Genomic DNA, 72,089 nt, shown 5'->3' on the forward strand with positions numbered 1-72,089 from the left:
AAGTAGACGCGCTCACAAGCGAGACAGGGTCGTTTTTATCACCGGCCTCAAAGAACTTTGATCAACTCTTACGCGTGGATAGAGAGTCACTGGCAGCTGCGCAAAAGAATGATGAGAGCTTAGCTAAATTACGTGACACAGCTAAAGAAGGCATTGCTAGGTGCAACGTAACGATACATGAGAGAGGAGGATTGTTGTATCGGCATTACAGAGATCGAAAGGGTAGGATTTTAGATCAGTTAGTCATACCTACTAAGTATAGGGAGGACCTTTTGAGTCTTTGTCATGGAAATGGGTGGTCCAGCCACCTAGGCATAAACAAATCAAAGGAAAGATTGCTTATGGAATACTACTGGCCTGGCTGTTTCAAAGATGTAGAAAACTTTGTAAGATCATGCGACGCGTGCCAGCGTTCTGGTAAACCAGGAGAGACATGGAAAGCTCCACTGAAGGTAGTGCCCTTGATAACAGAGCCTTTCAGACTACTTGTAATAGACACGGTAGGGCCTCTTCCAAAAACAAAATGAGGCTACAGGTACTTCTTTACCATGCTGTGTCCGGCTACCAAGTTTCCAGAAGCAATCCCTTTGAAAGAGCTCAGCTCCACCGAAGTAGTAGACGCGCTTTTGACAGTGTTTGCACGAGTTGGGTTTCCAGCCGAAATTCAGGCAGATCAAGGGTCAGTATTCACGAGCGCACTGACTTCCACATTCTTGCAAAAGTGCGGGGTAAAGTTAATACACAGTTCTGTATATCACCCTCAGTCAAACAGTGTAGAGAGGTGGCATTCGGTGCTTAAGCGAGTTTTGCGTGCGCTCTGTTACGAGCACAAGGAGGACTGGGAGAACAGTATGCCGGCAACTTTGTTTGCTTTGCGAACGGTTCCACATGAAGCGACAGGGTTCTCACCAGCAGAACTAGTGTATGGGAGGACACTCCGGTCTCCACTGAAAATGTTAAGAGAGATGTGGGAGGAAAGAGGGGAGAGTCCAACAGTGGTTGAATACGTGCTAAATTTACTGGAACGGCTAAGCGCAACCCGAGAACTAGTCGGAAAGAACATGGCAATAGCTCAAAAGAACGCCAAAGTCTATTACGACAAGGATGCGAGGCTTCGTACGTTTAAAGTCGACTTAACGATGAAAGCGTAAAAGTGTAGGTTTGGTTGTTCACAGGTTACTTATCTGGGCCATGTTGTCGGTCAGGACATGAGACGGCCGGCTGAGCTGAAAATAGCTACGATTGGAGAACTTTCTCAGCCACGCACGAAAACGGACCTTCGTTCATTTTTGGGACTTGTGGGGTACCATCAACGGTAGATTCCGAATTACTCGCAATTGGCAAGTCCATTCACAGACGTCCTCCGAAAGGGAGCACCGAGTAGCGTACACTGGGATAAGGACAAAGAGAACACTTTCCAAAGTTTGAAAACGCTATTGGTTTCTCGCCGTGTGTATCGCGCGCTAGACTACACAAAGGAATTCATAGTTCAATGCGACGCAAGCGACAGAGGTATGGGCGTGGTACTTAGTCAGGTCGGCGACGATAACGAGGAGCATCCTATCCTCTACGCCAGCCGTAAACTAAATGTAAAAGAGGAAGCCTACAGCGCTTCAGAGAAGGAATGCGCTTGTTTGGTTTGGGCCGCCCAGAAGTTGTCGTGTTACTTGTACGGAGCGAAGTTCATCTTCGAGACCGACCACTGTCCTCTGACGTGGCTCAATCAAATGTCACACAAAAACGGCCGCTTGCTCCGATGGAGCCTCACTCTCCAAGAGTACAACTTCTCCGTTAGATATAAGAAGGGAAAGTTGCATAGCAATGCGGATGGTTTGAGCAGGCTAATTTGAGTTCTGCGTTTGAGGGTCCCGCCTAAATTTTAGGGTTACTAGTGTTAACTTTATTGAGCGAAGACGATACCCTCTCATTTAGCAGAATTTCTTCCATGATTGCTGAATGCGTCAGCAGGAATTTGCTTCAGAAATTGGCATAGCGAAATGCAGCATTTTTTTTGTTTCTGCACTTGTGTTGTTTTTTTTTTGAAGCCTAGCGAGTCTAAGGTGAGAGCCAATGCACGTCATCTCGGCGCAGAGCCGTGTTGTGGGGTTCGTTTTTCAGTTGCTTGTCCTTGTTGGATGTTTTGGGGCGGTGACATCAATGCACAAGTGGTCGCTGCGAGCCAAGACATCAATCCCGCCCCCCTGACCAGCAGTCGTTCTCTTCCTGCCTAGCGGTTGTCAGCGCTAGACAGTCGAGATTTTTCGGGCCATGGAGGCGCTGTTAAGAATGGCGAGCTACAAGGCAAAATTGCCACCCGATTACGACAAGGGGGGCAAGACGCGCATTCCGCGCCCTCTCCGTCACTGCAGCTAGGAGGCGTTCGAAGAAGCGGCCTTTGTGCTGGAAACCGCCTCCTTCCTCCAGCCCCATGGACATTGTGACGGGACGAGTTCGGTGTGTGAACAATGGTTTCGGAGTTCCCAACGTGGACCTGATATGACGCGCATGAACAACCTGCCGTGGGGAAGCCGTATTTTGGTGCTTCTCATGCTCGTCCAGGCGCAAGACAACGAGCTACTCACGATGGGCGCCGATACTTCCCGGAACGGCACCCCTCCAACGCCGGCGTCGGACATCAGAACGCGGTTGCCTTTGTGTACGTAAACTGATCTGTGGAGCAGCGGCGAGTTGGTGATGAGTAAACGAACAGTCGCCGCCTCGTATGGCCGGCGGACCGAGTGTATAAAAACTGTTGTGCGAATGCTGGGGACACTTCTCTTGAGCAGTCATGTTAGACTGAGTCACTTCTCTCATGCAGTCCTGTTGGACTAATACTCTTTTTCTCAAGCAGTCATGTTAGACTGATTTAGTTTCTGTAAATAAACCCTTTTCCTCGTTCTCGATGAGAAACAGTTCTTCACTTCATCAACGATCTCAGCGTAAATAAGTTGGACGACGGCATGGGCCAGCTACCTTCGAATTCATGCCGTACTCCAATCTTGGCAAAGGACCACGGACGATGGGATTGAGCCCCCAATCCTGACAACGGGCCCACACCACGCCCTTCGACGTGTGACTGACGTTACCCACGTGATTGTGCCCGCCAATCCCGCTACATGTTCCCTTCCGTTGTCCTGCGACGTCGTCCTTATTTCGAAACTCAAGCATTACCACCCTTCCTCTGTTGTGGGTCCTTATAGTGGGGCTGGGTTGGCGCTTCTGCCGCCGGGCGTCATCCTACGCGCGACTCGAAGACGATGATGTCGATAACTGAGCGTTAAATTTGTGCGTTTTTAGTGAGTAACACAACCGATGGCATGTGCTATTAAAAGCAAGGATGAGGGTGAGTAGTGGCAGAACGTACAATGTAGAATGTACATTATGAGCAGAATGTACAATGTATGTTGTTAAATTGAACCAGTGAGGCTATTGGGCATAGAAGTAGACAGCCCTGGACGTGCAAGCCTGTATGAAAAGCAGCAAGCAAGCACACAGAAAATCCACACACCGAAATAAGACGCCGCATATAAATGGGTTGTTCAATAAAGACAGGCTAGTGCTCTGAAATATTAACTTCTTAATATTATAATCAGCATGTTTACTGCTGGCTATATGCTCCGCGTTAAATGAAATGCTCACGTCCCACCATTTCTACCAAGCCAAGATAACAGGAGTGAAGCCATCTTTGGCACCTACTTAAACATCGCCTGCAATGTGTGAACTACCCCTGGTTCCATGTCTTGTTCCATGTCAAAGCACTATCCCCCCCCCCTTTTTTCTACCGTTCTTCAAAGCATTGCAACAATACCCTTACCCGTTTTATAGTCCAGATCTGGCACACTTGCGTTTTTTTATGTACCTCACGGTAAAAAGGGACACGGCTCTGACATAGAAAAAACATTGGTTAAAACGTTGGAGGCGATTTCGAAGCCAGTGTCAAAAGATGGCTTCACACATGCTTGGTAGAAACGGCGGTTACGTGTGCATTTAGCTCTCTGGGGAACATACAGAAATGAACAAAAGTGCCGATGAATAATTTTTAGAAATTAAGATTTCAGAGCACCAGTTTCAATCTTTATTGCACCACCATCGTATATGAGGTACGGAATCCCCGAACATGTTTTTTTCTCTATGATTTTCCATAGACATTAAACCCATTATTTCTGCGACATTCGTCAAACGCGGTCTGCGAGCGTTCAACACGTGCACGCGCTGGTACCTTGAAAATGGGCGCTATGTTCAGCAACGCTTCTTGCTGGGAGAGTTGGTATGTACGTGGCTCGTTAATGAACAGAAAACCAGCGAAAAGGACGCGTTTTTAGTGCAGCACTCGTACTGCCCACTTCAGCCCTTGTGTACGCGTCTCTATCGATAGTTTCTTGTTATTTACAAGAACACTATGTGAAGAGTTCAACCGCGTTCACTCAACACTCTTGACCGAATTTCCTGCCAGCGCTAATCGCAACGAGACAAATTATTATTATTTATAGAAGTTGCAAGAATATTGTGGAGAGCACTCTTGTTAGCGTTCTCGGGTGATCGTACGCCCATTAAAGCAATTGGATATGAAAAATTAAAAACATCACCGCCCAAGCACTACGTACAGATGGTTAACCAGCGAAGCTGAAACGTGCGGCCCCGTTGTTTATCACAGGGTAAATTCCTACGCTTCATTAAACGATGGCTTGGGAAGCTGCCGGATCCTCGGTACGCAGTTGCTACTTGCGCTTGGCTGCACGAGCCTGTTCTTGTGCACGAGCTGTAGCATCGGCCCTGCATATGCGGACGAGCTCGGTCCCGATTCTGTTCGCGGCGTTGCTACTCGAAAGCTATCTGCTCCTCAATAGATGACGCGTGGCCTACCCATTTCGGAGCCGGAGAGAAACTGCTGCGCGAGCACTCGGCTGCAACGGAGAGCAACGACGTCACTACTGGAGTGGCTAATCCAACACTTATAGATAGCGCAAAGACTTTTCACTCCGATCCATGACGTCATGCTACCTGGCCCGACTGCTATAGAATCTAATGGGGTTGCTCATGAGTAGCCAACTGTGATTTTGACGTCACTGTTTTCATAACGCCAGCCTTGTCAATTGAAATTTCGGACCAGGTAGCGCGACGTCATGAATCGGAGTAAACAGGCCTTGTGCTATCAAGGTGGTGTTGGCTAATCGCGTGCGTCTCTTTCTCCCTCTCTTTTTTTTTTCGTGCGTGCGCACGGGGTTGCGCCGGAGTACATTTCGCCTTACAGGCGAGTGACAGACGGACGCACAGACGAATCCGCTAGCTATATACAGCTTCGCTGTAACAAAAATGTGCAGCAAGGCAGTGTAGAGGTAGCTTAGACACAGAAATGCTTGCCCCGTGCTACACTGCATGGGGCAAGGGGGTACGAAGACAAAGGAACAGATTATGAAAGCTCAACAGCCCATAGAGATGGTTTGTGCGAGGAGAAGTTGGCTAATTTCCCAGGAAATAACTTCTTTGGGCTGTATGCTTTCATAATTTGTTCTCTTCCCTCATCTATTGGAAGTGTATACTCACGAAGCAACGGGCTGGAGGTAACTGTGGCTCCTCTCACGAAGCAGTCATACTCGTCTCCAACGATGCCTTCCGAAGTGTCATCGAGTTCTACATTAATAGCCTTCTTGGGCAGTCTCTGCGTGCGGTAAAGAAATACGTAGAAAAGACCACTAGATAAGAAAGCCTGTCAGGGCGTACGCATAGACACTTTGCAACTAACGGTTGTGTGTTAACCACCCGGAATGCAATGAAATGAACACCAACTAAAGCAAAGAAACCCCCGTAAACTTTTATTTTTCGGAACAGCGTTTACCGGCGTCGCTTCCGAAGAATTCGGATGTACGCGTAGTGTCGCGGCTCTAGGTGGCGTTTGGGTCAGGAATCCACAAAGCCCATCGACGAATATATCCGGTTGTAGGAATGAAAGACAAAGGGTTTATTTACATTATTTACACTGGCTCCAGATACCGAAGCCCACTCCACGTAGAAGCATATTAAACGGCCGAGTTCGCATCAGGACACATCAGTTTGTCATTTTCAGATAGAGGGTCTTGACCCGTCAACGGTCGGCGACAAAGCTGCGCTGACTTCTGGATAGGCGGCTGATGAATGGGCTGGTTTGCCTCTAGTGAACGTCTAAGAAATGCTCTTCGCCGTATTGAGACGTAACAGTCTGCACCGCCGCCAAGAGATTCGGCCTGACGGTGACCAGCTGTCAGGGGCCGTATTCTGTAGCGGTTCCTTTGGGAACCGGTTCTTTTTGGCTGTTGCCATTGGTCGGCGCTTCGATGTCGTCATCCCTGGTGGGCGGGACGACAAATTTTGATGACGTCACGCAGGTTGCCAATCATATGGAAAGGAACCGGTTCCCTGCTAGGAGCGGAACCGCGGAGAAGTGGTTCGTTTGAGTCGCGCGCGGGGGCGAGCATGATGTCGAGGGTTGCTAGGGCAACCGCGGCTGCCGGCTAATCTCGCGCCAGCTGACGAGCCGGCACCTAGACGAGACGAGACAGAGACGGCAATGGCGGCTCCCTTGGTTGTGCTGCTGGCGAGTGCCGAAAGACAACGACGCGACGAGAGGCAACGACGCGACGCGTTCGGCATGGCCGAAGAAGAGTTCCGAAGGCATTTTAGTCTCTCCAAAGACATAGTGCGACGTCTTTGCGATGAGCTGGAAGGACATCTCGGACCTCAAAGATTGCGTGGTGTCGACACTACGATGAAAGTGCTGTGCGCGCTGCGGTTTTTTGCCACCGGGAGCTTTCAACAGTGCGTCGGGAATGAAGAAGCGATTGCACTGTCGTAGCCTTCGGTCAGCCGGATCATTACAGCCGTCGCCAAGGCCATTACGGTTGTGGGCAAGGAAAAAGGATGGGTTAGATTCCCATCCACGGCGCAACAGAAAGCCGCCGTCAAGGAAGGCTTTCTTAGCCGTGGAAAAATTCCAGGAGTTCTAGGATGTGTGGACGGGAGTCTGATAGCCATCGTTCGCCCTAAGAAGCTCGGCCCCGGCGAAACGGAATCGTACTGGAGCCGTGAAGGGTATTACACCCTCAACTGCATGATCGTGAGTATTGTTCATTGACAAATATTTTCGATATGTGTTTGCGCGAGTGCACGTTGTAAAAAACTTCGTTTCGTTATTTTTCATCAATTGCCGGTAATACTTGCGTTCCTATTAGAGAAAGTAGCGTTTGTGTTGTATGTGTAATGACGACTTTTATCTTTGCATAGAACACGGCCGCACTTTTTCAGTGCTCTCCAATCACAGTTGAATAGCCTTTTCGATGCTACAATGTAAACACATTACGCGCGACTTAAACCGGAATAGACGCCGTAGCAGTGAAGGGAGTCTTCGTCTGCGAGCGATCCTAACAGAAGACGAGCCTTTGTGATTCTTATTCGACGTAAAACTAAAGCATTGTGGCCAACAGACTGTAAACGCGAAAAGGAGCATCCCATCAATGAAAATGGTGTGAGGGAGAATGAGAATGTGTGGACACCCATTTGCTCTAGCTGTCAATACGGCACATGCTGTTTCCGCGTTCTTTCGCTTGTAATAGGCACTTTGTCTGAAAAAAAAACACAGGTGGCACTCTTTAGCAGAATCTTGTACAATATGGACGGAAGAAACCAAAGGAATTATTTTGCCCATTGTGTTGTTACCGTATGCCATACATGAGCATGTGAACACATGCCAACATTGAATTTGTAGGTTAAGATGACATTGTTATCATGCTGATCATTAGTTCAACTGCCTACTGCGTATGTTGATATCTCCTTTTCTGTAATTGTGTTCACTGACTGAACAGTAACTGATTGGCAAGTAGTGTTGTAAGCAAAAGGTTGTGCCAGATATTTGTTGCAGTGGCACTGACACCTTCTCTTTGCTTTCCCTTATGAGGTGTGCGACGCGCAGCTGAATATCCGGGAAATTGACCCACGGTTTCCGGGATCGTGCCACGATTCTTCCCTCTGGAGGCATTCTGCATTTCACCGCCGCCTCACTCGTGGCCTGTTACTTCATGGAGAAGTCTTGCTTGGTAAGTGCACCTAAAGTAGCAGTGCTTCTTCCACATGTAAAACATACACAGTCAAATAGTTTTGCATCCTAGCAAGCTTTAAGAAAGCGTGATTTGCTAGAAATGTGTTGTGAATGCAGCAGTACCTAATGAACCTGCAGCGACTATCGAGAGAAACAAGTCTCTCTTAAAAGGCAGATATTTATACCAGCATGTATACAACAGCTGACATGTTATGCTGTTTATTTATTAATTTCAATACACTGAATGCCATGTGGAGCGCTACAGGCAGGCGTGGAATTCTACAGAACACGTTGAAATGGCAGTTTTCAAGTATAGTGGAAAAGGGTTGGTGACAATGGACTGGGGGACCTGGTCCCTGTCCTTGGAACAAAGGAATAAGCGTGTGCGTGAAACTTTCGGCATAGACGTTAGTGATCGGTGTAGTATATATTGTAGAATGGTGCAAGTTGCGCTATTTTGCTTTGTGTCGCAATGTGTGCGATTTTTTTTGTTACAGCGACATGTGGTGCTGGAGCGATTAGAAAGGATCAAACGGGTAGCTCGATTTTGGGTACCTTCATGAGAAGAGGTACGAAAGGTAGAGCAAGGATCCCAGATACTGGCAGCATATTCGAGAGTAGACCTTAGAAGTGTTTTATAAAATAACACTTCTGAAGAGAGAAGAGCTAATAAGTTTTAGTGGAAGATGTACATTTAGGGAGGGGCAAATGGGATGAATGGAGCAGAAAACCACGAGTATGAAATAAATATTACATGTCCAACTTAACCTGAGAACGAGATTTGCAGCCAAGACAGCAGGTGAAATTGGGCTTTCTTTAAAATGAGTTGAACTTTCTTTACAACTTTCCGGGAAGGTCAATGTTTGATAGATATTGCAACAATAAATCCAAGACCCGCTCCTGTTGTAAAAGGGCCCTGGCGTAGACTGTGTTCTTGCATTGTGCCTTAATGTATCCATTTCGTTCACTGACATGCAACACTTTACAGGGGACTCTGGGTACCCGCTAGAGCCATGGATCATTACTCCTGTGCCTGGTCACCCAAATCGCCTCACGGCAGAGGGGCGCTATAATGAGGCACACGCATCAATGCGAAATGCCGTTGAGCGGTGCATAGGAGTCGTCAAGAGCCGCTTCCGATGCCTGCAGAGGTATCGGGTGCTCCACTACTAGCCTCGGAAAGCAGCCACTATTGTTGCAGCTTGTGCAACGCTGCATAACCTCTGCCTTGCAGCAGGCGTGCCTCTGCCAGATGACCCAGATGACGACGGTGCACATGACGACAGCGCACAGGGACCAGCCCAGGCACAAGTGCCGCTTCAAGTACAGGTGCCGCCGCAGGCGCACCCTGTACAGCCTTCTCGAGCTTTGTTTCAAAGAGGCCGTGCGGTGCGCGAATCCATAGTTGGTGTGTTTCGGCTGCCCAGAAATTTGCGCATTGCCTACCTGCAAAGTGTGCGCCGGCGCATTCGCTGGCAAATGAGGCGGAGACATGTGCTGGTGTAACATGTTTTATTTTTCTTTTCATGAAGTAAATAGGCCGTGCACTTCAACATAACACATTGCGTGTGCTCACATGTGGCTAATCGTAGTATGCTGCATACTGCAGTAGTGAAAAGCACATGATTTGTCTATGTTGAGCATGACAGATACACATGCAGTGACAAATAACCATGAGCCATTATGTTACTCCTTTGCTTTGTTCACTGTGCTTTTGAATATTGTCTCGCCAGGGAATTTTCTTTAAATAAAGGTTATTTCCAAGGTGAATGGCAACCAATCTTGCATTGTTGAATATTGCTTTGCGATGCCTATTTTACTGTGCAGTATGCATTGTTCCAAAGCTGAAGGTGTCTGTTCATGTGTGACACACAAGCACAGCACAAGTTACACAGCAACTGAAATGTCGTTCAGAGCAATCTGTATAGCACATATTGAAACGTATAGCAACAAGCGAGACATGCCAAGCACTTTTTGGAGCAGGATTTCTTTAAATAGCAGACACTCATGCTTCCTACTGCTTTGTTTAAACTCAAGAGTTGCTTCAACATTGCATTTCTTGCACGCATGATTTCACATAATGCTCGTAATTGCTGCTTAACAAGGTGCAACTACGCTATAACACAATATAAACAAAATCATGACAATGAAGCATTTCTTTATTTTATTCATTGGGTACCTGCTTCGCCATTCAGGCATTACAACAGGGAGGGTACAACTCATACAAATGGACACTCAAAATTACATTCATAAAGCATGGAAGAAATCATCATTTGAACAAATACAGACAGTGTCAGGTGGTAGAGTATTTCAATCCCTTATAGTACGAACATAGAAAGAGTAGCGGAAAGCGTCGCTTTTAACCCTCTATTGCATGGCGTCCCATATTTGGCACATACCAGTTACCATTCGTTTTTGCGTGTGCGAGATTCCCAGTTGAGAATGTGATACCATCCGAGTAAATCTCATAGTTATGTGAACATATTATGGGCAAATGCTGCCATCTCTTGAGCGATACGCAAAACAGAGGTGAAGTAGATTTTGGGATGCGACGTGAAACTCTGAGGGGGCAAACACGAGCAATTGTTTTTTTTTTCTCTGAAAATTTCGACCGCAGAAACATAGAAAAATTATTTTGTCATATTTTTTGGTCTCGTCAATTCAAGGCAGTTACTAGTTTTCTCAATTTTGCCTGCAACTACAGCAGAGAAACCGAAATCGGTGTGTGCCATAATTGGCACAGTATGAACTTGAAATACAAAATATGGTAACGTGCTGCCATCTGTTCAATAGCCCGAAGTTGCAGGTCACTCTATCACAAGATGGAATTTTGACGATCGGTACAGTAAGGGCGAATTGTCTACCAAACAGCCGCCTGAAAAGCGAAAAGGAACTGAAATGTAAAGGTCGTGGTGCTTCAGAGGCACTCACAAGCGCGATAGATGACGTGGAGTTATCGTGTGTGCATTGATGCGATAACCGCGCCGTGACATTTCTGTCGAGCTTTGTTGGGAGAGATCCAGTCCAAAAGACTAAGCGCTGGTTTACCTCCGCCAAGGTGTTTCGCGAGATTGATTGCCCCAGCGTAGTAAAGGTCCATAACAGGCACATGGGTGGTGTTGACCTGCTGCACTCACTGTTTGGACTTTACTGCATACATATCAGAGGTCGAAGAAATGGCACTTTCGAATTTTTACGCCTATGCTAGACTTATCGGTAGTAACAGCATGGGTATTGTACAGGAGGGTGCAGGAGCAGCTTAGGAGGAGACAAGTACTACCGCTGGCTCATTTAAAAGCAGAAATTGCAGAATGCCTTACCTCGCATAACAAGTGCCTACCCAACTAACGACCAGGAAGGACTTCTAGTCAGCACATCGAATTCCAGGTTCAAGTAAAAAAAGCACAGGGACCAGCGGCCGCAATGCCACCCAAAGACGACCGATCTGACCAAGTCGGCCACTGGCCAGAATTTGACGAGAAGAAACAAAGATGTAAGCGGCCACCTTGCACAAAGAAGTCATTGGTAAGATAGAGGAAGTGCAACATTCATCTGTGCCTGAACGCAGCAAACAACTGTTTCATTTCATTCCCCACATCGCACTAAACAGACCACCGTCCGTGAAGCTTTGTTTTCCACCCATGGCAGCAAGAGCGCTCAGCCATCTTCATGGTGTGCCATATTTGGCACAAAGCTTTATCTTTATTATTACAGTCGTGTTTGTTCATTCAATCAATAATGAAAGCTGAAAAAATGACTTTTCATAATTCATGCAATAGAGGGTCAAAAGGAATCTCACATATTTTTAATTTGTGATCTCGCCTTTTAGAAACGTGGGCGGCTGAAAATACAATTACCTGGCTATCCCCGTATTAGAGTGGTATATGTTATGAAGAAATTTTAATCTGAGGTTTCGGCGACGGTGTTCAAGAAGGTGCCAATTTAATGCTTTTTTGCTTTCTGTCATGCTAAGCATCCTGTCATAACTGCCAAGGACAAACCGAACTGCACTGTTCTGCACTTTTTCTCGTTTATCTACAAGTTCTGTACTATATGGATCCCAGCAAACACACGCATACTCTAGTGCACTGCGCACATGTGTAAAATACAGTTGCTCCCTAAGTTTCTGTGGCAAGCTACTAAAGTTACGTTTCAAGAAACCTAATGCTCCGACAGCCTTGTTCCTAACATGAGTAACGTGTCTGTTTCACCTTAGATCAGCAGAAAAAAATACACCTAAGTATTTATATTCTGACACTTGTTCAAGAGTAGCATTATTTATAATGTTAAAATTGCTGTCATATGAGCGCTTCCCGGTAAGGGTGACGTGGACACTCTTTTGCTCATTCAGTGACATTTTCCATTTTTCACACCATGTGGCAATCAAATCCAAATCATGTTGTAGTGCTTGTTGGTCAGATTCGCTGTTGATGACCTTATATACTATACAGTCATCTGCAAACATTCTAAATATTTATTTATTTATTTACGTGTACCCTACATGGCTTCGAGAAGGCATAGTGTAAGGGGGAAACACGGCAACATATTAGTATGGAATCGGGAAAGAAATAAACATCAGCATAATGAAAGGAGTGCACACAGAACATGGAAAATTAATACATTAGCAAAAACAATATGTAGAGCAATAACAATAAATGGTGAACAACAACATAATAGCATAATAACATTGTAAACGTTTTTACATGTTATACAGTAGTAATAAGTATTGTAAAAAAAATTGGGAGCGCTGAAATTCTATACCTTGTAGAAAAAAATGCAAGTAAATTACAAAAGACATGACGTGTTTAGACGGTTGAAACGGCATATTGATTGCTTAGCAGATTGCGAAATGCAGTGTGTTTAGATTGGCGTGCAATGGTATCTGGTAGTGCGTTCCATAAACGGACCGCACGGGGCAAAGTTGAAAAATTAAAAGCGTGTGTGTTGCCATAAATTTGGGTGTAGCTGAACTGATTGTTCAGTCATTGTGACGTCGAGGATGCTTCTTTCAGGTTTGATAAGGTTAGGCCACCTGTGTGAACAAATCTGTGAAATAATAATCGTATAGAAGATGATATATTGTTCGGCAAGTCGTTAATGTAAATTAAAAAGAGAAGAGGCCCAAGTACACTGCCTTGAGGTACACCAGAGGTGACGTCAGAGAGGCCAGAGGAAAAGTTAGCAACAACAGTGAACTGTTCGCGATTAGTAAGAAAATTACGAATCCATGATAGGGTTAGTGAGTTGAGTTTAATTGCTGAGAGCTTTGATATCAGGTGACTATGGGCTACACGATCGAATGCTTTCGAGAAATCCAAAAAGATGCAGTCAATTTGTTTATTACTGTTTATATGAAAGTGTAAGTATGACGTGAATTCTAGTAGTTAGGTTTCGCAAGAAAATCCTTTTTGGAAACCATGCTGTAAATGATGATGTAATGGCCGAAGTGGTGCCATGAATGTGACTTCTGGGGTACCCCAGAAGTCACAGGTACGTATTCAGAGGAACATCCGTTGAAAGCCACAGACATCTGTCTTGGGCGAAGATAATCGGCAATCCATGCGATAACCTTCTCAACCAATTTGTAAAGTCAAAGTTTAGCAATCAGTAGACTATGCGTAACGACGTCAAAAGCTTTTTTGAAATACAGAAATATACAATCAACAATTTGTTTCTTGTCGACTGCTGAGACTAGCTCATGAGTGAATGCAAGCAATTGTGCCGTACATGAAAAACCCTGCCGAAACCCATGCCGACTAGGATGAAGAAGGTTATTGTTATCAAGATGAGACATGATGCAGGTATACACATGTGCCATAACCTTACATACATAAAATGCTAGTTAAGGATACTTGTCCGTAATTCTCAACTCTGTTCCTCTGTCCACTCTTATGAATTGGCACCACTCGCGCTAGTTTCCAATCACCAGGAACAACGCTGTTATTTAAGAAATTTTGAAATAAGCGACAGAAGTACAAAGATGCTCGAGCAATTTATAAGGAATGATGTAGGAATATCATCCGGACCACACACTTTTGTTCGTTTCAAACTCTGTAATAATCGCTCGATGCTCGTCACACTAAATACAACCTCAGACATTTCGCCGGCTCCGACCGGAAAATCAACTCTATTAACCGCACTAATGTTTGAATGAGTAGACTGAAATACTGATGAAAGGTATTTAACAAAAATGTCGACCTTACTTGACGCAAGCGATAGTAAATAGCTTGACGATTTCCGCTCAAGCTCGGGCCATCTTCTGAGCGGCAACACTAGCGCGCGACCACACATCAGCCATAACGGCGGTGACTGAGCGAATCGCGACAGCACGTCGACTTGGCGTTGACCTATTGAAACCCATGCGCCTGATGTTCACCTCTTCGTCGGGCTCAAAGAACGGCGGGCAGACTCCGATGGCGCTCGCCCGCCCTCGCGGTCCGGGCAGGCTGCCTCCTCCGGTTCCTCTGTGATTAACACGTTTGTTAGAATATAGTGCGCAAAAGCTCCATCAGCGAGTGAGCTTACCTGGCTGCATCACGGCGGGCGTTATACACGTCTTTCTTCCACACGCCGCGCCATTGGGCTGCAGTTTTCACTGCCGGGCCCTCAGCGTTCAGCAAGGCAGTCACTTGCTGCCAGAGCTCTTCCTTGCGCGCCGCCGTCAGCTGTTGACCCAGCACACACGACGCCTTCGCAAGGTAGGGGTGCTCTTCAACAAATGACACGAGTATATCGCGTTGCCTCGCTGAAACATGAGGACCCAGCCGCCTAACCTTCTGCGAGGACATCGTTTTGGATCCGCGGCATGCAAACTGGCAAGTCCAAAACGTAAACAAAGCGAGGCAACTTGTTTGCATAACGTATGGCACACCACCTAGCGACTAAATAAGAAAACAACACAAATAAACTTACAACTCCCAGTAGCGGTCTGCGCCGCAAGCTCACATTTATTACTGAAAATATATATGCAAGTGTTTTATACAAACCAATGTTTTTTTTATCAAACCAGCAACATCCTTCAATTGCTATATCGTCCCCCAAGTACAAACAAAAATGATGACGTGATCGTCCGGCAGACCGCCGCTCGTTGATTGGTTCCCCTCACGCCGCCCCGTTCCACTCTTTCTCCGAGTTACGTAATCCAGACGTAACAGCCAAAAGGAACCGCTACAGAATACGGCCCCAGGTTGCCCGAAGCGTTGATGTTCGGTCGCGACTTCGGAAATTGTCCTTGAAGTGATGGCTGTTGTCGCACTGCAGCTTGAGGGCACAGCCCTCGCGTTGTTGCGGCATTCTTCCTAGGAAAACGGAAACTCGTACTCTCTGGTCATACTCTCTGGAGTGTCGCTCCCGAGCGACACTCCTACCGGACGCTATGATCCCCACAACGCTTTACAAAGTTCTACCCCCCCCCTCTCTCTCTCTCTCTGTCTTCTGTCGTGATAAGCCATCGGTAAGACAGAAATTGGTTGCCTGTCTCGATAACATCCATTGCGATACGTACAGAACACGTTCTTAAAAAAAAACCGGGTTTGTAGCTTAATATTCCCGGCTCAGACCACCTACATTATTATTCTGGCTCTCTTTCCTATACTTGACCTCGAAGTTGTATTCCTGCAAAATGAGACTGCATCTCAGCAGCTTCCCATATTTTTTCCTGATATTTGTCTCAGTCATGCAAGAGGGCAATGGTCGCTCTCGGCCGCGAATTTCGAGCCTTAAATATAGCATCCTAGCTTTTGTATGGTCCATATATACTATGCACATATACTTTTGTCAGTTTTCGACTGAGGTACAGCACGGGATGCTTTTCATCTCGTTCGTTAAGTTGAGCAAGGACGACACCTAGACCACGGTTCATGGCGTCGCAATAAAGAATAAATTATCTGGAAACGTTTGGCGAGACAAGCACAGGCCGTGAAGACAAGGCTTTCTTCTCCAAACAATCCACATATTCCAAATAAGGCTGCGAAAATCTTTCACTTTCGTGAGACTCGCGCACTAACCTTGTCTTTCCTTTCCATAAAGCACTCTCACAAAAGAAATGACACAATAAATGTTGCATAATTTACGCGCTTGAAACTACGAGAAAATTCGAGCTTATTTCTAAATACTTCCACGCACGCTCTAAGCGATACTCAAAACGCTGCCATGTTATGAATACATGTGCGAAACATGCACCAAAGCTTTGCTTGTTTTTGTCCGCGCCAGACACGCCTTAAAAGAACGGTACAAATACTTTTTAAATTGTACGGGTATCTGTGATGTTGTAACCACTTTTTTTCTTGGAACCAATAAATCTGAATCTGAATCTGTGTCTAAACAATGGCTCCTCCAAACAACGCGTTTTACTTTGAAAAGAAAATCTCGCGACCACTTCCGAAAAGTGTACTGATGCTCAAGCGCGCTACTTCTCTCCCTCCCTTTCTTTCCTCCAGCAACTTCTCTTTTTCCGGTGGCGATCAAACACACTGTCCTTATCGTCCGGCAAAACGTTGTCGCTCAAGCACTCACCCAACGTCGAGTTTGCGGAGGTCATGTCTCCTGCAGCCACGTTCCCAAGTCCACCGATCCCAGATCGTGGAACTGCCTTCTGCTGCTCTTCCTTCCAGTTTCCTCGAGTCGTTCAAGACTCCACGCCGTTACTGTGACGGTTGTTCCTCCCTGAGCCACTAAGAGGAGGTCTGATGATCCCGGATCCACAGAAGTCGCTCTTCCGTCCGCAGTTACCTCGACCTTGCGAAGGCTCCCAGCTCCGTCGATCCCAGATCGTGAGGACTGCGTTCTTGATCTCACCGCTGCCAACCAGTTTGTTGCGGCTAGAGGTGACGTTTCGGACAGAAATCCATGAAATCCGTCGACGAACACATCGAGTAGTAGGACGGAGGAAAAATGGTTTCTTTACATTATGTGCACTGACTCCAGGTACGGAAGCCCACTCCATGTAGGAGCATATTAAACGTCTGAGTTCACATCAGGACACATGAGCTTGTCATCTTCAGGTCGAGGGTGTTTTCTTGGCTCGTCAACGGTCGGCCATAGAGAAATGGATTGAATAAGAGCGGACACTCGGCGAAAATTGGAAACAGGGAACACGTCATGCCATACTTTTAACATCGACGAATTGGGGCCGCGAGCATCGAGAAAAAGAAGAATGTGAAATGAGATTAACAGAAATTGTTTTATTTTCCTTATTCTTTCCCGGAATAATTAAAAATATTTGCGTATAAATTAAATTAAACTTTGCGGCTTACTTCCGTTGCCTAGCGACAGGCGAACCGGCGAATGACGAGCCAGATGTTTGCGTCATTCGTCAGACACGCCGCCGAAGCGAGAGGGAGCGGCCGCGCATCTGAGCGTTGGACTGTGCGGGCGCCCGTCTGCCTGTTTTTCTATTTTGGTATTTAGCCTGGTTTGGTGGCCTCCCGGCGAATTATTGCGTTCATTCGGAACTTCGACAAGGCAGCACTGCACTACTGGACTACGGCAAGGTGAGAAACTTTGTTCGACGGTCTGCGACGCACTTCAAGCATTTAGGCTTACTGCCCGGCAACTAGGCTGGACTTGTGCCGCAGTTAACGAAAAACAGCGTGGCCGTCGTGGAGCAGTTAATTTGAAAAAAAGAATCGTACTGGGAGATGTTTGCGACGCTCCCTATAAGCCCCAATATTGTTTTAACTAATTTCGGTAGTTTTTGGGCACGCTAGTCGCACAGGGTGCTGTGACGCAGTTTCGCGTGTACTCAATTTTACTGCGACAAGTTTTGGCGCTTTCTCAGACTGCCAACGTTATTGAAACTAATTTCATAGCTTTTTGGGCTACCTTTCGAGCGCAGTGGGCGCACCTGGCGCTGTGACTCGGTTAGCGAAAATCAGTTCGGCCGTGGTGCGCGGTTTCGCGCTTTAATGCACTGACAAGTTCATGGCGCTTTTCTTTCTCTGACGCCCAACATTGTTGAAAATTATTTTCGATACTATTATGTTATGAGGCCCGCTCGCCGCGCCTGTTGTGACGCAGCGAAGAGCAGCTCGACCGTGGTGAGTTAGTTTGGCGCGTACTGAATCTTACTGCGACACATTTGTCGCAATTTTTATGTCCCCGCAACAATTCAAGCCTTCTTTTGGTACCCACGCTTGTCGAAAACGCGACGAGCAGTCGTCAAGAGTGATAACACGGGAGTGCGTTGCTTGCGCCTGCAGAACGCACAAGTGATAAGCCAAGGAGCTCAAACGCCAAGAACTAGTATCTCGAAAATTCTGTCTTCTGAACGGCACCCACGCATTTTGTCTTGAGTGCGAATCGAAGGAAATCTGCGAGCGTCCAGCATGCTCTGGTTAAGAGCCTGTGTTGTGGCCACCTCTGTGTATTCATAGCGTACTATCGCGTCGGTTGTAGCCAAGTTCGCGAAACGCGCCGTTGCCCGCGCATTCGTGCTAATAAAGTGCAGGAAATAAGTATTGGGAAGAGGAGAATGTTTGGAATTAGAATGTGTTTGTGGTATGTACGGTATTGCTTGGGATGAGTCGGGTAATTTCTACGCCATGTGTGTAAATACGAACCGCTTTTGTTTGTAATTCCACCCACTCACCACTTTCGCACGCTTCGCCTCTACAGGCATTATTCTTTGATGTTAATACCAAAATAACGCTTGTAATTTTTTTCAGCTGACGTCGTCTGGTGGAGCTTCCCGCGGAAACTACTGCTGCTTACCTGGTTCCACAACGCTGGATGAATGCACAAAAAGCCCGTGACGAGCATTTACAAAGCATAAAATAAACGTTATTTTTCTACATTTCACAAGGTGTCTTACGTCTTTATGTAATTGCACGTGGCACAATTCAATGGAGGTTTGTGAAGATCGTTCGCAATCAATTTTACATTATAAAATAATTTGCACACAAATATTTAATAAATAAAAAATAAATATGTAAATAAATATTTGCTGCAAAAGCAAAAAAAACGGAGCCGGCGTGACGCGCACCAGCTAGAATTCAAAACGCGCGCGCACAAAACCGAAACCGGAAGTGTGCTTCAGGTATTAACGCCCACGGCTTGGTGCGCTGCAGTGAATTCGGCCGCTGGGCTCTATGGGAGTGTCCGCTCTTGTTGTATTCCTTTCTCTATGTTACTGGCCCACGGCTGTTATAACAGCATTATCGGTCGTGACACGCCGTCGCGCACGTTTCCCAGAGACAAGTAGGTGCGTGAACTTTGCATACGTGCCTGTCAGCCACCACACCCAGCATGGAGACTTCTAAAAAATGGCTTCATTTGCGCGGACCACTTCGTCGACGATGCTTATGCGACCAGCCCAGCTGTGCTCAAAAGCCTTGGCATGCCGCTCAAAAGGCTCCTGTTGAGGCAATACAATTCAAAGAGCGGGTGCTTAGGGATGCATTCGTAACTGTTAGCTGTGTTCGCCAACTTTTGTTGTTCTGGCAACAGACCCTCTCTCTTTCTGTATGCATGTAGCCGCAGTGGTGACCGCAGGAGTGCCTGTTTAAAGAAGGGAAATTACCCTTTCATTGGCTGTGCAAGAACAGATATTCTCGCCTTGTGACAGAAATTGTTTACCCTGCGGATGCATGTGTTTATCACAAAAAAAAATAGTCATCTTGTGTACACTCTCGCTGCGTACAACATACGAGCGCTCTTTTAATTGATCAAATATACAAAACACAGCCAGGAAATGAACGCCAGACAACAGCATACTTGTGTAGTAATCTAAAATGCGCAGCACATTTATCTACATTGCCGTTTCACACGTTGCTTTTCAACCTCAAGCAAAAAATTACGGATTTTCATAGGTCTCTGCATAATCATGCCTCGGGTTTCATGACTTGATTGTTCGCGCAGCATTTCCCTATTAAATGTCACCGCCAAAGACTTTCCTTTGTCTATGGCCACAGAATCGATGTAGCTAAGTGATCTTGTCGACAGGTCCCTAGCGCAGCCACCCATCTCAACGAGTTCAACCAGTAAATGGCTTCTAATGGCGTGAATATGAAAGTAGCCGTAAACACAGGGCTATGAAATGGCTGGAAAATTCTACACATGCCGTGCCTCGTCGCATAAAAACGAAGTGTGCAGCGATCGAAAGCCGACAGCGTAGGTAAGCACAAAGCAACGAGCTACGCTACCTACGATTCAGCCGTAATAGCTCCCTTTCTGCCTCAACGCGGGTCACGAAACTAGGCATTTTGCATCCTACGTAACATAGCTTTACGAACTGCTGCTGCTGCACTTCAAGATTACTAGAAAAAAAATTACCATGTTGCTGGCCCGGACTGCCTGACCGGCACGTTCAAGGCCGCCTGCTCTTCTTCGCCGCTTGACGCGGAAGGCTCGTAACCGTAAGCGGTTATATTTCTTGCTAAGTTGGAACGGTCCTCGTGTGCAGACGTGTACTCATCGCTGGTAGAGCACCAGAACCCCAATCCATGCTCGCGATTGCGGCGGCGGCGCGCCTCGAATGACCGTGGCCGGCCGGCTGGCTATCCGACGGGGGTGTCGTGACGTCACGCCTTCCAACTTGCTTGGGCCGGGCGGCGTCGTGCGCGCTCACAAAAACGCCAAAAATTAAGCCATCCGCTGAAAAATGAGCGAAGTGACTACTTGTTTTCGGTGTACTCGCACGCTGAGGACTCATTTTCTGTATTATCGTAAAATGTTCAGATTTTGTGTCCGTATCCCTTTAAATCACTCGCACTCTGCATCCAACATACATAATGTATGCAATTTTACGGATTACGCCATATAACAAATACCGCTAACTATAGTGATGGTAAAATTATTTACCAACTTGATAAATATTTTAATACGCGGGTCAAAATCGCGTTCGTCTGAGGGGACATGACCTCGGGAAGCTGGTGAAGTAGTTCCTGCAAAACTAGGCGGCTAATAAACGTTATGGAAATCATATGACCTGAGAAAGAGACTGTAATGCGGGTAACGGAATGAAAGAAAAACCGTGTCGTAACATTTTGCTGGCGTTTTACTGGAGAATTGCCGTTTTACATTGTTTCTTTAATCTGTTTTACAGTAGCCTCGCCAGGTATGTACGTCACGAGGCCTGATCTAGTCACTTTGCAGAGGTGAAATGACACTGAAGACACGGCACAAGGACACGTATGTGTACGCGTGAGCCAAAGCATACGGACCACATGGTAACCGAAAAAACAGAAGTTCTTCGTATTTAACATGCATAAATGGACACTAACGAGTGCACTGGAAAATTCGTAATGCCAAGTTCGGACTGCAACTTCACTTTTAAGTTGCATTCACAGACAGAGCAGAAAATTAGCTTTATCGCGCAATCCATGGTCGGTATACTTTTGCTCCCGGGTGTACGTAGTACAGTCATCTTCCTAATTTTATTGAGTAAATTTAACCCAGTAGCTTTAGACGTTCACACTTCTCGAACACCGGCATTAGTGTCAGAGAGCTAAAGCGACGAAGGTGCTCACCTCAACCCCACGCGCCCTCTCTTTGCACCCGCAGTATTGGGAGCAAAACTGCAAACCATGTAGATTAGATGCGCTTGAGCGCGCAATCACGTTCCTTTTTCGCAAACGATAAACACTGTAGTTCACAGCCTCGTGGGTTTCCTCAGTTGAAGGTAGCTCAAGGTAGCGCTCGAATGATTTGTACAATAAAGAAAATGTTGTGAGGGGAATGATATACACAGAAAGTGATAGCGGTATTAGCCAATAGCCAAAGGGGAGGAGACGGTTGCGTTATATCAGCGTTGCCTCACTTTAAGGTAACCAAGAGGAGGCGCTGCACGAACGTTTTCGTCGGTGTTAGCACGATCAGTGCGATCCCCTACATAAGTTCAGGGACTTGCTTGCACGAGCAGAAGCACGGCGTTATGCCTAACGACTGGGACAAGGTTCTTACCGAAGACGCGCCGGCACCGTCACCAGCTGCCGCCGCTCCATCTGGGACCGGTGCCCACAGTCCGCGACTGCGCAAACTTGCCGCCCGAATACCGCGCAGCCATGCACGTCCAAGAAGGAGCTTCCATGAAGGCGCTAGCAAGGCTCCGATACTCGACGAAGAGCAGAAGTGCCAATTTTCGTGGTCGTCGTCCTCTCCTTCGCCGTCCCCAAAGCCCCGCGGTGCCAGTCGGGAACTGCCCTCCGACATCGAGCCTTCGCCATCTTGCATGTCCAAGTGTAACCTTTTCTTTGTAGATTCCAGCCCCTAACTCGAAGAAAAGAGCGAGAAGAAAGTTATCGTGCCACCTACGGACGTTCTTCTGGCCTCTTCTCGAAGCTGGAGTATAACAAGCGACTTCGAAAGTGACCCGAAGTGGACTGGCAGTCCTGCACAGACACCCGCCGGCTGTCTCAACCTAACGGCGAGTAGCGGACCCATGTGCTTCATTTGCCACGAGGGAGACCAACAGGACTCGCTCGTGTCGCTGTGCAGGTGCTCGGGCACCATGGGCCTCCTGCACATCACCTGCCTAGAGCGCTGGCTGAACGCCCGAAACATAGATCATTGCGAACTTTGCCACCACCGCTTTCCAACCATGGGCCATGCCACTTGCGTGCGCCAGTTCTTCCACTGGGCGCTGCATGGCGATTCGCAGCGGGCGGTCCTGCGAGACTTGTTCTGGTTCGCGCTCCTGACGCCGGTGGCCGCACTTTGCTGTTTCTTCTGCCCTCACAGCGCCTCTAAGCAAGTGCTCGAAGGTCGCACCATTGAGGCCGCCGGCCTGGTCACTCTGGCCGGCCTCTTTGTCACGGCCTACATGGCCTGGTTGTGCCACAAGGTTCGCTTCCACTACCGAGCTTTCGCGGCGTGGCAGGTAAGGAATCCGAGGCGCAGGATCCTGGCACCGCCTTTAGCCGGAGCAACAGCTGCAGGCGGGGAAGATTTAACGACAGGCGTTCAATCGGGGGTCGTGCGAGAGGTGGTGGACGTCGTCGTCAGAAGCGTCAACGAGACCGGGAGCCGGTGCACGGCAAAGGGTCGACGCGGCGACCAACGAGTGGCTTTGGAACCTTCGCCGAACGTTTTGCCGGAAAACCCGCCTGCTGCGCTGCAGCAGCCAGCCTACGCACACGACCCATTTACAGACTCCGCGTTTTGGTAGATGTTTCTGGTAGTTTTGGTAAACGCTTTTACTCGTCTTGTGGTCTAAGCGAAAGGATGCGTTAAGTATTCCTTGTAATTTGAACATTTTTATTGGACTGTCAGCGCTGTGCAGCTTCGCCTGTTTTAACTTTTTGCTCGATGCGTTTCTGCAAATAAAGAGCTTGCTCTTATTTTAAATCTGCTAGTCTTGATATCTACTAGTTTTTCGTGTCTTTCTCAGTGCCAGAAATGATTTCCAGTCGGCAGCATTAGCTCATGGCGTGGTGGTGTAATTTCTTTGACGTTGCTCAACTAAGCCCGAGGGCGCAGGATCGGATTCCGGCCGCGATGACCGCATTTTGATTTGGACGAAATGCAAAAACGTCCCTGTACCGCGAAGAGGGCGCATGTTAAAAAATCCAGTGTGGTAAAACTAATCGGGACTCCCCCACTGGCGTGCCTTCTAATATTGTCGTTTTGGCACGTCAAACCCCAGATTTTTTTTTACAGCAGTTAGAGCTTTACGTTTCTCAAAACTTATTTGCAGCATTTCGGAGTATCCACGGTGTCGCAGGATTTCGCTAATGCATAGCAAAGTAGAAAGCTTTTATAGCATTTTCGCATGACAATACGGACGCAATTCTCACCATGCTGGTACCGCAACAGGGCGACCACGTTGACGTCGGTGCGCCCTGTCACACGTACTTTGGTTTACTTTCTGGTGAAATCCGTCCTTCACTGCATTGTCGATATTATCGTTTTGTTGCTCGGCGCCTGACTTCTGCATACGGTGGTACACTCTAAAAAAAAAGAGAGTAAAAAGCGAGTCACAGCAACTTGACTCTCTTTTTTCTTACGAAGACCCATTTTCGCGCGTGTAGAGTCACAAAACAAGAGTCAACATTTGTGTGTGGGTCGTATGACTCTTAATAGGACGCGAAGAGTCGTCGTGCAACATTGCGACTCCTCTGATATTCGAGATGAGTCTGGCGAGAGAAAGATTAAAATGCAGGAGAAGAAATACCAGATAACGTCTTCTGTTTTAGGCAGGCCCTCGGGTTCCGGTCCTGGTTGTAATCAGTTCAGTTGAGTTCAGTTTCATTCCTTAAAGGCCCCCATTTCAGGGGGTGTTACATAAGGGGTGGGATTACATTTGTAGTGAGGAAAACAAACAGCGATGGTGATTTAACATTGGAGGTGATCTGTTAAGCGTTCTTGAAAAGCAGGTGTTGAAGCGATGGCGACGATGTCATGGGGTAGGCCGTTCCAGACCGTGGCTGCTCGAAGAAATAACAAGGCTGAAAACGTAGTAGTACGTGATAGTGGGCGGGCAACTTGAAGGGGATGACTGGTGGGGTGAGATATGCGTGATGCGGCGGCGATATACGGTGCTTGATTGAGAGGAGAATAAAAGAATTTGTGATAAAGGGTGAGGCTAGCAATGCGACGACGAAAAGAGAGGGGTGACAGTCCGGATGTAGCTTTCAAGTATGAAACACTGACGTCATATGAGTATGAGGAATGAATGAATCGGGCAGCACGATTCTGCACAGCTTCCAATGCGGTGATTAGATATGCTTGAAGTGGGCTCCAGATGGGGCATGCATATTCTAATTTGGGTCTTATAAGTGATTTATACGCGAGCAATTTAACATGTGGTGGGGCAAGACGAAGGTGACGTTTTAGAAAACCGAGTGTTTTGTTTGATGCTGAAATGGTGTTACCGACATGCGGTGTATCATTCTTTCGTCAAGCTTGTCATGTTCTGCGATTACATCGAACTCTAAATATCGATTTTCCTTGAACATGTTTGTTGATATATCACACGCTTAAGCGATAGCTGGCTTCCTATGCTAAGGAAGACCCGGATTTGTCACAATGGATTCTGACCATAAGTAAATCTAAAAAATATAGCGTTGGCTACTAAAGAGAGCACAGCAACGAGATAACAAGTTCAGTAGGCGCACTCAACAGTGTCGATTGTAAATGTAATTGCGCTACGTAAAGTTAAATTATGAGAATTTAGGTTCCAAAATCAAGATCTTGTTATGAGGCGCACGGTAATGGAAAACTGCAGATTTATTTTCAGCAGCTCGGGTTATTTAACGTGCACGGAATGCACAATATACGCGCGTTTTCGCATTCTGCCCCCATTGGAATGCGACTGCTGCGGTTGTGATTGGACCCGTGACCTCGAGCTCAACAGCGCAACACCAAAGCCACTGGGCTACCGCAGTGCGTTGCGTTCCGCGACCAGAAACAAACACTAGCGTACGCAGCACTGCTTTTGAACCCCCCAGAAATTTAAAAACAAAAATATAGCAGTTTCCCCCCAATGCTGCATGAACCACTGCACGAACAACTGCACGAACCAAGGTTCGTAGCTTCATCGCCTGAATAAACTGCAGTAAACAATCGCTTACTCCGTAAATTAGCAAGCACGGGGTCACGCGCGCACGTGCAAACATGAACAGATTTCACTCAATGACCGCGAACACTCGTTGCCACAGCGTCCGCGTGATGAAGGGCGCGAACAGAGCGGACAGAACGCTTCTGCTGCCTCGTCCTTCTAAGCGCCCCCGAAACTTGAAATGGCGATATAGAAGCGCCTTTCCCCTCTCCCCCCCTCCCCACTTTGCACCCATCGGGAATTATCTGCAAGACAGAGCGAGAGTGGCGCCAGACCGGGCTAGAGCAACGGCCAGAGGAGAAGCGTGCTAAACCAGCGCCTCCTTTCCTCGGCTTGCACGCGTTTTATCACGTGACCACCTATAGATACTTGGGGCACCCATCCAGGCACTATACACCTCGGCTCGCCCTCGTACACTTCCTTTAACGCGCACAGCTAACGGCGCAGGATAGGATCTTATCGCACTTTATACGTAAGCTCACGGCAACACCGACAGATATATTTCGGCGGTTGTGTCCATATAATTGCTATCGCAAAATTCGCAATACATAGAAAATTTTACTAAGGACCAACCACGCTGCTGCCATGTCGTGATAGAGGGGTGAACGATAGTTCTAGAAAATGTGTTGCTAAATCTCCGCCAAATGACTATACGCTCGATTTGTGTTAGAGCGGCACACAGTCGCAAGAACTTGTGGAGGAAATACCGGAGTTCTGGCAGCTTGAGGTGCACTAGATCATTCAGTAACATGGGCGGCTTTGTAGTTCTACCTTACATCAGAGCAAACTGCACTCGACAGAAATCAAGGGCAGCCGCACCGTTATAGCTAAGCAAATTAAGGACAATTACGCCGCGTCTTCACACTTCGAGCACGCTCCGACAGCCCAGCGATAGATATTTAAAACACAACCACACTCGGACGAGAAAATTTTGCTTCTGCCAAGTGAACGTAGCGGGTATTTCAAGACGCGTGTTAAATTCATGGCTGTTTCATTCGCAAACATTACTTAAGTGACGTAAAATTATCAGTGAGCAAAACAGTTTTTATTTCAACGCAAGGAAACAAAACCGAAACTAGCGCAACTGTTTTGCCCAGTTTTGCAGATACAAAATGATCCAAAGCCGAAGCCGTCAATAGCATGACGCCATTTTGAACTTGTGCTGCATCATGCGCGAGTACGTTGTCGTTGAGTGGTTCTGAAATCGCTGCGTTAAGGGCGACTGCAACCAAGCGTTGTGGCAAGATACAGTGGGAGCTTCTGTCCGTGCTGTGTGATTGCGACGAGGGGACCACCGCCAGCAGCAGCGTATCGCCGATAAGCGCCCGAAGTGCTACGGTTTGCACTGCATCTTTCATTGTGATATGGGAGATCGCAACGGACCGAGACGACCAGATGCATACGAACGACTACTAGCGGGGAGTGACCTGTGCCATATTTCTCTTAACGTCTCAGGTAAGCATATCAGCTTTTGTTCCGAGTTTACAAACGGCGCGTACTCGGCCTTTCCGGTACGGCTACATTTTGCGCCATGTTTCTCTTGGCAGTTCACAGACGTTTCTTAGGCATGCGTGCGCGTATGTATGCGGAAATACTACTGGCAGACGGAAGCCTCAGGATAAACACCGTTCTTAACGACTCTAGTGACGAGTGGCCTGTCGCATCGAAAAATCCGTAGAATATACTGTAGATACAATACTAGCACCAGTGTGACTTTCGCATGGCGAAGACAGGTAATCGAAAGGGCAGCTTGTGCATTCTGAAGATTTACTAGCGCTTTAGGTATATTGCCGCGAATAATAAAAGCGCTACAACGCTGTATGGCAGTGTCAGGCGATGTGGCAGCACAGATATTTTAAGAGCGGTTAAGCGGCTGCATGCACAAGCGAACAGACACAGCGCTTTCAAAGCGCTGAAAGAGAACAAACTTTTTGTGCATTTGGCTGTAAGTAGAAAACACTTTAGCTCACAATATAATGTATTATTTTTACGTAATCTTTATTTTCACGGTTGTAAAAATTTAAAAGCAGGAATATGCTGCAACATTTATATAGTAAATCCTACTACGCTTACAAAACCTGGCTGTGTTATGTGGTAAAATTGAACTATTGCTACTGGATTTTTTATATTGAGTTCGGTGGTTTATGAAAAAAAAAGGTCCTTTTATGTGTAGTTTTATGTTAGTGCGTATATTTGCCCAGCAGAAATGAGTTGATTGCAAAGTTGCACCTTCCAGCGAGCTGCATATGAACCCAAGTTTATCCTGTCTTGGCTATTGTAATGTGCATACAACAATTTTAAGTATATACAGCTGTAGTTGGCTTAGTCGCTGCAATATATTTTGTAAAAGTAGAAGGCCATTTATTATTTTGCTGCTTCCATGCAGAAATACTTTTTTTCTTGTAGCAAGAAACGCTGACAGTATTGAATGAAATGAAGTGTGTTGTATTTTCCTACTAACTTAATAAAGGAAATTTCGTCTGCCGTGTATCGGAGATTAGTTTACCTTCTTGTACTAAACAATGCATTATGTCCTCGGCTACTGCTGTTGTCCTGTGTACTTTTATAATTTTGAAATGTATTTTATTTTAGGTATTCAAGAAATGGCAACAGCCAGAAGTCACCATCTTACCAGCACGTTACGGGTGAGACAAATCGTAGCAGGCACTTTTGCATATCTCATTAGCATATGATGCTATTTGTTGTAATTTTTGTGTCCACTTTCCTGTCTTTATGCATTTTACTATTATTGTGCAAAGGGTAACAGTTTTACATTGAGACAGAGTAATCACCCAAAGGGGAGACATGGCTGGAGGAGACAACACACACAAGCCTCCTTTGTCCGTATCTTTATGTTGCGCAGTTACTCTGTCGTTATCTACCAACAAGCCCAAGTTCCTCATCAGCTACATTTACTAATGATCCGTTATTACAGTTTCATTGACATAACATTGAAAGTACAGAGGTACACAGGAAGACAAGAGACTTGAACTGATGAAGAGCCGTAGAACAAGGACCGCTGGAGCCAATATTTCGACAAAGAGAAGGAGATTTTTCTTCTCAAAACGTTGGCTCCAATGAATTTTCTTGTTCTATCACTATTTACGGTTGAAAGAAAGCATTATTCCTCTTGCTTAAGTATTATGCATTATGGCATAAAAATTAGCAGGGTGAAATATGAGGAATGTCAAAATTCTTGTATATTCCAGTGCTAAAGCGAAAGCCAGGAAAACAAGATGTAGAGAACCACATTGTTATTTTTCACTGCCCAGTTTAGCCAGCTTTATTTCGAGCTTGCACTTTGTTGCATTAACGACCACTGGAATTCGTTAATTGAATTAGCTTGGTGATTTACTTATATTGAGAGATTTTGAACTTGTAATAATGCAGCTTAACATAATGCATGTAAAAATAATTTACAATGACATATTTAGGTGGCAGGCTTGCAGTTGTGTAGCAGATCACTTGATGGTATGAGCTCAGGTTTCAACCGAGCTTCCATGCACAAACCGGTTACACATTTTTTGTTTCATTGTTTGGATTTTCATAAGCATAAGTACCGTTTCTTTTTTATTGGGCTTCTAGTTGTGTCGTAGGAGCTAACTGTTTACCTTTATTTGTATTGGTAGCCATGTTACACAGACAGCTTAGTTTTATTGTAAATCATGTCATGGTGGGACTAAAAACATTTGTGCAAATTTGTTGCAGGTACACTCTGGCGGCTCCTACCCCTGTGTCCTCCCACCACCCTGTCCTGACTACGTCCACTAGGTAGTTGGGAGCCTTTGGCGGCTTCTGCCACTGCATCCTGCCGCCACCATGTCCCGACTATGTCCACTAGGGAGTTGGCAGCCTTAGTGATGATGCCAGCATGCTGACAGCCGACAGAAAGATTCAGGTAAATACCTGTAATTAAGCGACGTCTTTTTGAGTGAAATGGCTTGTCACTCAGCAATGAAAGACGTAACTTCGAAGCAGTTTAGACTCCCTGCTATCTGTGCAGGGATGCTCAAGTCCATGCATTTTGTCTTAGCCCCCAAGAGGCTATGTGTATTAGACGAAATGCGATGTAAATTTTCAAACTGCAAGAGACCACTTGCACAATTTTTTTTGCATAACACAAAAACTACTTTGATAAAGCTTTACCAATTTAAAAAGAATACAATGTACTCTCATACATGGTATTTGGTATAAATTTACTAGGGCTGCCTCAATGGTAAGCAGGCCGATAAACGTACACCAAAACTGTCTTCTTTTCCAAGTTCATCCTCCTCTCTGCACTGCTGCATAATGTATCTTTCTGATACCATTCTTGCACACAGCACAAGTCCTAAACACATGGATTGCATAAATTTGCAGCTTTTGCTATAGGTCACTTTTGTGAAAATAAAGTTAATAAGCCATTTTGTCCATTTTTAATCAGCCATAATAAACTGAGCAGTGGCTAATAAGCAGTGAAGTTTTTGGTGTAAGGCCTCTCTTCGTTGTTAAAAATTTGGCCCTCTTAATGAAATAACCAAATTTTTGGCTGCCATTTTATGATGCATACTTTGGTGCATTACACGAAATTTGACATAATGTTTATGGCAGTAAAAATTCTTTTTGCTTCAAGTATTGTGTGAAATTGAGATTTGTTCTATAATGAAAGGCCCTCAGTTTTCAAGAAGAAATTCCAAGTGGTTGTGTGCCAGGTTGGAAGAGCTGGCATGGAATAGCCTACTTACACAAATAGGGAGGGTCATGTACACTTGACTTTATGTTAAGATACTATTATTGATCCACAAAAGACAAATTGAAGGATTCCATCCTATAAGCAGCTCTTCACATTCATTTCCACTTTTGCACATTTATATACCTTGAGTCTGGTGACTTGTGTCTGTTTTCATCATCTGCTATGTGCAGATGGTTAACTTCAGATTTGCCCTATGGTACAGAATATTTTGGTGCTAATATATGAATGTGTTTTTCAGGTTGCCTCGAAATTTTACCCAAGCCATGTCGCACACTCAGGCCAGGCCTCTTGCGAACGATGTATAACCAGGCTCAACGCATCAGGGTCGAGGGAGTCCGGAGATCAAGGCAACCTGCTGTGCAACCAGCGTGCAACCTTTGGTGACCCCTCTACATGCGCTACCTATTTCACAGCTGTGCCTCACCTACCATCTATCCAAACAGCATCACCGGCTGTGATCACTTATCGAACCATGGATGAATGTTGGGGTGGAGTGATTTGAACAGACATTCTATTTGTCTCTTCAAATTCTTTGTAAATATTTCTGTTATAATTCATATGTGTCTTTAGTATCTAGTTTTTAATAGTTCCTTTCTCTTAGAATTCTCACCATCAGCCCCTGCTATTCTAATGTATACCCGCCTTTAAGCCCCGTTTCTCGTAGTTCTTTCGTACTTGTGGATGTAATTGATAGGTTATTAATTCTTGTTGTACGGAAGGCTAAAATACGAACTTACGGCATTTTTTCTTCCTTTCATAATCTACAGCACTGCAATGTGTTCAAGAAATGTAACATAACACGGGCTCTGGTGCAGGATAAATTTAAGAGCAATATAGAGTACTTATTTCAAGCACCCATTATTTTTTAAAAACTCAAGGATATAGGAGCACAAGAAAGAAACTATTGAACTAGAGAAACATTGGTTCCCCTCATAAGTCTGGTAATAATGTGACTTCTTTCACTGCAAAGATACTGGTACTCGCATACAAGGTTTGAGACATGAAAGCTATGATACCCTTGGCATTTCTCAGTGCTTATTTGCCACACTGACGAATGTCCAAGGCAGCATAGGTTTCATGCACACATTGGTTGTATTACACCTTTTGAGTATTGCATTTCTCAAACACACGGGTTTGCAGCAGTGCTTTAAATAGGAGATGTATTTCCTAATTTTCAGAATTTGTTAGTGCAAGAGTAACGCTACAGATCATGTAAAAATAATTTTACAGACTATATTTCCATGGATGCATGTTTCTTCTGATGACGTAGCAGTGCCAAGTGGTCGGGGGATGAATGTCTATTTCAGATTTAAATATTGGCTTCCAGGCCTGGGTTAGTCTCCTACACTGAGTATTCTAGATGAAAGCCCAGTTACTAGAGGAAACTGAATAAAACAAGCAATTATAAACATCAAAAGATCTTGTTCGGGACACTAATGTAACAATCAGCAAGGTTCTTTGTGCATTCATTTCCAGATTTGCGAGATTATATTTTGACTGGTTTCATTAATTCGAGAACAATTATTTGTTTATTCTCATGCTAGAGTTGGCTGCCCCCATTCGCATACAACCCCTTTACAGGCTAAAAATTAAGTGTAATAATAGGCTGTTTTTCGGTTTTGCGCCCTCAGTGTTAAGGGATGCAAACGGTGACATACAACAGAATGCAGAAAAATGTCCAAGGAATGCAAGCCGGGCATGGGACTTATTAGACAGACGCATGCGTGTGCTATTTATAAAACTCCCTATGGTATGCCTCAAGGCGTTTTGTAACCCTTTGGTAGAAACACTGACACCCACTTATTAAGGGCAAATGCTCCCCGAAACAACTTTTTTAATTTATACTAGAAATTTGAATGTACTGCTATTCATAGGGAGTTTTATGTAGATTTGAATTGTCATTGGTTTTTGTGTAGCTGGTGTTTAGTTATGTCCTACATAGTGGCAATATATTTTTATGGGCACTTGTGTGTAAAAGTTTCGCGAATGGTTTCATGCTGTATCTTATTTAGCTAGGTGTATACCGCAAAGTGGCGATACCTATCCAAACAGCTTGTACAATTACTGGAATTATGCAAAAAATATGAGGCCACTTTAAATAATTTTTAGATTGCAATTTCAATTAGATACTGGTATTCTGCTTATCTTGAAGAGTATGTATGCCAAATTTAATTTGTATAGGACAATTATAAAGCACGAGGTTATTCTCATGCTATTGTGAGAAAAAATTATTGAAGTATTCTCAATAATTTTAGTAGCAGGCCTGCCTGCCTGCCTACTAATCTTGCATACTTCTAGTAACTTTACGTGCTGTTTGAATAGATATCGGCACCTGGCAGTCTACAGGGAGCTGAGTTAGCTGCAGCACACTGCTTTTTTGTGAAAATTTAATACACAAGAAAGTGCCCGCAAATATCACTATGTATTTTGCCGTTGTATAGGACATAACTCAAGAAGCAGCTAAACAAAAACTAATGGAATATATGAAATCTGCATGAAGAACTCTACAATTGGCTCTCTTTTGAAACCTCTAGTACAAATTATAAAAATATTTCGAGTAATATTCAATCAGCAAAACGTTCCCCTTGCTACAGTGACCTACAACATAGCGACGCAAAGCTTAAGGCAAGTCCTCTTGTCGAAGCGAATATGGGCTGTCTTCCCAAGGGCTTCTGTTAAAGACGGTGAATTTTCCTGCATTTCCCAGAAGTGCAATACTAAAATGTTTGTGAATGTGCGATTGGTATTGGCACACTAACAGAAAAAAAGACAGTTCTGTGAAATGTAGACTTGAGACGTGACTTTGTTGGACATTTAAATTTTGACTCCATATATTTGTGTTTTGTACTGAGTGTTTCACCGGTGACTGCCACTAATTATTGAACATAACTGCTTCATGACAGTGCGACAATTTTCACTAACATAAATTTTAGCTGTGGCAGGCATTAGAATCACAGTACTCAATAACGTCTACTTTGTAAGAACTCAGATTAGCACCAGTTCTGAGATACATATACCCAAAAAGTAATGATCAAATAGATTTCTTTTCCACACAGAATTGTCCTACAAGGATTACAGAAGGATTTTGGCAAAGTAATATTTGAAAGAGCAAAGCATGTTCCACCAAGTATGGTGACAAATATTTCAGAGCTGCCAGTCTGAGGACTCCTACAAACTAACAATACCTTCAGCACTGACTAGCTTCAATAATGGGATGTCAGTGTTTTGCTAAAATTAATGAAACTTCAATTATTGTGATCTTGTTTAAGAAGACATATGTAATTAACATGCAGTTCTAATCTCTGTCACTTTTGTAAATATTTCCCAATTATTTTTTCAGGCTACAATTTTTGGTAATAATGGTATTCATTGCAGAAAAAGCTAGTACATGGCATTTAATAAAGAAGGTACTGGTCATTGTAGATTTTCTGTCTTCAGCATTTGTTCTGTTCCACAGCTGTTTCTTGAAATTTGAAATGATGTACCCATCACTTTGTTAGCGATCAACAGGGAAATCTGTCAGTATGTTTTGTTTAAAATGGAGCTGATCAACCCAATAGTTAGGCTATTTGCTAATTATAAATTACAATGATAATAGTACACGACCATAAGAACAGACTGATGCTGAATAGCAGCTGTGCCCAGCTACATCCACGAAGCTTTGCCACACAATGTGCATGTGTTCAGAAGAACCAAATGCCCCAGAGAGAAAGCAACAGTAACTAATTGTTCGTCATCTTGTACAAGCAGATTATGCTCTAGGTGTAAATCATGCTCAGTAAATACATAAGTCAGTCATGTGAGGTGTCTCACTTTTGGTTGCAAGTTGGAACTTATTACAATCTTGGTTGTTTTTATTTTGTTTCCTTTGTGAGCATGAGTGACTTAGTTGCCTTGGAACATATTATCAAAACTGTTTCTTTATCACTGGGAATCACAAAATTTAAATTACACATAAAATTTCCACTTACTGATATGGTAGACTTCGAAGTTAATTCTCTTATCTACCAAGTAGTTTTATCATTCATTGAAACATATCCATGCAATGCACAATGGGAACCCAAATTATAAATATCTGTTCTTGCTTTCTACCCTGCTCTACAACATTAAGAAGATACAAAGCAAAACTATAAGTTTACAATTGTTCCCCATAACCTGAGTTTCACTTAGAATTTGAAAAACAAAATTGACATCCTGCTATAGTGTGAGAGTTGCTTTGGGCACCAAGTGAACTGCGTAGCAACTGTGCTAGAGTACACAACAAAGCAGAAAATTGCACCAGATTGCAATGGCAGTGGTAAGTTAAGAAGTTAAGAACAGATGTTTTATTTCACGCACCATTAATGTGGCTTATCATCTGCTCCTGTTTTGTGGGAACGCATACATTGGGAAGACAATTTTTTGCACCAATCTTACCTTAGTTGGACACTTGAGAAAGATAGAAATCAAGAACAGGTTGCCAATCAAGAACACTGTGTTGCCCACAGTATATTTATTATCTGAATGTGTTTCACTCTACAACAGACTACTGTGGTAGATAATCATAAAGAAAACACTTCTTTCTGCATATATGCGAAAGTGTAGGGAAGCATTACATAACTCAGTCATGCTTTCCAAGTTAAAAATCGGAATAAGGACGATCACAACAACATTGTATGAGTGATTTGTAAATGTGGCATCTAATGGAACTTATTTACGCATGTGCTGAGGGTACATTACAGCCAGTGCATAATCTGTCTGCTCTTAGAGGATAGCTTGTGATGAGTAAAAGAAGCCTTCCTCACATTTTCCTCTTTGTTTCTTTTGGACCTCGGTGCACCATGTGTATTGTTACAGCTGCATGCATGCAGCTGGGTATAGTTTATGTGTTCTGCTACCTCCCTTGTCCTCATTATTCATGTGCTATCTTTGCCGTAACAAAATACAGCTACCTGTGCTACATATTTTGTCAGCGTGTTTGCATTATGGCAAGTTTTGTATTAGTGGTTATTGCAATCTGCGAAATTGTCTGTCAGCTATTATACTTCGTCTTGAAAAGTATGTTTGTCAACATAAATAAACAATTAGTATAAATTTTGCTCTATTTATTTTTGTAATATTATCTGTTGTGAAGCTTTTATACACTGTTGCATGTTGTATGACAATAAAATTGATGCACAACTTTTTAATGTGGTATTTTTCAGATCAATTTTCAACTGACGCTAACACGCACAAGTTGTGGGGGAAAAGTGCCAACAAGAGTACCATAAGGTAAGACAGCTGTTCTTACTGTTAGATTGGATTATCAATTGCCAACCAGTTGTTTTCAGCAAGCATAGTATGACGCATAGATTATGTAATCTAAGTTGGAATATTGTTTTTATTGCACTTGATTATCTGGGTCTCCTTTGTACATAAGTGCGGCCTTCTTTATTTGTTATGTGTAGCTTGCTTAAAATGTTAAATCGTAAGTTCTAAATAAAAACACGTCTCGAAGAACAGTGAAATAGGTTTAACTTATAAATGTTTTGACATTAGAGACCTGTGCAGTGCTGAATTGAACTTCTACATGAGTTACATAATATTATGGGGTCTCATTATGGTTCTGAGTTGCATTGCAGTGTCATGCATATGCACCTGCAGGCTACATATTGGATGTTTATTTAAGACTGTTTTGCTTGGTTGGCTATTGATTCCAGTTTAATAGTAATGAGAACTGTCTTGCTTTCATGGTGATTCTGTGCTGACTAATACATTTGAATTTTCCAGAAGACAACAAAGGGTGATGAAATGTTAACATTTTGTTGCTAACCTGCCACGTCCTTTTTGGCAAGTTTGCTACGGGTTCTTTCTTGTATGTTGTCTTTTCACAGTAGCCATCTTGAGAACTAGCCATAGTCGTGTGTACTTACAGCAAAAGTTGGTGACACATTTTGAAAAGCGGCTCGACACTGCCATCCGAGAGTCACACGACTTACATGGATTAGTTATTTTACTCCATTTACAAGAGTCCTGCACCACGCACTAAGGGTAACTTGACACACACTGCTGGAGTCATCAGACTCATCAAGAATAGTTGCCCGAATCATTCAGCAGTGGTCATGTCACCCTTTTATCTTGAGTCGTTCGACTCATTTAGAATTGTTAACGGACTCCCTCAGCACTAGTCTTGTAACCCTTTTGAGAGGGTATAGGCGACTATTACAACAGAGTGTGCATTACTATTGTGTGTGGAGTCACGCAAACACCTTGTATTGAGCACGGATAGTCTCGGGACTCTCTGCCGAAAGAGAGTTCGGGTGTCTCCCACAAAGTGTGTCGTATACGTGGCGAGTCCAGACTCTCCGAAAAGAGTAAGAGGTACTCTTTTTTTTCTTAGTGTGTAACGTAAGATTGCGGCCGCGGTGACCTAATGCAAACCATATATCTGTGATGTCGTCCGTGCCTTGTGGGATTGCTACGTGGTTCCAATGGCATGAGAGAAAGAGGGGATGCGGTTCAAACATTGCAAATGGTATAAAAATTCTGAGGCTAGTAATAAAAAAAAATGCAACTTAGCTTGCAAGCGCGGATGTGCGCACTTGGTCGAACATAACCTTAATTGATGACCCACTCCAGGCGTCCTCGAAGATTTAATTAGCTCGTCAAAGTATCTACAAGAATCCTCACACGGCAGCTGAGGACGGAAACATCGTCTGATAAAGACCTAAACCCTATAAAGAAATGACGCTTGTAATTGACCTTGTAGCGGGAGCGGGGACTGTTTCTGCCAGCTTGTCTATGGAATATTTGTCTGTTTTCTTGTTATAGAGCTATTTACGTACGAAAAGAACGTCCTAGGCGACGAAATAGAAAATAAGCAGATGCTCACAGATCTTGTCAACGTTTTCAGCAGAAAAAGCTCCCAGTAGTGCTGAGGGCCGGCCAATTGTATTGCCTGAGATGGCTACTAAGTTCCTTGTCTGATATTAAGGCTGATGTGAAAAAGAAGATTCGACGATCAATGCCATAAAGGTCGAACTGACATCCCTCAGGGCATCTATAAGCTTTTTAAGTGACAGTTTTGATGAACTAATGCACTAAATAAAATCCGAGCTGAATGGTGCAAGAAGTCGCAGCCTCGAGTGCCAGAAAGAGAACACGAAGACAAAGAAGTAGGTGACAATAGAAAACTGCTGACGGACTAGCACTCGAGACGGAACAACATTGAATTGAAAGGTATACCCCTGTTGTTGGAAATGAAAACCTATAGAAAGCAGTAGAAACCATTGCCAGCTGTTTACGCGTGTGGTTTTCCTGTCAAGAATTTGACGTTTGAGAACAGAGTACCGACACAGGTCAACAATGCTCGAAATGTTGCGTTAAAATTTCGCTCGCGGCCCGTGCGTGATAAGGTACTAAAATCGGCAAAAGTGAACAGGCTTAACGCAACAATGCTTGGTTTCCAAACAAATCCACGCGCGTTCGTGAACGAACACTGGTGCCTTGAGGATACGGTTTTGCTAAGCAGGGCCCTACAGAGGCGGAAAAAAAAGAAAGAAAAGCTGGAGATTCGTCGGGCTGTCAGAAGGAAAAGTCTTGGCAAGAAAATCGGAGAACTCGAAGGTCATTCACATCCCGCGTGAGGATGATTTCGCGAGGCTAGTGTAGGTATACCTGGGACTTCAAGTCCGCCTATTAGCATAACCATGGCGCTCACAATAACACAAGCCGATCAACTGCTATGCGATAGGAGGGCGACTATTTTTTTTACTGCAACATTCGCAGCATAAAAAAAAATTGAACTTGCTCCCACCACTTTTATAAAAGCATGGGCACAGATTCGAGGGGTGTTAGTAGCAACCAGGGAAACTTGGTAAAAAGAGAGAAGGTGGCCATTCCTGGTTATGTAACTTTGCCGCATCTGCGCATCCCCTGTTCACGTTGTGGCGGCGTGGCTATGCATTCACTGAAATATAGCTGAATTGCAGTTCCCCAGATACAGAAGCCCTATTTCTTCGATCGCACTGTAGCGGTATGATCGGCGTCGTTTATCGCGAGCGAAATTCTAATGCTGCTTCTTTTTTCGATAAGATGGAACAAATATTCTTCCATCTGTCCAAGAAGTGCAACAACGCGGTGGTGATTCTCGGAGACGTGAACGTTGACGCACATTAGTCATAATAATTATACCAGAACTACTTAATTCATTCAACTTTCGCAACACGATCAACATTAACCAACCTGAAAAACTAATGCGTCGGCAACTATTGACCTATGTTGAGTAGCACTGAATGAAAAAGGTATGCTGGCATTTACGATGCAGCGATATCGGATCACCTTCCTGTTTTCGTTTCCGTTAATGACGTAAGGAAAAAGAGTGCTACGTGTTTGAAAATGGCCAGCAAAGGGGATTATAACTTACTGCAGAATGACATTCTCGGCATTGACTTTAATAATGTATACGATAATGATGTCAATATCGAATATCAGAATGTAATAGTTCTTTTCTGTGTCGTCAACGATAGCTGTTGAAACGCAACTGTACGCTCATAGAAGACTCTTTTGAGTCCCTGGATGATGAATGAGATGCTTGCATTGCTGAAGCAAAATATATTTCTGCTTCGGCAAATGGAGGGCTACATAAACCTAACGATAATTATTCAGGCCTGTTTAAAATTTTAATAAACCCGTATATTTCATGACAGCACGAAATGGGGAATACTGTTCCTCTCTTACTGAACAAGCTCAAGGTAAGTGTAAAAAAACTTGGGAGATCGTAAACTAATTGTTTGGATATCTACCTTGAGAACGTACTGTGGATAAATTAATTATTATTTTGCTTAGATCGGGTCAGTATTAGCAGCGCACTTCTCTTCTAATAGAAACCAATACTTTTCACACTCTTTATTGAATACGTTATTTGCTGTTCACAACATAAGGGGAAATTCAATATGTTGCTAATATGAGCACCAGTAAAGCAGCGAGGTTAGTGAAAGATGATATTGGTGTCCTGAGCCCCGTCTTACCATTTTGCCATTCGTTGCGTACGTCAAGGTATCCCTCTTGTTTAAATTGAAGCCGAAGTCGCACCGGTATATAAATACGGCAATCGCTCTGATCCTTCAAGTTTACGGACCTATATCTGTTTTGTATATTATCAATATTATTTTTGAAATAAAACATTGGAAACCGAGACTATCGACAGCGCGAAACGGCATGAACTAAGCAAGGAAGATACACCGACAAACGCTGTGAAAAAGCTTAAGCATATCGGCCCACGCTGTAACAGACCTATTTGCGTCCACCAGTATAAGGAAATCATCGACATACCTACATGCTCTTTTTCGTGTGCAGTGCAAGGACCACTTCCTGGCATGTGAGGCAGCAGTTATCTGCGCTTGTCCGCTCTTCTCTCTTGCGCAGTTCGTGCCGTTTCCAGTCAAGTTTCAGTATTGAATACTAACGTGTCCAACGTACCGTCCATCTGAAAGCTATTGCAAAACGTGTACGCTACTTCCTTGAAGAACACCATGCAATTTGCTCGGACCAACCTGGATTCGGGTTACATAACTCCACTGCAACAGCTGTGCTAACTTTAGCAGAAAAAATTACCACGGCATTTCCGAATAACCTGCTTGCCGCTGTAGTTTTCCTTGATCTAAAGAAAGCTTTCGATACAGAAGATTTATTTATTTATTTATTAAGAATACTGCAGGCCTTAGAAGGCCCAGGCAGGAGGGGAAAGGTACATACAAAAAAAGGAAACACAATAGATAGACGAAGGAGTAAAAAAAAAGCTCCGGAAAAAATGCAATAGAAAGTACAAATGCATAATGAGTAAAGCACCTAAATAATGCATGGGGAGTGGCAGATACAAATTGAAACACTGTTTCACAAGCACAATTTCAAAGCACTGGAAATGTAATAGAAAAAAAGAGGAGTGCATTAATTCAAAATTATTACGACGCGTAAATCAATAAATATTGCACAACGATACAAGCTCAAATCAGATTTTGTAACAACAAGCACTAATATTAGATAGTAATGGACGTTATTGAGTCAGTGCTGAGAAGTTTGTTATAATGTAGGCTGTTCCATTCCGTTACTGTTCGAGGGAAAAAGGAAGACATAAAGACATTGGTTCTACCATTATAAGGCGTTAATGAGGCAGCGTGGCGATGTCTTGTTCGGCGGACAGGAAGGGGTGTTATGTAAGGTTCGGGAGAAAGAGATTGTTTATCGTTACTCAGTAAGAAGAGAAATTTAAGCCTGTGAATTTTTCTTCTTAGTTGCAAAGACTGAGTATTGTGTTCAGCCATTAACTGAGTTGGCGAATCACTTGAGCGATATTTAGAGAAGATAAACCTTACTGCTTTACGTTGTATCATTTCTAGCGCATCGATGTTAGTTTTAGTGTAGGGATCCCATGCAATAGCTGCATACTCGAGTTTAGGACGGACAAGAGAGGTGTAGGCGATAAGACGGGTTTCGGAAGGAGTGTGTTTTAATTTATGCCTGAGGTAGCAAAGCTTCTTAAAAGCTGAGTTGCAAAGATGAGAGATGTGGGAGTTGCAACTAAGGTTACTGGCTATTGTAACACTGAGGTACTTATATTATTTCACCTCCGTAAGAGGTTTGGATGCTAGGCTATCGGTACACGAAAATTTATTAATTTTTCTAGTGATCTTCTTAAATACTGTTTTATCAATGTTAAGCTGGCTATCCCAGCGAGAACACCACGCTAGTATGTCTTGAAGGATAGAGTTTAGAATAACTTGATCTTGTTGGCAGGTGATCTCATTAAAGAGGAGACAGTCATCAGCAAATAGTTTTATTTGTACGGGTTGAGTAACAGTGTCTACAATGTCATCAATATATGTGTTAAATAATAATGGCCCAGGAACACTTCCCTGGGGAACACGAGAAGTGACAGGAAGGACGCTGGAAGAACAACTATCAACTACTATGAATTGCGTACGGTTAGAAAGATAAGCACGAATCCAATTTACGAGATGTGAAGGAATGTTGACATGTTCAAGTTTTTCTATTAGCTTTGCGTGCGATACAAGATCAAATGCTTTCCTGAAGTAAAAAAAAATTTGATGTCAGTTTGCCGTGATTTGTCGATAGTGCTAGCTAGACTGTGAATTACAGTGGTTAATTGGGTTACAATTGGATACATCACGGGATTTTGCTAATGAAATTAAAACACTGTACGCTTTCCGCATCAAACGTTTCGACTCATTTGCTAGTAACATAATTGACGTCACCAGTCCTTTTTTGGGGACGCGTGACAATATTATAATAGGATGGTAAACTCTCCTAAGCGGAGCATCCCGCTCGGCTAGCTGACTTTGCCGGCAGCCGCCGATCGTTCGAGCCGGTACGGTTAGCTCCCGGTTGTCGAAGCAGCAGCGGACGGAGCTTGCAATGAAAACGCCGCGAGTCATAAAACGTTTATTTTGGTGGGAATGTTAGCATCCGGATATGTCGCGGTTAAATGAACACAGAGTTGGTTCTCCCTGTACTTGAGCCGCGTTGCACGGTGGTCGTTGCGTGCCGCCAGTCTGCGAAACCAAGTGTGGACAGGCGCTGACACATCGGCAGTGTGTTTGGACGACGTGAACACCGCTCTTTGTTCAAAGGGTGCATGTCGCTCGCACCAGTCCCGTGCTGGCGTCAGCAGCCTCCGAATATACGATATTTTTAACGTAATCTTCTTAGAGTGCCGAGCCTCGATGAGCCTGGCGAATAGTGGCATTTATAGAAAGCAGATATTGCAACACGCGAGCAGTTTGAATTGTACGCTTCCAGAAGTCGGAGGTCCGTGACATATGCGAAAACTGGAACGCGGTGACGGCGTCTTCAACTATTTTGCTGTAGTGAACAGACGCGGTAGCCGCGGCAGTGGCCTGACAGAAGCCGAGAAATGAAACTTGCTTTCTCACCGCATATACTCTCGCACGCAGAGGGCCGCAGCTTTGCCTGTGGTGCGCCAGATGGCGCTCACTATCTTGCAACCCTTGCTATCGTGAAAAAACATTAACAATGAAGGGGAAGAGAAAGGCAGGCATAATGAAGCACAGAGCGCTTTGGGGATACAATAGGTACGAGGTCCTCCGATGTATGTGGAAAGGTGTAATGGTTCCAGGACTTACTTTTGGAAATGCGGTTGTTCGCTTTAAATCAGGGGTACAATCAGGACTCGACGGGAACCAAAGGTCAGTGGGTCGCCTCGCACTGGGCGCTCACGGGAAGACTACAAATGAAGTTGTGCAGGGTAATATGGGCTGGACTAGGTTCGCAGTAAAATTGGGTATGAAGAACGGCTGAGGAATATGGAAGAAAGTCAATGGGCTGGGAGAGTGTTCAGGTATCTGTACAGGAAAAACATTGATTCACAGTGGAGGAAAAGAACTAGGAAGCTTACCAGCAAGTATGCGGCCTGTAGGGTGCGCAACACAGCAACAAGGAAGGTCAAGCGGAGAGTCAGAGTGGCTGAAATAATCTCATGGGTGGCGGCAATGGAAAAGAAACTTGCCATGAGTAACTACTTAAGAGGAAAAAACGAAATCAGGAAAGAAACCATTTATGATAAATCAAGGGGAAGCTCATTACTTTTCGAAGCGAGATCGGGATGCCTTAGACCACGCACCTATAAAGCGAGATATAAGAAGGAAGAAGAAGCGGTTGCTTGCTGCGGTAAAGCTGGGGGCACTATGGAGCATGTTTTATTAGATTGTGAAGACGTCTACCCAGCGGTCGATTTAGACACCACTGGTCTTCTTAAAGTCCTTGGGTTTAGCGGGAGCAGTGGTAAAGTAAACATGTGCGCAATAGGTATTAGTAAGAGGCGATTGGAGTATTGGTGGAAGAAAAGTAGGGAAACGACAAAAGGCGGAGACGTACAAAAGCACAGTTCGTCTAGGGGATCAGAAAATTTGGGTGTGGTAGTTCATAGTGGGTTTTTTTTTCGTTTTTATTGTTTAACCTAGCTAGGACATTAGGTAGTATACTAGCAATAGCTTGGCGGCGCAACCCACTGCCCCGTTCCAAAAGAGACGCTCATAACATCCATCCATTCATGCACCGTGGAAAAGTAAACAGTCCGCAATAGATATTAGTAAGAGGTTATTGGAAGATTGGTGGAAGAAAAGTAGCGAAACGACAAAAACTGGAGACGTACAAAAGCAAAGTTTGCAATAGTTGGTCAGAAAATGTGGTTGTGGGGATTCACAGCGTTTTTTTCTTCTTTTTTGCTTTTTTACCCTGGGCAGGACATTACGCAGTATAATAGCAAGAGCTGGGTGGGGCAACCCACCGCCCCGTTCCAAAGGGGACGCTTACAACATCCATCCATCCATCCAACCGTGGAAAAGTTAACAGTCCGCAGTAGAGATTAGTAAGAGGTGATTGGAAGATTGGTGGAAGAAAAGTAGGGAAACAGCAAAAGACGGAGACGTAGAAAAGCAAAGTTTGTGATAGTTGGTCAGAAAAGTTTGTGGTGGGGGTTCATAGTGCTTTTTTTTTCTTTTCTTTTTTACCTAGTGTCAGGGTTGTCGAACGATCCTACGGCTGTCAAGCAGATGTAGGACTCGTCGGACTACCTCGCCGCTGCCACCATTTGAAGGAGTCGAAGGTCGTAGATGAGGAACTCGGTTAACAGGATTTATTTACAGGATTAACATATTTTAAGACAAGACACACATCGGCAGTCTAGCGCGACTCCCATATGGAGCCCGCAAGATTAACATTCAGCAAACAGCATTCGAGCACACAGCTCACTACTACATTTTCAGCATAACAACGAGCACTCAGCTCCTTACGACGAGCACGACACGAGCACGCTCTAGCAGTCGGCAAACGCTGCTTATAAGCTCTCCGCTTGACGTCATAGTTCGACGTCATCGCTCGGCGTGCACGGAGTGCGAGTGGTCGGAAACGTTCGTCCATTCATTGTAAACTTGCCGCCGCCCCGCAGTACAGCCCACACACACAAAGGCTAACACGTTCGAGCCTACACACACAAAGGCTAACACGTTCGAGGGCCCCGTGGACGGAAATGTTCGTGTTGCACACACACACAGCTCTCAGTGCCGCACAGCTCTCCGTGTTGACGTCAGAGGGCTTTGTAGAACTGTGCGCCGTCCCGGGTGGCGCGGCGGCGCACCACATTCGAGAGCTGACCGCGCGCCACGTGGCCGCCGGTCATCCGTAGTTCTCAGAAGGCGCCTCGTCTGGGGGGCTTGGAACACGCGCAGCGGGCTGAAAGCTGGCACGTTGCCACCCCGTACGGCCATTCCTAACACTAGGTAGGACAATAGGCAGTATATTAACAAGAGCTTGGTGGCGCAACCCACCACCCCTTTCCAGAGGGGACGCTCATAACGTCCATCCATCCAGCGTGCATTAAACAAGACAACACAATATCTCAAACGAAGCTGGAGTCTTTAAACCTGTTTAAAAGGCTCGCCGATCTCGCCGACAAGAAACATCGGCAGCCGCGTCGGCGGCGCACGCCGACGTCTCACGAGAAATTGATTTCTGGGATCGCCAGCCGTTTGTGCGCAGGCGCGAGTAAAAGCGGGGGCAAGATAGAAAATTGGGGTCTTTGGTGTTTAAATATATGACTCTGCCTAGGAACTACGGAGTAGGTTTCTTAGCGTGTGTTGTATACGTTTGTCCCCTAGACATCCCAGCATCGCGGAGCGCGGTCGAGATTGTTTTCGCTGCGCCACCGGCTGCCCGCGCGGTGAGGCAGTGGGCACAGTCGCCCCATTTGGTGATCACTGTGCCTGAAGGGACAAGGTTCTGACTAGTGTTGTATAAGTCGCGGGTCGCTTTTTCGTCGCGACGATTGATCGTATTTTTTTTTTCACGCACTGCTCCATGAAGGTGCATTAACCGGCAAACGGAGGCCTCAGGGGAGCACCGGAGGTTATCATAAAGCAGGCGACGCAGGATCTGCAGGGCACCCAAGGGGTAACAGGGGGATGAAAGGTGGAAGCAGGGCGGCCCGTGGATTGGGACCGCGGAGGCCGAAGCGTGCCAGCGGGTGTTCGCATAAAAAATTCCCTTATACAGTCCTGGCACGCGCAGTACTCCGCGAGCCCCAACCCACGGATCAGTCTGGGTTCTAGCTTTGGTGTACCCGTTGCCACTTTGGTGCCCTGGAGGTGTTGCCAACAATGCGAAATAGTGGCACGTTGTTACGATGAGTAAAAACACACGATTAAATAAATATAATTACGTCCATAATAGTTCTGCGGAAACCCGCAAGGTGGAGAGAAGTAATTAATAAAGGGGATGATCGAAAGACCCTGCCTAATCGAAACGGAGGATGGATCCCTAATTTGCTATGGTTGTCTCGAGAGGTTGCCGGTCTGGCGGGCGCCCTGCAGGGATTTCGGGCCCCTCTGTGTGTGTGCGTGACTAACGGAAGAACCCTTTCCGCAAACTTTGCGACTCTAGAGGGGGAACCCTTTCCGGAAACAAACAGGACTCACGGGTTGCCGCCAGCTGAGGCAAGCACGTGCAACGTCGCCTATAAGAAAGGGAGCAGCCGCAACGCACCGACGGGACACAGTACATGTCACGTGACGCTGACCTGAGTGAAATCCCGCCTACGATTTAAGCGGGTCTATTTAAGCGGCCGCACAATGTATTTTTCATTTATTCATTCACCAACCATGCAATAAATAGTGCAAATTTCGCACTACAACCATCTCGCCCTTGCCTGGACGCAATGGGCTACCGGACGCCTGCAGCCTGCCGACAACGCCACGCTACCCCGCAGTAAGGCCAGTCGAGGCACAGAACACCTATGTCGATGTTCGAGTAACATGCGTCGCTACAAGGCGTAAACCATAGAGTTAGTAGAACAACTCTGGAGGAAAAGCTGGGCCGGAAAAGTGGGAACCTCTAGGGCGCCGCCCTGTTGTTACTGGTCAATGTGGCCAGCGCGATTACTATTGAAAGAGCTGAAAACAAGTACAGGTCACCTTATGCTTTGTCATCTAAAACGCATACCTGATGGCTTTATGAAGGTGGTGCGTTAATATTAAGTTTACAGAAAGCGATCGCTAAGTCCGTGACTTATGTAAATCACGATGTACGCATTCATGCAATGAAGAATGACGCGAATTTCGGTTTCGAATCTGTTTTTTGGATGCGTAATAGTTTCGTACAGTTTAGGTTTGACATGGGATCGCGCGTCGACATCGGACGCTATGGCACACTCGTGCCTTATGTGCCACCGAAGCCCCGAACTGCTCTGGCATATACCTTGACATGTAAGTAAACGAATGTATCTCCTTGTTGAGCCTATCACGCGAGTAGGCAGCTCTTGTGGTGCATCACAATCGTTTGAGAAGCGTCACAGTAGAGCATTTTTCTACTTGCGGAGCGGTGTTTTTATTTGCAGGTTTCCCTTCAGTAGGAAATTGCTGGACAGGCGGACCAGCGCACCGGAATTGTACTGGCGAAGCCACAAGCAGCTCAAAGAATCTGTTTAAATGTTGCCCTTTGAACAGTCATGCTTCTACAAAAGCCACAGCAGAAAAACAGCCTGATGCCGAGTATTTCTGTGCCACGAAGTAATCAAGAGGCGAGTGCCTAATGCGGACGAAGTCGAGTGCATCGAGACTTAGAACGACAGAAAGCTGAGCTAGTTGGTAAGGATTCATTATGCAAAACAGATGTGAGGCGTGTAGACAGGACACAAGAGTAGAGAAGTGGGCGGCGCTCGTGTTGTTTGCTTGTAAATACTCTACTCTTGTGTCCTGTCTGCACGCCTCACCTCCGTTTTGCATAACGAGTGCATCAACCCACATATTATTAGCGTAGGCGTTTTGTTAACTGTGCAATATTTTCAACACTTCCTTGCATGCCATTTCATGTGGAATATCTTTTCCGGTCACAAATTTGTGCAGCGAATCTATTTGCATGATCGACTCCGGGCCTGTGGGACCGTTCACTTGCACTTGATGCTGAGTCTTTTACGTGTATCCATAAACTGCAGATGTGTACATCAGATCTCTGCGAGCATTTTCAAAATTCAATTATTTTAGACAACAGGCACATATGCAATACTGATATTATCTCAAATACCACTAAGCAGCTGGGACACAATTTTGTTGATCATACTTGCAGGTAAAATAAGTAGATCATGTGGACAGCTCCAGCTCATTTTCCTTAAATCAGTGTGTACAAGGGGTGTGCAAAAATAATTCTTTATCGCGCACCGATTATTTTGCTGTATAAGCAAGAGAATCCACCACGTTAGTGTAACGTATCTTGTACATCACACTAATATGTGCTTTAATTTACCAAGTGAGATGAGTTACTCTTATGGCTCATTCAGTCATATCACACTGCAAGCTGCATTCATCTATCTTCAATTAGATTTTGCAAATGTTTAATGAAACATGTTTCCCTTTTATGCAGATATGCAATGGCAAGCCCTTCCGTGTGTTCCAAAGGTAAAATTTAAGCTCTAAATTAAAGAAGACTTTTCTAGTCAGAAACAAGTAATAATGGTGAATGCAGAGTATCACAAGCCCAAGGTACAGAAATTATGAGAAGTGCCGAATGATTTTAAGGAAAGAGTCGTATTAGTAAATGCAAGACTCGTTAGTGGAGGTCAAGCAAGTCAATATAGCTAGAATACTCTGCAAAATTATGCAAGAGAGGGGATGTCAAACAATGCGTCAGGAAATGCGTTGTTTTTCTGCAAAACAAAAGCTGATTGCCATTACATAAGTCACTTTAGCATCATGAGGCTGCTGCTTGATAAATTCAGAAATAAACCAAAATACAAGACATGCAAAAATAAAAAACAATTTAATGATGCTCTCTCCACACTGGGATAAATAAAAACAAACACATCACATCTAATGTGGACATATAAGACGCCTTGTGAAACACTAAAGGAAAAATTCAGTTTCGAGCTATGGCACTTGCCGCATAGATGTGGGGGGCCTTGCACTAATAGTGATAGTTACGACTGCATTTAGAAATTGAAAGCATTCATGCAGACAAGGATGATTCTTTATATTTTTGGCTACCACTTCAAATGCCTCCACTAAGGGTTACAATGCTGCACGCAGCCATACTAAGGATCTCGCAGCAACACCTGGAAGTAAAAAGCAAAAAGCAGTCAAAGTGCTGGTGTGTACTGGACACTATGTTTGAAAACTTTTAGGCAAGAGGAGTGCAAGAAGCAGACATAACAACTGCATTTATTTGCATAATTCCCCATTTGAATGGCCTTTTCTTTTTGCTTAGACAATGCCTACGCCTAGCAGCTCCCTCATACACACTCCGCAAGCCAAGAGGCCGTGGAGGCAAATGCAGGTAAGAGGCAAGAAGCAATAGCACTGGTTTCGACATTCATCTAATTTCTTTCTTTTTCTTTCGTTTAGGCAGCCAGCACACCCCGAACAGCCACCTCGACTGCGGGTGTGTCACCCTAGTCACCAAGGAAACATTTGAGGGAAAGCGACAGGCAATGTGACCAGCCGCTTCTCCATGTAAACAATACTCTTTCTCTCGGATGACTCCTACGCCTCGCCACGCCAGCACACTTGTGCACAAAGATGCCACGGAGGCACGTGCAGGTCAGAGGCAAGAAGCAGTGGCACTGGTGTCGACATTCACCCAATTTCTTTTTCTTACACCGAGGCAGCCAGCACGCCTCGAACAGCCACCTTGACTGCGGGTGTGTCAGTACATTCCTGTTGTACATATGCTCATAATAAACTTCAGTAAACTTGAACTTGATAATAAACTTGAAGGGAAATGGGACATTTATTGTACACGTACAATATATGTTATACTTTGCAGCGCTACAGAGCGTATTTTGAAGCTTCCCCCTATATTTTGCACCTTTAATTACGTATGTGTTGTGTGGCCCTCAATGCAGTTCACGTTGTAGCAGCTGCTTTGTCTGTGTATCGCACATTGGCTAAAGCTCATGATATCCACATACTTCTCTCACATATGCAAAATAAAGTTCTATGTAGTCCTCAGTGTCACAACAAAAAATAAAAGTAAGCAATCCGATTGTGGAATTGTGTTTATTACAGTGATTCCTATGACAGTTACTGACAAGTTGACAACTTGAACTGGTCAATCCGTCCATAGCCTCCTTTATTTTTCAAAAATAAAGGAGGCTATGATCCGTCATGGCAAGGAATTGTATGTATACATAAAAAAAGGGGGATATGTGTGTGTGCTTGTAGTTGGGGGTATAGGATTAGGGCGGTACGAAAAAATGTACCAACATAGTACTCTAGACCCATTTCGTTAAGGTACCGTAACAAAGCGTATTATGCATAAAGTTCATACAACCAACTCTGATACTACTACACACGCCAGGCGACGCGAGCTACATGCCATGACGCATTCGCGACTGCACCGGATGCCCTCCATATTATTTTCGTTAATCGTGTTCACTGCACCGAGGCAAAAGAAAGATCATGGGCGCAGGTGCCTTTAAAGTATCCCGACCTTGCGAGGCACTGCTGCGCGTGCCAGGGAATCTGTCCGTGCGAACACTCCCTGGCACACACCTGACTCGGCGGCCCCAACCTACGTACTGTTCTGCTTCGAGCTTTGATCCCCCCACTGTTCCTTGGGTGCCCTGGAGTTCCTGCGCCGCCTGCTTTATTATAATCTCAGGTGCTCTCCTGAGACTTCCGTTTGTCGGTTACATGCGCCTTACAGCTGGATCATTAATTATAATAATAAAGAAACCCGATCTATCGTTACCCGCCGCAGTTGCTCAGTGGCTATGGTGTTGGGCTGCTGAGCACGACGTCGCGGGATCGAATCCCGGCCACGGCGGCCGCATTTCGATGGGGGCGAAACGCGAAAACACCCGTGTACTTAGATTTCGGTGCACGCTAAAGAACCCCAGGTGGTCGAAATTTCCGGAGTCCTCCACTACGGCGTGCCTCATAATCAGAAAGTGGTTTTGGCACGTAAAACCCCTAATCTATCTAATCCGACCTATCGTCGCGACAATACATCGCGAAAGCGGCTTTTGCAGCATACCGCATCCGTGCGAACAGAATTACTGAACGCCAACGAGGAATCTGACCACAGCTTCAAGGTAACCTCGTCGAGTGAAACTCCTGCAACAGGCGTGACCGCTGAAAACCGCATACCGCCGGACACTTCAACACGATCATCCCTCGGTTGCATAACTGCCACCTGTACGGCCAACATGGACCACACCCACACCGTCCCGCAACGTAGAATAAAGAACCAACTTATAAAGCCCAAACACACGGCTGCACGCACACATCAAAAGACACTACAAGCGAGACGGCATGCTGCTACGCTGCTACGGTTGCCGGATTAAAACTGACTACTGTCACCAAGTCTAGCAAGCGTCTCAGGAGCTGGCAACCTCGGCGCGTAGCAACATGGCGGTGCTCTTGCGGTTCCCGATTTCAATGCATGGGCCCTATGGGTAGCTTGTCCTCTAGAGGCAGTATAGTAACTCTATGGCGTAAGCCGATGTGACCAGAATCGTGCAGCCACCTGGTGGCGCAGGGCTAACACAGACAAAAATAGCTAATATTGCAGTGACCAAGTGTATTTTACTTTGCTTCGGGAGAAAATTGTTGGCAGCAACACGATTACGCCATTGCCGAACATTTACACCAGCAGCGAAGCAAAATGCACTTGCTTACTACAATATTACCTGTTTCACGGCCAGTCTCGAGGGGAAGCCCGCGCTCCCCTAGAGACCGGCCGTGCCTGTTTTTCTCTGTTTGAGCTTTGCGCCACCAGATGGCTGCACCATGCAGGTCGCTGTAAGGTCCCTCTATAATTTCCAAGGTAGCGACATCTGCCGCGCGCGCCACCTAGGAAGTTCCTGTAGCAGACGGCGCCCACGCTAAACCGCGGCATTCGTGAGGTGAAAAAATATCTGCATACGCACGGAAATAAAACCTACGGGTGCTTGACTGTGGCGAAAAATGCAAGAAGGACCCGAACTGCTAAATTTAGTGTTTTAATTTCAAATGGGTGCTCCAAGAAAATAGCTCAAGAGAGCGTAATGAGGGCTTGATCGGCTCGATTCCGCATGTTTACGCTTCGTTCGTTTGCGCTCAATCACCGCGCGAGCCTTGGTGATTGCTTACGCTTAATCCCGTATGCTCTGTGAAATCTTTTGCATGTAAGTGTGCTGCGTACACATAGCGGTTGCATTGAACGAAGAAGTCGTGTAAAAATGAAGGCTGACAGTCGCTTGGACCGGAAAACTTTCGACATAACGTCGCTCAAACGTGCGATTCTCAAAGCGCGCGACCCTCACGGCAAATAAACAACATCCTGTGTGTTTGTGGAAACGAGTGCGCCAACATTCTTCTTGTCGCTGAGTGTGTCTGTCGTGTAGCGATTACACGACGACTGCTGTATCTTGTGGTTCAATTTTACGAGCCAGTGCAACTGTCGTGACATGATGAAGAGGCGGTATGGATCGTGTCAGCGTGTCTCCTCGATCGTGTTCGGGCTGCCAGCGCGATCTGATCTCGCGGCACACCAACATCGAGCGTAGTGTGTGCGCGTGAGTGAATGTGGTTGACTGTTCTCGTGAACCGTGCGACGTCGCCGCGTAAACTCGAATCATGACGCGCATTGTTGTGTTTATCCCTTTTCGCCTCCGTGCACCGCTAAAGCCCCGTAAGAATTAGAGGGCTCTTATACGAAACGCACGCGGATTGACCCAGCTATTACTGCACTGTGTTTTGCTGGCAATCCGTGTATCGCTTGTGGCGTTTTTCTTATGTTCATTTGCAGTTGTGTGTTTTTCCTCAGTAAAATGGCATTGCCGATTACTCAAACATCTTCGAGTGTAAGGGAAACTTGGAAGGAACGAGCTCGCAGCTGTATGTAATGTACTTTGATATACTGTATTACGCTTTATTATTTGACGGCCAGTAGCTGTGGCTATATATGCAGTATTCGTTTTTAAAAACAGAGCAATGCAGGCACTTAGCAATATATTTATTCACATATGCAATGCACAAAATACGAGTAGGATATTGGAAATTACAATTTGGACATGTTGTAAAGCGCAGTTAAGAACGCGCGCACTAACACAGGAAAGTGTAAAAGTAGAATTCGCTGCTGAATTTTATTTTTTATCGCACGTAACGCAATTCGGATATTTGTCAGCGAGTTAATGCGTTTCTACTCCACTATTTACTTGCATGCTAGGTCATACTGCACTTGCTAAGTGAACGGGCTCGTAATGCACTAAAATCAGTAATCTCCACAAACTTCGGTCGTCAACATTCATGCGCGCGAATAAAATACTATCGCAGCTCTGCACACACAGGTGTATACTATCTCTCGCACCTTCGTATCGCTCTACGTTACTTTCCTCGCATAGTCGTGCAGTTACCGACGGTTCAGTCTGTCCGTCCATTCCTATGCAACCAGAATTACCTTCTGGTAAGGTTTTGTTTGCTATGCGGGATGCAAAATAACTTCTTGTCGTCCTCCGTCTGATCTCGGTACCCATCCGCACAGCAACAAGGCATTTCGGTCCTTCGCATCCTAGGTTATACCGATCTATTCAGCGGGCTCACAGCGAACTAAAATAAATAATCTCCACAAACTTCGGCACTCAACATTCATGCACGAGAGTGAAATACTATCACCGCTCGACACACGCACGTGTATACTTTCTATCGCACCTTTGTATCGTTGTATGTTACTTGCCTCGCATAGTCGTGCTGTTACCGACGGTTCAAAGTCCGTCCGTGCAATTCTGTATAGCCATACTTTTCGTCTGGTTAGGTTCTGGTAGCCGCGCGCGATGCAAAATAACTTCTTGCCATCCTTCGTCCGGTTTCGGCACCCAACCGCACAGCAACAAGGCATATCAGACCTCCCGGAACGAAATTATCGCAGCGATGTGCAAAGCACAACAGGCTAAACGCGCGCTTTTCGCCTGGCGCGCAGGAACTTTCATGGCGGCAAAGGGGCGGAGCAAGGTCACATGTCGCCGATCAACCTATCGCAGGCGTTGTCGGCTGGATCAAAGCCTGGCGGTACTTTTAAATGATTGAGGGACTTTAGGTCGCTGAAGAACAAACGCTGAAGAAATGAAACCTTCGTAGTCAGCATCACCGCTAGGTATTGCCTATCGAATCAAACAGCACAGATAGCTTTACTTACATCGATTACCACAGTGCGTGGGATCCGCACAATTTTCTATACTGTGAAGTTATACGCTTAACGATCTCGCTCATTTTAATGGGATAGTTATATTCGAAGTGGGAAAAAAGAAGCTGTCGGGTCCCCGGCACATTTGATTTTAACGGCTTCAGTCGAATAGACGCTGCGTGATTGAAGACTTCCGTGGAAATTTAGTCGTCAAAATTGGCTACAATCGATGGTGAATTCAGGAAGTTGATGAACGGCAAGAAGACAAAAGCTTGTCGACGGCCTCAGGAAAATAAAGCTACTTTTTGAGCAGCATGTTCAGGGGGCCGTGCTATGGTTTCAACGTGTATCAGAAATCCTCCAAAATATGAACAGAGGCCGACAAAAATACGGGCATCTTTGGACAGGCGAAATCGTTGAAAATCCCAGGACTGCAATAACGTAAATATAAAGATAACTTAAAGATAAAAATACCATAATGTACGTTGGTAGGGAAGCCACATTTCGGGACGAATAACTTGTCTGTTGAAAGAGTTCAGCTGAAATCCGATGGTACCAAATAGGGCGAGAATGTCGGCTAGCGTCCTCATAGGGAGAAGCCCAGTATATCCTAAGGCCGACGCCAGCGTCAGGAAACTATCGGTTGACTACACATATAAGCGAGATGCTTACTGGCCACTCTTAGAGGGTGAATCCTTACAGGGTAAGGAATGGGTCTGAAATTGGAGACGTGGACTACATCACAATAATTACAATGCACTCTACGGTGTCATTTTTCGATGGCTGATACCGATTTTCGCGCAATGAGAATCCGAACAAATTGTTTCACGCGCCGACTGTCACCTTCGTTGAATTGCCAACATTCCTTAATGATGTCCTCGACAGTCGCACAAGTCTTGAATGCAATTAAGTGTGAGGAGTTGTGCTCGAGGCTTTTGAGTATGTGAGCAGCCTTTTTGGCGTTCGATAACTGCTAGTCTACATTGCGGCTATCATATAAAAGGAGAAGGGCAACATGGTAGACAATATGGTGATCAGACAAATCCTGCATGTGTAATCTTGCGCAATAACCTTAAATAGGAGCCATCTTTCACGCATGTGAATAACCGTCACAGGGCAGTACTTCGACAACTAAATGCAAGTAGTGTATATGTCATACCCAGGAGCGTAGCCAGCGGGAAGGGGCGGGGGCGGAGGCTGACGGGGCTTCAGCCCCCCGGAAATTTTTCGCGCTGTCTTGCGCCGCCGACCAAAACAAAAAATATTTCAGCCCCATCGGAGCACAAAGTTTCAATGGCGTTTCGCTGGAGAGCAGGCTCGTCGCGGCATCTCGCGGATGCCGCGTGATCTACGGAACGCATGGATTTCAATTTCGAAACTTTATGGGTATAATGTTCTCATGAACTTTTTATGTGAAAGGTTCATTTACGTTTCCAAAGTCGCACTTTAGATTTTCAATTCCGGAACTTTGTGGGTTTAATATTGCTGCAAACATTTGGTGTCAAAGATACATTAACTTTTCTTCTCTTCGTACATCGGACCATACAACGGGACAAGCCAAATCAACACACTATTAGACAAATGGACAGAGTACGCAGCGAGGCCCGATGAGACGAAGCGTTGTGGTTGTTCATTTGTGCCGTCGTATCACAGAGAATAATATCGACATCTTTTTTTCACCTGCGCCAAAGCATCCGTGTTAGACACTAAAGCCATCAAAGGTAACTGAGCTCTTATTTCTTTTTCTACTTTGTATTTTATTCGCGAGTACACACTGAGCCTGTTCAATTTTCTTGTTCTCGCTACCCGCGGGCTTCCAAAACGAGCCAGAGCGCATGCGTTTTTCTCGTGTTGCCCCGACCACAGCTCGGAGCACTTCGGCGCGCGTTCGTTTGTCTCACCGAGTGGATATTTGCCTCGCAGATTTTTAGACGCTTTCTGGCTAGTCGACGTGTAAAAGAAACAATGGTCGCTCGCAGCCATCGTTTGGGACTCGACCGATTGCAATGTGTTGTCTTGAGCGCAACCTCTTCGGAAAGTCTTGTCTCGCCGGTGTAGGGTACCGATTGGTATGCGTATGGTTCTCTGTGGGCCAAGCGTCTCACGTATTCTTCGATATTCCTTCGGTAGCCACATTAAGTGCCCATCCGAGCCTGTTGATATCGCAGCATTAAAAAAAGGAAGAATAAAAACGTGGCTGCCTGTTTTAGAAGCCTCCCAAAAGCCCGGAATCAATCACCGCTGGGTTTGCCTCGTCGAGACTAAACGTTCTTAGGATGACAAATAATTTCCAGCCGACGAGCGGCCACTCTTTATCAAGAACACTGATAACGTTGGCGGAATATGCTTTGAGGTGACGTTGAATGCGCAGGGATAGCTTTTAATTTTATTTTTGCTTCGTTGACGTCATTACTACGTCACCGCGTGAAGCTTGAAAAGCTTAAGGTCACTACGGCAAGTGGTTACACTCCAGCGAACTAAAACGCTGATGTCCAGAAAAGCTTGATACGACCAGGATATTAAAAAATACACAAGAAATATAGAGAGATTACATGATGTATGCAATGAATGAAGCAACACATGTTAGTAAACGTCCAATTATTTAGAACTGAGGTTGAACAGCGCGAATAAAATAAGGACACGAGGAAACAAAATACCACGTACGTATAAACATATATTTGAGATATATTTCATTAAGGTCCTCGTACCCATGACCTTTGGTGGGAGTTGAACCCGGGACCTTTGCTGATAATTAGGGCGAAGGTAATTAAGGTAGAATTTTATCTCACCCTTTGTGGGCGAATACAAGTAATGGGAAGTAACAATGCCTTCGAACGAAAATGTCCAGTAATATAATTAACGTTTCGTGAGCCCGCAGGCTTTCGCCTTCATACTCCTCTGCTTATACGCTAATGTCACTGTCAAGTTGTTCTTAGTGCAGTTTGAACTTCAAAATTTCGAAAATTTGGTAAAAAAAAGATACAAGGGAAAAAAGGGTTCCTTTTCTGCCACTCAAGATTTCCGGAAATTTGTATTTTTTTAAGTATTGTTATTTTTCTGGCTTTATAAAATTTTCGTTAAATTCTCAAAGAGAGTTGCGTTTGTGAAACAGTATCACATGTGACTTAATGAGTGCTTGCCCTTTTAAGATTATTTTGTTGAGCTGTTTTCCTGTTGAGATGCGAAACGACTGCTTATCTTGTATGGTTTTGTTTATATCCTTGGGCCCGCATCATGTTTTTACGGCTATGCGTTCAATGGTAATCAAACTGGGTAAAGTTTATTGAAAAATATGGAAGGACTTGCTTACAGTGCTCCGCACTCTTATCGGTGGAATGCTTCAGGTATCACTGGTACGCGCTGATCATCGTATTTTGATAGTATGGTGCATTCTTTAAAAAGTGCCTCACAGCCACATACAACGCAGTGCAGCCACTGTCGTCTATCTCGTGCTTACTTTCGGACCACGTTTGAGTCTCCACGTTTCCTGCCATTCGCCCAGAGCCCCGTTCCTCCGACATGGAAACGACCCGTTAGGTTTTGCGCTGTAAAGTCATGCGCCAACCAGCTAAAATTCGTACGCTTGTGACAACAGGTAGTTGCCTTTCTATTCTAGGCGAGCAAAAAGAAAAAAAAACCCTTACCCTCGCAATCAGTTGCGTCACAGAAAGAGGAGGAGGCAATCTTTTCATGTCGACACTGCCGCCACCTAATGTGAAGTTAGTATAATGAGCGTCAAATTTTGTTGTGCGTATCTGGGAATAGACGCATCTGCGAAAGTATACAAAAATTGAGTTGTATTGTAATGGGATTTTCTTCGAGTTTCTAATATAAACGTGTACCATAACTGCAACAGTTTAAAAGGGTAATGATCCATTTTTTGTTAATTCTGGTTTTGTTAACTTGTTAGGAAAGGCTGTATCTGCCAGCGCGCACACAGCTTCACGTGCCGAAACAGTAGTTACGCGCCTATCGTAGCCTATTTACAAAACTGCCTAATAAATTTCCCTTTCTGGACTTGACATAGTCTGTTATTTCTCCTGAAGCCTCGACTCAGAGATCGAGCAATACCGATGTTTGCTGCGCTCAGGCCGATGATTGCGTGCGCATGCTTGTCATTTTCCCGTGTGGAAAAGACAACGCTTAGATACACAGGTTTAAAAAAAAAGATTCGGTCGGTACGTTATAACGAGGAAAAATTGCCCGTTTAACCCCAGGTGGCCCAACGTAATCCGCAATCCGCCACTACGGCATGCCTCATAATCGTATCGTGCTTTTTGAACGCAAATTAAAGCCCAGAATTTTTTTTTATAAGATTGATAATAGTAGCGAATCGGGCAAGTTTTTATCGGCTCGTTTTCGAAAAAGCGCGTAAAACGAGGAACAAGCTGAAAAGGAAGATACGTGAGATGTGCGATGTTACAGTAACACTTAAATGCTGTGCGAAGCTGCGTGGTAGCCAGTAAAGTATAATCTGTGCTTTCTTGTGCTGAATATTGGGTTCGACGACACGAATGGCGGTTGTTTTCATATCTCGAATTATACCACGGAATCCTTTATTGCAAGTAGGATATCTTCCACGAACACTCTTGGCCTGACTTGCGTCACTTGCTGAACGCAAGAGCAGCCCAGATGTTTCATATTTTAAATCATAATGCTCACTTGCTTAAATCACTCGCACTCTGCATCCAACGTACATAATGTATGCAATTTTACGGATTACGCCATCATAACAAATACCGCTAACTATAGTGATGGTAAAATTATCTAGCAACTCGATAAATATTTTAATACGCGGGTCAAAATCGCGTTCGTCTGAGGGGACTTGACCTCGGGAAGCGGGTGAAGTAGTTCCTGCAAAACTAGGCGGCTAATAAGCGTTATGGAAATCACATGACCTGAGAAAGAGACTGTAATGCGGGTAACGGAATGAAAGAAAAAGCGTGTCGTAACATTTTGCTGGCGTTTTACTGGAGAATTGCCGTTTTACATTGTTTCTTTAATCTGTTTTACAGTAGCCTCGCCAGGTATGTACGTCACGAGGCCTGATCTAGTCACTTTGCAGAGGTAAAATGACACTGAAGACGCGGCACAAGGACACGTTTGTGTACGCGTGAGCAAAAGTATACGGACCACATGGTCACCGAAAAAACAGAAGTTCTTCGTAATTAACACGCATAAATGGACACTAACGACTGCACTAGAAAATTCGTAATGCCAAGTTTGGACTGCAACCTCACTTTTAAGTTGCATTCACAGACAGAGCAGAAAATTAGCTTTATCGCGCAATCCATGGTCGGTATACTTTTTCTCCCGGGTGTACGTAGTACAGTCATCTTCCTGATTTTATTGAGTAAATTTAACTCAGTAGCTTTAGACGTTCACACTTCTCGAACACCGGCATTAGTGTCAGCGAGCTAAAGCGACGAAGGTGCTCACCTCAACCCCGCGCGCCATCTCTTTGCACCCGCAGTATTGAGAGCAAAACTGCAAACCATGTAGATTAGATGCGCTTGTGCGCACAATCACGTTCCTTTTTCGGAAACGATAAACACTGTAGTTCACAGCCTCGTGGGTTTCCTTCGTTGAAGGTAGCGCAAGGTAGCGCTCGAATGATTTGTACAATAAAGAAAATGTTGTGAGGGGAATGATATACACAGAAAGTGATAACGGTATTAGCCAATAGCCAAAGGGGAGGAGAAGGTTGCGTTATATCAGCGTTGCCTCACTTTAAGGTTCCCAAGAGGAGGCGCTGCACGAACGTTTTCGTCGGTGTTAGCACGATCAGTGCGATCCCCTACATAAGTTCAGGGACTTGCTTGCACGAGCAGAAGCACGACGTTATGCCGAACGACTGGGACAAGGTTCTTACCGAAGACGCGCCGGCACCGTCACCAGCTGCCGCCGCTCCATCTGGGACAGGTGGCCACAGTCCGCGACTACGCAAACTTGCCGCCCGAATACCGCACAGCCATGCACGTCCAAGAAGGAGCTTCCACGAAGGCGCTAGCAAGGCTCCGATACTCGACGAAGAGCAGAAGTGCCAATTTTCGTGGTCGTCGTCCTCTCCTTCGCCGTCCCCAAAGCCCCGCGGTGCCAGTCGGGAACTGCCCTCCGACATCGAGCCTTCCCCATCTTGCACGTGCAAGGGTAACCTTTTCTTTGTAGATTCCAGCCCCGAACGCGAAGAAAAGAGCGAGAAGAAAGTTATCGTGCCACCTACGGACGTTCTTCTGGCCTCTTCTCCAAGCTGGAGTACAACAAGCGACTTCGAAAGTGTCCCGAAGTGGACTGGCAGTCCTGCACAGACACCCGCCGGCTGTCTCAACCTAACGGCGAGTAGCGGACCCATGTGCCGCATTTGCCACGAGGGAGACCAACAGGATTCGCTCGTGTCGCAGTGCAGGTGCTCGGGCACCATGGGCCTCCTGCACATCACCTGCCTAGAGCGCTGGCTGAACGCCCGAAACATAGATCATTGCGAACTTTGCAACCACCGCTTTCCAACCGTGGGCCAAGCCACTTGCGTGTGCCAGTTCTTCCACTGGGCGCTGCATGGCGATTCGCAGCGGGCGGTCCTGCGAGACTTGTTCTGGTTCGCGCTCCTGACGCCGGTGGCCGCACTTTGCTGTTTCTTGTGCCCTCACAGCGCCTCTAAGCAAGTGCTCGAAGGTCGCACCATTGAGGCCGCCGGCCTGGTCACTGTGGCCGGCCTCTTTGTCACGGCCATCATGGCCTGGTTGTTCCACAAGGTTCGCTTCCACTACCGAGCTTTCGCGGCGTGGCAGGTAAGGAATCCGAGGCGCAGGATCCTGGCACCGCCTTTAGCCAGAGCAACAGCTGCAGGCGGGGAAGATTTAACGACAGGCGTTCAATCGGGGGTCGTGCGAGAGCTGGTGGACGTCGTCGTCGGAAGCGTCAACGAGACCGGGCGCCGGTGCACGGCAAAGGGTCGACGCGGCGATCGACGAGTGGCCTTGGAACCTTCGCCGAACGTTTTGCCGGAAAACGCGCCTGCTGCGCTGGAGCAGCCAGCCTACACACACGACCCATTTACAGACTCCGTGTTTTGGTAGATGTTTCTGGTAGTTTTGGTAAACGCTTTTACTCGTCTTATGGTCTAGGCGAAAGGATGCGTTAAGTATTCCTTGTAATTTGAACATTTTTTATCGGAGTGTCAGCGCTGTGCAACTTCGCCTGTTTTAACTTTTTACTCGATGCGTTTCTGCAAATAAACAGCTTGCTCTTATTTTAAATCAGCTAGTCTTGATATCGACTAGTATTTCGTGTCTTTCTCTGTGCCAGAAATTAATTTGAGTCGGCAGCATTAGCTCATGGCGTGGTGGTGTAATTTCTTTGACGTTGTGAAACTAAGCCCGAGGGCGCAGGATCGGATTCCGGCCGCGATGGCCGCATTTTGATTTGGACGAAATGCAAAAACGTCCCTGTACCGCGAAGAGGGCGCATGTTAAAAAATCCAGTGTGGTAAAACTAATCGGGACTCCCCCACTGGCGTGCCTTCTAATATTGTCGTTTTGGCACGTCAAACCCCAGATTTTTTTTTTTTTTACAGCAGTTAGAACTTTACGTATCTTAAACCTTATTTGCAGCATTTCGGAGTATCCACTGTGTTACAGGATTTCGCTAATGGATAGAAAAGTAGAAAGCTTATATAACATTTTGGCATGACAATACGGACGCGATTCTCACCATGCTGGTACCGCAACAGGGCGGCCACGTTGAAGTCGGTGCGCGCTATCCCACGTACTTTCGTTTACTTTCTGGTGAAATCCGTCCTTCACTGCATTGTCGATATTATCGTTTTGTTGCTCGGCGCCTGACTTCTGCATACGGTTGTAACGTAAGATTGCGGCCGCGGTGACCTAATGCAAACCATATATCTGTGATGTCGTCCGTGCCTTGTGGGATTGCTACGTGGTTCCAATGGCATGAGAGAAAAGGGGATGCGGTTCAAACATTGCAAATTGTATAAAAATTCTGAGGCTAGTAATAAAAAAAAATGCAACTTAGCTTGCAAGCGCGGATGTGCGCACTTGGTCGAACATAACCTTAATTGATGACCCACTCCAGGCGTCCTCGAAGATTTAATTAGCTCGTCAAAGTATCTACAAGAATCCTCACACGGCAGCTGAGGACGGAAACATCGTCTGATAAAGACCTAAACCCTATAAAGAAATGACGCTTGTAATTGACCTTGTAGCACGAGCGGCGACTGTTTCTGCCAGCTTGTCCATGGAATATTTGTCTGTTTTCTTGTTATAGAGTTATTTACGTACGAAAAGAACGTAATAGGCGACGAAATAGAAAATAGGCAGATGCTCACAGATCTTGTAAACGTTTTAAGCAAAAGAAGGTCCCAGTACTGCTGAGGGCCTGCCAACTGTATTGCCTGAGATGGCTACTAAGTTCCTTCTCTGATATTAAGGCTGATGGGAAAAAGTAGATTCGACGAACAATGCCATAAAGGTCGAACTGACATCCCTCAGGGCATCTATAAGCTATTTAAGTGACAGTTTTGATGAACTAATGCACTAAATAAAATCCGAGCTGAATGGTGCAAGAAGTCGCAGCCTCGAGTGCCAGAAAGAGAAGACGAAGACAAAGAAGTAGGTGACACTAGAAAACTGCTGACGGACCTGCACTCGCGACGGAACAACATCGAATTGAAAGGTATACCCCTGTTGTTGGAAATGAAAACCTATAGAAAGCAGTAGAAACCATTGCCAGCTGTTTACGCGTGTGGTTTTCCTGTCAAGAATTTGACGTTTGAGAACAGTGTACCGACACAGGTCAACAATGCTCGAAATGTCGCGTTAAAATTTCGCTCTCGGCCCGTGCGTGATAAGGTACTAAAATCGGCAAAAGTGAACAGGCTTAACGCAACAATGCTCGGTTTCCAAACAAATGCACGCGCGTTCGTGAACGAACACTGGTGCCTTGAGGATACGGTTTTGCTAAGCAGGGCCCTGCAGAGGCGGAAAAGAAAGAAAGAAAAGCTGGAGATTCGTCGGGCTGTCAGAAGGAAAAGTCTTGGCAAGAAAATCGGAGAACTCGAAGGTCATTCACATCCCGTTTGAGGATGACCTCGCGAGGCTAGTGTAGGTATACCTGGGACTTCAAGTCCGCCTATTAGCATAACCATGGCGCTCACAATAACACAAGCCGATCAACAGCTATTCAAATTCAAATTATTTATTTATTCTTTAAAACACAATAAAAGTGTGTCCAGTACTGTTTGGACCCGTAGCCATAGGCTAGTTATGGGTCCATGAAATGAAATTCTATAATGCAGGCACTTCGTCACATGCACAATAAAAACTTGGAAGAGCGGAGAGGGGGATATATACATAACAAAAATGACAAAAAGAAAGCATAACAAGGAACAGTCGCTTCAAGTAAAAAACATCGTGTATGTTATATTACAATAATTAATGGGATGGCAACATCAGATAGATGTCTTTTAACATGTTTATTGCATGCGCTGAAATAATTTTTTAGCTGTAAGTGCTAAATTTTGAGCGTATTTTATTTCTTGTGGAAGAGTATTCCATATCTGGACGCCAATGAAAGAGAGCCGTCGTTCTCCGTAAACGTTATGCGTGGGCGGTAGATTAAAGTTGCCTAAGAATACATTTCTGGTAGTACGCGGTGATATATGGAAGAGGGAGCTGTGGAAGGGGTGGTTGTTTCTTACGATACTGCTTACGACAGTTGCTGTTTTTAGGAGGCGTAGTGAATCGAAGGGTAATATCCCTAGGTTGTGGAATAATGGGAGAATGGATAATGGGTCGTGGAACTGCTATGCGATAGGAGTACGACTATTTTTTTACTGCAATGTTCGCAGCATAAGCAAGAATTTGAACTAGCTCCTCGCACTTTTATCAAAGCATGGGCACAGATTCGAGAGGTGTTGCTAGCAATCACTGAAACCTGGTTAAAAAAAGGAGAGAAGGTGGTCATTCCTGGTTATGTAACTCCTTCCAGGGTAACTCCAGGGTAACTGTCGCTTCCGCACAACCCTGTTCATGTGGTGGCGGCGTGGCGACGCATTCACTGAATTATTATCACTGAATTGCAGTTCCCCAGATATAGAAGCACTATTTCTCAGATTGCACTGTAGCGGTATAATCGGTACCGTTTATCTGGCGCAAAATTCTACTGCTGCTTCTTTTTTCGATAAAATAGAACAAATACATGCATTCTTTCATCTTTCGAGGAAGTACAACACTGCGGTGGTAATCCTTGGAGACGTGAACGTTGACACACATTAGCCATATTAATTATACAGAATTACTTAATTCTTTCAACTTTCGCAACACGATCAACATTAACTAACCTGATTGACTAATGCGTCAGCAATAACAACGGACCTATGTTGCCTAGCACTGAATCGAAAAGGAATGCTGGCGTTTACGATGCACCAATATCAGATCACCTTCCTGTTTTTGTTTCCATTAATGACGTAAGGAAAAAGAGTGCTACGTAATTGGTCATGGTCAGCAACGCAGATTACAGCTTACTGCAAAATAACATACTTGCCATTGACTTTCAAAATGTATGCTATAATGACGTCAATATTGAATTTCAGAATGCAATAAAAATTTTTCCTGTGCCATCGACCATAGCCGTTGAAACGTAGCTGTACGCTCATAGAAGACTACTATGAGTCCCTGGATGACGAATGAGATACTTGCTTTGCTGAAGCAAAAAGCTTTCCGCTTCAACAAATGGAGGGCCAGATAAACATAACGATTACTGTTTAGGCTGCAGTTTGAAATTTTAAGAAACCCGTATCTTTCACGGGAGCATGAAAGGGAGAATATTATTCCACTCTTACTGAACAAGCTCAGGGTAAGTGTAAGAGAACGTGGGAGTTCGTAAACAAATTGTTTGGAGATTTACCTTCAGAATGCACTGTGGATAACTTTAATTAACATTTCGCAGAAATCGGGTCAGTATTAGCAGCGCAGTTCTCTTCTAATAGAAACCAATACATTTCACGCTCTTTTTGAATACGTTGTCTGGTGTTCACAACATTTGAAGAAATTCAATAAGCTGTTGCTAATATGAGCACCAGCAAAGCAGCGCGGTTAGTGAAATATAAAAGTGGTATCCTGGCCCAGTCTTATGTCACGCATTTAACCATTCGCCGCGTACGTCAAGTATGCCTGTTCTTTAAAAAAAACCAAAGTCGCACCGGTATATGAAGACGGAAATTGCTCTGATCTTTCAAGTTAAAGGCCTATATCTGTTTTAAGTATTCTCAAAGTTATTCTTAAAGAAAATATTGCAAACTGAAACTATTGACAGCGCAGAACGGCACGAACTACACGAGGAAGATACACGGACAAGCACTCTGAACAGCTTAAGCATATCGCGGCCCGCGCTGTAACCGCTCTACCTGCATGCACCAGTATAAGGAAATCATCGAGATACCTAAATGTTAGTTTTTTTCGTGTGCCGTGCAAGCACCGCTGCCTGGAATGTGAGGCAAAAGTTGTCTGCGCTTGTCCGTGCTTCTCTCTTGAGAAGTTCGTGCCATTTCGTGTTGTCAACAGTTTCAGTATGGAGCGCCAACGCGTCCAACGTACCGTCCTTTAGAAAATTATTGCAAAACGTGCAGGCATCTTCCTTGAAGAAGGTCGCGCATTTTCCCTGACCAACATGGATTCGGGTCACATCACTCCACATTAACAGCTGTGCTAGCTTTAGCAGAAGAAATTACCACGGCATGACACAATAACCTGCTTGCCGTTGTTGTTTCCCTTAGCCTAAAGAAAGCTTTCGGTACAGTAAATCACGCAATTTCACTAATGAAATTAAAACACTACGCTTTCCACGTGAAATTTTTCAACTTGTTTGATAGCTACTAAGCAAACGCACACAAGTGGTCAGAAGGCGGAATCTTTCATCTTCTTTATTAAACATAAAAAAGAGAGGTACTGCAGGGATTCGTTCTCGGACCCTCGCTGTTTTCGCTGCCCAGTCGACCGATTGTTTGCAGTACCGTGCGAGCGTCCACTGGCCGGCCGGTGCTGCGTTCTCCAGGGTAGCGTACCTCACCGCTGCCTACCAGTTGTTACGACGCCTGTTTTTAGAAGCTCGACCGATGTTATTATCGGGTAGCGTGGCGTTGTCGGCGGGCTTCAAGTGTCCGGTAGACTATAGCGATCAGGCAGGGACGATACGATTTCTAGTGCGAAGCTTGCACGGTTTATTCAATGGTTGGTGAAACATGAGAAGAAGAGAATGAAGTGGAAAAGTTCATTGCGGGGCCCTTCAAATAGGCCCACTAAAGTCGTAGGCGGGATCTTGCTCACGTCAACGTCACGTGATATGCACTGAGTTCCACGGTGCTCGGCGGTGGCACCCACTCACCCGGCGACCTTTCACGAGTCCGCCTCCGCAGTTGGCAACCAGTAGGTGCGGGATCGTAGGCACTTGTCCTTTTGTAGGGGATGTTGGTTCGCGGAAGTTCTCCTGCAGAGCTTGCCAGTTCGTGGAAAAGACGTCTGGTTGTGGATAGGCGGCTGATCTATTGTCCCAGTTGACGTCTTCACGAGCGTGCCTCCGCTGGCGGCAGCCCGGGGTCCTGTCTGGTTCGCGCAAAGGGTTTTCACGCACACACACAAAGGGGCCTGTGAACACTGCGGGGTGTGCGCCTGACCAGCATCCACTCGAGACAACCACCGCAAATTAGGCATCCATCCTTCGTTCCGCTTAGGCATGCACACACACGAAGGGGCCTGTAAGCACTGCGGGGCCCTCCCAGATCGGTCATCCATTCGAAACAACCATGGCAAATTAGGAATCCACCATTCGTTTCGATCAGGCATGGTGGTAGAGCGTCCTTTTTGTCCGGGGTGTTACACGCCAACCATGACACCGGTCAGCGTCTTCTAACCGCGTAAAGCGACGAGATTAGCAAGAATACCGCATGCGCACTAAGTTGACTGGAAGCCGTTATTTCCATGTGCCAGGGAGCTTGCACCAAGTTAATCATGCCAGAGGCTGTGTCGTGCTGCTGGAAGGGGCCTAGCAGACGAAACTCGCGCTTCCAGTGAACTTGGTGCGCGGCGCTAGTCTTGCTCGCGGGTATTGTGGGTATTATATCTAGTATGGGTATTAGAATAATACCGATACTAGATATACTCAACACAGTGCCACGTTGTTTCGTGAAATGGAAATTTTACCTTTTGACATCTTACATCAAACTGCTTTTACTATCCATGGTGTCATTGAACGCAACTTCATCCCCGCCTAACTAGATGCGTCACTGTACACAATTTCAATCTTTCAGCGACTAACAATGTTTATGGAAAGCAACTACTTCAATTTGATGGAGTTAAAGTCTGAAACGACGTGCCACGCCACGTAAAAAAAAAAATTTCCAGTGCACTTGTATACCTGCTCCAGGAAAACGGCTAAATCTATGTACTCGCATGTTTTTTTTTGTTCTAGGTTACTGTTCATTTAGGTCAATGAAATATTTTTGTTCTCCACCGTAAGTGTGATTGGTATGCATAATTTATTTTTATTGTCATCTATTAGCACTGTATTATATTGTAATCGCAGTGTATGTAGCACGATGTTGTAGGTTATGCTAATTGTATTGACACATGTATTTATATTTATCGGGCGACCAGGTTTCGCCGGCTAACAAATCTTATCGCACAGCGCGGGACGCGCTTGCATGTATCCGAAGTTTCTGGAAAGTTATCGATGCTGCTATCCGCAGTCTGTTATCGCCGAACCTTGTGTTATCTGATTTATTCGCCTGACGCGAATGATGTAGAACTTTATGGAAGGCACGCGGGTCCCAACGATTAGTCTGGAACATTCGACGACTCTGTATAAAAGCCGACGCGCTTGACCCGCTGATCAGGTTTTCGACGATCGCCGACTGTGTTCGCCGCTATCGTTGTGCTTTAAGTGTAGCCTGTTTTGTGGGCACAGGTTCGCCCAATAAAAGCTAGTTTTGTCTTTCACAGTACTGCTACTGTGTCATTTAACGTCACTACCACGTGACAGTATTATCATGCGTTTTATTCCTTGCATGAGTTGCCCTTTATTGATTCACAGTTCATGTTTTCTTTTTCTCATTTATTTTCTTTCTCAGCAGAAATAAATTTTTCATTTGTTGTCTTTGTATAATTTATTGATAGTACTTACATATTAAAGCCGTGAAGTGCTCTCCAGCATCCTGCTTTCTCGCAAGCCTAAAAAGGACACGCTACACCTTACTACGCATGCAACTTGAACGCTACTGAACCAACAGGCAATCACAAATTATCGAGATTTATCTCGAAGCAGTGATTTACCGTACTTCTGCACGACTTCCAATGTCAACATGGACATTCTCCGAAGTTGGCACAAAAAGAAGAAAAAGGTGCTCTTAGCAGCGGATGCAGCTCCTCGTTATGTCTTGGGACGAGTTGTACGCGTAATTCGCCTACAATTACAAGGTTGAATACACCTTAAAAAGCCCAAATTGGGAACAGTGTTACCAAGATTACTGCATGTGCCCGACCAAGTGACAAGTTCTTTGCTAAGGAGCCGTCGTATTTCCCTTGTATTTACCGCAATGGTTCAACCTCTGCCTCCCATCTGGAATATGTGGTATGGAATCCCGCCTGAATTTTTTTAAATTATTTTAAACATAAGGCCCACGTCGCAAGAAATCAGGTGTCAGCGTCGGACGCCGTTCAGCGACAAATCACGCCGAAATGAAAAACATAAATATCTTTCTGGGTTCAAAATTGATTTATGTGGTGATCGCAACTTTTACGCAATATGTATAATTCTGTTCTGTACTTGCAGTGCATAGCATGTGTTGTGTGTTTTGGCCGTTCGAAATATCTGACTTTACATATGCGTACATATGCTGCACTCATACACAAAACTTTGCGATTCATGTACTGGTGGACGGTACATTTTTTTTTATTCATCCACTGTGCTACTGAGTGTCATATTTTGTGTCACTATTTTCCCTTTTTACGCAAATTGGTTTCCTTTGCCTAGTGACAAGGGGCAGCTGGTGCCACCATAAAGGCGCCAACCTCTCCTAATATTCATTTCAATAATAATTAAAAAAGACAACCACAACCACGCAGAACCTCCGCGTGGAGGAGATGCTTTAGTGAACTAATTGAATTCCTCAAAGTAAAATGCGTCAGAGAAATCGCAAAGGATGACCTGAACACAGCCTAGAGACACGATAGCGTAGGAGTTTAGTTTGAATATACCACTAAACATAATTACGTTACGCGGACGCTCAAACACAAGCTATTTTCCAGTGTTTCTGCCATTCATAGAGCGACGTGGTGCGCACGGTCCTTTGCAACATCATCGCGGTCGCCTCCGCGCATGCGCGAGAAAGCTGTGCTTCCCGGGAAGCGTGACAAGCTGTCAGAGATCTGTGAGTGCTATCGCGTTCCACTCCTAAAGTCGAAGCTTAGGCGTCCTGCAAATGTTATATCTCGATTATTCACAGAAGTTTCTGGAACTGATACTCCAGGGCTATGCGGGTGTCAGCGTTTGGTTCTCTTCGGCAGCGCGCCTGCAAGGAACACTATCAGTGAACATCATAAGAATCATGTTATATGTAATATCAAATGGAAAGTCATTTTGATATTGTCGCGTGGTTGGTGCGCGCGGGGCACGAGCACGCAGGGACGGACCGAAACGTGCGGCCGCTTGCTTGGACGAAAAGGGAATGCCCCTTCTTTATTGGGCCCGAAGATGTAGAGACACACACAGGGGCACCACACTCTGGTGGCAGCCTAACGAATGGGGCTGAACTGTGGCGACCTCTACATCTCCCCCTTGAAGCATTGGAGGTTAGACGGGAGAGATTCAGGAAGCCAAACACGTCAAAAGTTTCACAAGTTCAAACGGCGCGGCGAATATAGGCCGGCCGTAACGTGTTCGTGTCACACCGTCACTGCGGTCCCTGGCTGCAGGGGACTGTTGCACAGACTGTCCGAGGGGGACCGTTGATTCCACGATGTTGGCAGGCCGAGGCTCCTGACAGCGAAGTTGCTGCAGTGGTGGTGGTTCCTCTCCGGAGGCAGTAGGCCCAAAAGGCACTAGGTGACGCCGGTTGCGCTGTAGGGTGCCACCTCGCTCCGTTTCGACCACGTAGCTTCTTGGTCTTTGCCCCGGACTGAGAACCGTAGCCTGCACTTGATCAGGTCGCACCCAGACACGCTGACCTGTTTGGAGTGGCGGCAAGTCTCGAGCTCCATGATGCCTGTTGTAGTTGTCGGCCTGCTTCTGCTTGTAAGTCGCATCTTTGGCGACGACTTCTTTCATTGGGGGCCAGTTGGGACCTAGCTGGGAGCCTTGCTTTGGGATTCTGGTTCTGAGTTGACGTCCCATCAACAGCTGGGCTGGACTAAAGCCGTTGTCTCCTGGAGTATCCCTATAGCTGAGCAGAGCCAGATAAGGATCCTTTGACTTGCGAAACAGGTCCTTGATAGTACGCACTATCGCACTTGATAGTACGTAGTAGTCCTCTCCGCCTCTCCGTTCGATTGAGCGTAGTGTGGACTGCTGGTCCTGTGGTTAAAGCCGTATGACGCTGCAAACGCCGCGAACTCTTGCGACGAGAATGGTGGGCCGTTGTCTGACCTGACTTCTTGCGGGATTCCATAGCGGGCAAAGATGGATTTGAGAGCGTCGATGACTGCCTGAGCTGTCGTGCTCCTCAGGGTCACCACCTCAGGGAACCTTGAGTAATAGTCCACCACCAGGATGAACGTCTGGCCGTTGAGGTGGAACAAGTCCATTCCAAGGAATTCCCAGGGATGTCCAGGTAGGGCTGTGGAGAGCAGGGGCTCGGCAATGTTCACGCGGGTGGAAGCGCACTGTTCACAGTTGGCAATGAGAGAGGCAATGTCTGTCGAGATACCGGGCCACCAAATTACTCCCGAGCTAGGGCTTTGGTCCTGTTGATGCCCTGATGACCTTCATGCAACAGCGTCAAGACCGCTGGCCGAAGGGACAATGGGATGACTAAGCGGGCGCCTTTCAACAGAACACCGTCGCAGACAGAAAGCTCGTCTGCCATCGAGGCGTACTTTGTGAGGTGCAGTGGTATCGTGGTCTTTTTAGGCCAACCATTCTGGCAGTAGGAGGCGAGGGCTTTGCACTTTCCATCGGACTCTTGTGCCTGTCGCACGTCTTTAGGGCTGAGTGGCAAGACTTCCGACATGCAGCCGACTACCTGTGCTGCAAAAAGTTCGATAGCGTCTAGAGGAGTGGGTGGCTTGTAGGTGATGCGTGACAACGTATCAGCTGTGGCTAGCAGCTTTCCTGGCACGTGCAGCATACGGAACTGGTATCGCATGGTCTTCAGCCGTAGCCTCTGAATACGAGGCGGCAACACGTCCAGTTCCATCTTGCCCAGAAGCGAAACGAGTGGTAGGTGGTCAGTCTCGACGTCGAAGGGGATGCCACGGACGAACTCGTCGAACCTTTGGATAGCCCACGTCGTTGCCAAAGCTTCTTTTTCACTCTGGCTGTAACGCTGCTCGGTATCGGTCATTGACCTCGAAGCGAATGCGACTGGGCGGCGCTCTCCTGAGGGTTGCGTCTGTAGCAAAACTGCGCCGAGTCCGAATGAGCTTACGTCTGCAGACACCGTAGTGGCGTACGACGGGTGGTACTTGGCCATGCACCTGTCTGACGTCAAGAGTTCCTTGATTTTCTCGAATGCTGCCTTTCGGTCGTGCTGCCACACCAAACTTGCAGACTTGTTCAGTAAGGCTCTGATGGGAGCTGTGACGTCCGAGATGTGTGGCAAGAACCTGGCAGGATGGTTCACCATTCCGAGCAGCCTTCGAACGCCAGCGACGTCCGTTGGGGCTTCCATGGCTTTGACTGCTTCGGCCTTGCCCGGATCTGGCCTGATGCCCTGTGCTGAGAAGACAACTGCGAGGAAGGAGACCTCGGGTACCCCAAAACGACACTTGTCCTGGTCAAATGTGATACCTGCTATTGCAAGGCGAGGTAGCACCTGGCTCAGTCTGGCGTCATGTTCCTGGCGGGTGCGTCCAAAAACCAAAATATCATCTATCATATTGGCGACTCCTTCTTGGCCTTCCAGGATTCTTGCCATCTGCTTTTGGAAGTACTCTGGTGCGGAGGTGAGGCCAAAGGGGAGCCGGCAGAAGCAGTATCGGCCATATGGGGTGATGAATGTCGTAAGCTCTTGGGAGTCTTCTGAGAGCTTCACCTGGTGGAAGCTTGCGGTCGCGTCCAGTTTCGAAAAAACTGTTGCATTGCCGAGGAGGCCAAGGACTTGCTCGACAGTTGGCAGAAGATGTCTTTCACGAAGGACGACCTTGTTGAGTTGTGTTAAGTCGACGCAGAGGCGGTAGGAACCATCGCCTTTCCGGACGACGACGAGACCCGAGCACCATGGTGTTGGCTTGTCGACCCTACGGATCACGCCTGCGCTTTCCAATTTGTCCAGCTCGCGGCGGACAATCTCGAGTAGCGGGATGAGGATCCTGCGAGGTACGCTTAGCGAGAAAGGTACGGCATCGGGTTCCAACCGGATGTTGTATTGGTCCTTGAGGGTGCCGAATCCATTGAAGAGCTCGGCGTGCAGCGTTGCTTTTGAA

At 45.7% G+C, this 72,089-nt stretch overlaps 1 protein-coding gene and 1 long non-coding RNA gene across 2 annotated transcripts; both read left to right on the forward strand.

The window, feature by feature from the left end:
* The first annotated feature begins 22,445 nt into the window (after positions 1–22,445).
* Positions 22,446–23,171, forward strand: LOC135918081 (E3 ubiquitin-protein ligase MARCHF3-like). Its single transcript, XM_065451743.2, has one exon. The coding sequence runs from the start codon at positions 22,446–22,448 to the stop codon at positions 23,169–23,171; it is 726 nt and encodes a 241-aa protein (XP_065307815.1).
* Positions 23,172–26,300: 3,129 nt separating this feature from the next.
* On the forward strand, positions 26,301–35,458 carry LOC139052734 (uncharacterized). Its single transcript, XR_011510038.1, has 4 exons — positions 26,301–27,017; positions 28,155–28,207; positions 29,271–29,460; positions 30,533–35,458. It is a non-coding gene; the product is annotated as an uncharacterized lncRNA (long non-coding RNA).
* Positions 35,459–72,089: the final 36,631 nt, after the last annotated feature.

Source organism: Dermacentor albipictus, unplaced genomic scaffold, assembly GCF_038994185.2.
Source record: "Dermacentor albipictus isolate Rhodes 1998 colony unplaced genomic scaffold, USDA_Dalb.pri_finalv2 scaffold_30, whole genome shotgun sequence".
NCBI lineage: Eukaryota > Metazoa > Arthropoda > Arachnida > Ixodida > Ixodidae > Dermacentor > Dermacentor albipictus.

Bases quoted from the DNA above. Each gene is read 5' to 3' on its own strand.
- LOC135918081 (XM_065451743.2), top strand. From the start codon at position 22,446: ATGTGCTTCATTTGCCACGAGGGAGACCAACAGGACTCGCTCGTGTCG.